Source organism: Chlorocebus sabaeus, chromosome 16, assembly GCF_047675955.1.
Source record: "Chlorocebus sabaeus isolate Y175 chromosome 16, mChlSab1.0.hap1, whole genome shotgun sequence".
In the NCBI taxonomy this organism is placed as follows: domain Eukaryota; kingdom Metazoa; phylum Chordata; class Mammalia; order Primates; family Cercopithecidae; genus Chlorocebus; species Chlorocebus sabaeus.
The window spans coordinates 65,868,782-65,925,299 of record NC_132919.1 but is presented as its reverse complement, the minus strand read 5'-3'; the positions used below and the strand labels follow the sequence as shown (position 1 = coordinate 65,925,299).

The 56,518-nt window shown below is 51.1% G+C and overlaps 1 protein-coding gene across 1 annotated transcript; it reads right to left on the bottom strand.

Annotated features, from left to right (window-relative positions):
* Nucleotides 1-2,005: 2,005 nt before the first annotated feature.
* Nucleotides 2,006-38,423, bottom strand: WNT9B (Wnt family member 9B). Its single transcript, XM_008012232.3, has 5 exons — nt 38,292-38,423; nt 16,679-16,935; nt 14,115-14,380; nt 12,339-12,642; nt 2,006-3,849 (listed from the first exon to the last, which is right to left on the bottom strand). Exons 1-5 carry the CDS (start codon nt 38,366-38,368, stop codon nt 3,764-3,766), a joined length of 990 nt encoding a protein of 329 aa, XP_008010423.2. The 5' UTR covers nt 38,369-38,423; the 3' UTR covers nt 2,006-3,763.
* Between the last annotated feature and the right edge of the window lie 18,095 nt (nt 38,424-56,518).

Sequence of the window (56,518 nt, the reverse complement as noted above, 5' to 3'; positions counted from 1 at the left end):
AGGTCAAGGATTTAATCAAATCCAAGTAAAGCATTTTGCACAGCACCAGGTGCATCGGTGGTGCTTGGAAACACTGGTTTTCATTGCTATGAACAGTATGCTGCTGCCTTGGGCCTGGCATGGGGAAATTTCTTGGTCTTCCTAGAAATGGGGAAATTTCTTGGTCTGTGACATAAGATGAGAAACCAGACAGTGTGGGGTTGTTTTGGGCTTGTGCTTGACAGGGAGCTGATTCTAGAAGAGCCAAGAACCCCCCTCACTGGACCACCCTGAGCTTCAAACTTCTCTCTGCCCTCCTGTACCCAGGATTGGATTAGTGTAAACTGTAAAATGCAGCAGCAGTGTTAGGAGTTCCTGTCACCAAGGGCCTTTCAGAGGCCCAGGAATATATCAGTAGAGTCAGTGGCAGCCTTAGGGTCCCCTCTCCCTAGCCTCTGTCAATGACAGCAACCATAATTGAGGAATAATAATAGCTACCATACAGTAAGCACATCCCGTGTGCCAGGCACTTTCTGGGGACACCTTTAATCCTCCCAGTGACCTGCAAGGTTAGCGTTTGTCACCCAGCACCACAAACTCCCACTGACATCTGCATCCCTCTCCCTCCAGCTCCCCACCTGACCCACACCTCCCTAAGATTCAGGCTGTAGCTGGGCTCTCACTTCTCTGGGAAGCTTTCTCTGACATCCCCTAGGCCAGTTAAGTATCCCTTCTCCCTGCTGATGTTCCCATAAGCACACTCTACGTCCCACTTGTGAAAACTCATCACATTTTATTTTTCTTTATTTTGGATCAAGAATACATTCACATGGTTCAGAATTCAAAAACAACAAGACATGGAGTAAAAAGTCTCCGTGCTCTGCCTATCTCCAGTTCCCAGCCACTGAGTTTGGCTGCCCAGGGTGAGTAGGGTTGTCAGTTTCATCACGTTGAATAATGATGACTTGTTTATCTGTCTTCTATGCTTTAAGAGCAAGGACTCTGCCTGTCTCACTAATTGCTTCATCCCTGGGGTCCAGTGCAGTGGCTGGCACGTAGTAGGAGTGCTACATGTGTTATCTATCTCTCTGAGAGATTTCTTTTCTTTTTTTTTTGGAGAGGGAGTCTCGCTCTGTCGCCCAGGCTGGAGTGCAGTGGGGTGATCTTGGCTCACTGCAACCTTCACCTCCTGGGTTCAAGTGATTCTCCTGCCTCAGCCTCCCAAGTGTCTGGTATTACAGGCATATGTTACCATGCCCGGCTAATTTTTTGTATTTAGTAGAGACGGGGGTTTCACCATGTTGGCCAAGCTGGTCTCGAACTCCTGACAGATGACCCACCTGCCTCAGCCTCCCAAAGTGTTGGGATTACAGGCTTGAACCACCACACCTGGCATTCTCTAAGAGATTTCTATAGAAAAATATCTATATGGAGTTTTTTTTTTAATGAATGAGGCTCAGAGAAGAAAGGTGACTTTGCCTGCTTAGTTCTAACTCCCAAGACAGTGCTCACTGGGGACTCTGTTTATCTGAATTTTAATGACCACCTGTCCCTTCTTCTTGGACATTTGACCATCCTCTGTGAAATGGATCCTGATTTCAATTTTTCAGGCTTATTTTTAAATGGGAACATAAACAGTATTCCTCATTAATTATCAGGAAATAGAGCAATGCTATACTCCCAAAGCCCCGTTGGTGCTTGCCCAATCCTGACCTCATTTTACCATGACTCCAACTTTGTGTTAAGGATGTTATTGCTGGCCGGGTGCCGTGGCTCATGCCTGTAATCACAGCACTTTGGGAGGCCAAAGCAGGTGGATTGCTTGAGCCCAGGAGTTCGAGACCAGCCTGGGCAACATGATGAAACCCCATCTCTACTAAAAACACAAAAATTGGCCAGGTATAGTGGTGCATGCCTGTAACCCCAGCTACTCAGGAGTCTGAGGCAGGATAATTGCTTGAACCCAGGAGATGGAGTTTGCAGTGAGCTGAGATCGCACCACTGCACTCCAACCTGGGCGACAGAGTGAGACTCGGTCTCAAAAACAAAAAACAAACAACAACAACAAAAAAACAGATGCTATTGCTCACCTGGCCTCACTTTGCCCACCTGTAAAATGGTGTCAAAAGACAAAATTAAAACAAATTTTGTTTAAAGATCTGAACTGGCTTTTATTCATGATGCTAGAATTGGGCAGCCCTCTGAATCACAGCATATTCAAAGAACTCCAACCAGCAACATGATCAGGCAGTATTTATGGACAGAAAACAGAAGTGAGATGTAGATACAGCTTAACTGGTTATAGCTCAGCATCCCTTGATTGAATCACCTGCCCACCTACATTGACAAATGCTCAGCTGCTGTAACTGCCCCAAAACTCAGAGATTTGTTACAACTTTTTGCAACTTAGGAGTATACTCCTAAGTTAATTGCATTTAGCATGAGTGACTCCATATTTGTTTGGTCTGTTGGGTCCATTACAGGAGCACAGTACAAACTAATGGCCTCCTACAAATCTTACTTAATAATTGGAAGGGGCCCAATAGTTCTATGCATCTTTGATGTCTTCTCTAATTTAACCTCCACCCCCACCAATTGATATAGGTTGATGCCTGCAGTAAATGGGATAGTTATAAAGTTAATGCTTGTTACCAACGCAACTAGTGCATGAAGTGGGTGAGGATGGCTTTCTGTCCTGGGCTCCATATCAGCCAGACTGGCTATGTCCCCAGAACTAGCCCAGGCCCAGGGTCAAGTACACACAGCTGTGCGTCCTCTGAAGTGCTGGAGGGAGAGAAAGAAGTTCATCTGGGGAAGCGGGTGGAGCTGAGACGGGGGGACCACCTTGGGGAGGGTGGGTTGGCCCAAGCGCTGTCTCTCCCAGGGACCAGCAGGCTGCTTTCTAGCTGGGTTAGCTCATTCCCCACCTCATCTTACAGAAGCTCCAGGTTCAGCCTTCTGCACAGCTTTGTTCTTGTGGTTGAGGCAGCCAGAGATTCTGAGAGTTGGGAAGGGGAAGCCAGGGAGAATGAAGGGAAGGAAAGGGAGAAGAGAAAAGGGTAGGTAGCATGGGCAATAAGGAGCCCGTGTGTCATGGAGGGATGCGGTGCCAGCTATACCAGGAAGCCTGCTATGGCAGGACACTGCCAGTGAGGGAAATAAGGATGGGTAAACAATATGGAGAACAAGATTTATAAACTCATTTGTTCATTCATTCATCCAATAAAACAAAGGATGCCAATATTGACAAATGATTGTCACTCAAGACATACACAACATGCTAAGGTGGCCAGGCACGGGGGCTCACACCTGTAATCCCAGCACCCCTGGGAGGCTGAGGCCGGCGGATCACTTGAGACCAGGAATTTGAGACCAGCCTGGCCAACATGGTGAAAACCCATCTCTACTGAAAATACAAAAATTAGCTGGGCGTGGTAGTGCACACCTGTTGTCCCAGTTACTTGAGAGGCTGAGCCAAGAGAGTCGCTTGAACCTGGGAGGTGGAGGTGGCAGTGAGCAGAGATCACGCCAGTGCACTCCAGCCTGGGTGACAGAGCAAGACTCTGTCTCAGAAAAAAAAAAAAAAAAAAATGCTGGCCAGGTGCAGTGGCTCACACCGGTAATCACACCAGCACTTTGGGAGGCCGAAGCAGGAGGATCACCTGAGGTCAGGAGTTCGAGACCAGCCTGACCAACATGGAGAAACCCCATCTCTACTAAAAATAGAAAATTAGCCGAAAATACAAAATTAGCCAGGTGTGGTGGCGCATGCCTGTAATCCCAGCTACTCAGGCAGCTGAGACAGGAGAATCGCTCGAATCTGGGAGGTGGAGGTTGCGGTGAGCTGAGATCTTGCCACTGCACTCCAGCCTGCGCAACAAGAACAAGACTTCATCTAAAATAAAAAGCTAAGGAAATATAAAAGAGGGAGCAAATAACTATTTGATGGGTTGCAGGAGTTGGGAAGTTGGGGGAGTTCACAAATTTCACTGAAGATATTTGAATCAAGTCAGGAAGCAAATATAGGAGAAGCCAGGCCATAGTCCTCCCAGCTCCACGGCCTCTCCCTTCCCTTCCCAGACCTCCCAATCCCAGTCCAGCTGTTGCCCTCCCTGAGTCTGAACGCTGGCCCTGCCACATACTTGCTGTGTGACCTCAGGTAAGTGATCGAACCTCTCTGAGACCCAGTTTTCTCAGCTGCAAAGGAGGGATGACACCAAATTGGAGGGTTGTCATAAGATTCGAATACAACAATGCATGTGAGAGGCGCTCTGCAGAGCACTGGTACCTGTGTGAAGCCTGCGCAAAACAACTACTGTGGCTATTGTCAGTACTGGCAGAGCAGCAACTCCATTTACCAAACCCTGGGCCTCTGTCATCAGCCTGGAAAGGAAAGCAGAGGCCATTCCAGGCATCCCCCATCCCTGGCCCCCAGCCCTTGGGGAAACATGAGAAGCAGAGCTTGAGGATCTCCTGTGTGCCCCCTCATGCCCCTTAATCCTTCCTGAACTTGGGGAGGGGGCTGGGTGTGGGGCGGGGGCAGCACCACTGCAACACCTGCACAGCTCTGACATCTCCCGCCTCTGGGCAGAGAAAGCAATTTCAGAAATGACATGTTGCCAACAAGCAGAAATCAGCTTCTGAATTAAAATGTGTCGGCGTCAGGTGACCCCGGGCTCGGAGGGCTGGCTGCATGAAGACAGCTGAGATTAGAGCCTGTCAGGCTCTGGAGGGGCTGTGTGGGAAGAGGTGGGGGTCCCGGGGGGCTATCATTGCTCCCAAGGCTTCTGGCCACCCTGGACTTGTTGAGACGTGGGGGCAGGAATTCGGACGCTGAGTCAGGTTCTCCGGCGCCTCTGCCCGGCCTCCACCACTCCACTGCTCACTCTCCATGGCGGGAGGACGGTGGGGCAGGGGTAGGGGCTCAGCTCCCCTGAGACAGCTCCAGCGTAAACACACTAATGGGCCCAAGAGAGCCAGCGAGGAATGTGGGCCCCACAGCCCCTGGGGACTTGAGGAGGGATGGGAGTGGGGGGATAAGACGCGCAAGAGGCATCAGCCTCCTCTCCACAGGTATGCAGGGTGGGGAGAAAGAGAGAGAGGAGAAGACAAGGAGGACCAAGCAGCAGGATCAGAAGATGCCACCAGTCACCCTGAATCCTTGCAACTCCCTCATACCCCTTCTGTCTGTCCCCAGGCCATGCCCTGCACTCCCCTGAAGAGACAGTGACGAAGCTGTTTCATTTCCAGCCCTGCTACTTATTGCGTGGCAAGGGAGCCTCTCTGAGCTTTAGTTTCCTCATCTATAAAATGGGGATCATAGGCCAGGCGCAGTGGCTCATACCTGTAATCCCAGCACTTTGGAAGGCTAAGGTGGGTTGATCACCTGAGGTCGGGAGTTCAAAACCAGCCTGGCCAACATGGTGAAACCCTGTCTCTACTAAAAATACAAAAATAAGGCCAGGTGTGGTGGCAGGCGCCTGTAATCACAGCTACTCTAGAGGCTGAGGCAGGAGAATCACTTGAACCCAGGAGGCGGAGGTTGTAGTGAGCCAAGATCGTGCCACTGCACTCCAGCCTGAGTGACAAAAGCAAGACTCCATCTCAAAAAAACAAAAACAACAACAACAAAAAAACAATGCTGGGCATAGTGGCTCATGCCTGTAATCCCAGCACTTTGGGAGGCCGAGGTGGGCGGATCACGGGGTCAGGAGATCAAGACCACCCCAGCTAACACGGTGAAACCCTGTCTCTACTAAAAATACAAAAACAAAATTAGCCGGGTGTGGTGGCGGGCACCTGTGGTCCCAGCTACTTGGGAGGCTGAGGCAGGAGAATGGCGTGAACGCAGGAGGCAGAGCTTGCAGTGGGCTGAGATCATGCCACTGCACTCCAGCCTGGAAGACAGAGGTAGACTCCGTCTCAAAAAAAAAAAAAAAAAAAATGGGGCTTATGGTTGTATGGACCCCTGGGGACCTCTGGGGTTGCCCAGAGGGGAATGTGAGGAAATGGCCTGCACAGGAGTGCCTGTGTGGAGTGGATCCTGCACAGAGCCAGCTACTGGAGTTCTGGACACCGTGCATGCCAGACATCTATTTGCTTGTCTCTCCCCTTGTCTGGGACCTCCCTGAAGGCTGGACCTAGTCTCATTACCATGGCGTCTAGGACCCCGTCATGTGCCTCATGCACCGTAGGCCACCAATCGGTGTCTGCTGCATGATCGGTTGCAAGAAGGAACTGGTGAGAGATGGGGTGAAGTCAAGAATGGGAAAGAAATGGGGAGGGTGGGGGCAGGCATATAGGATGCTTCCCCCCAGTGCCTCTCCTCCAGAATGTCCCCATCCCCATCATGGGTGAGCCTGTAATCCCAGCTACTCTAGAGGCTGAGGCAGGAGAATCGTTTGAACCCAGGAGGTGGAGGTTGCAGTGAGCGGAGATTGCGCCACTGCACTCCAGCCTGGGCGACAAGAGTGGAACATCCTGTGGCTCCTAACAGCATGCACAGAATAGGATACACATCACCCAAGCAGCTTCTTACCAAAATGTTTAACCTGAATCCAAGTATAAGGAAATGATCAGGCAAATCTCAGTTGAGAGGTGTTCTATGAGATGTGCAGCCTGAACTCTTCAAACTATCACTATTATGAAAGCAAAGAAAGCAGGGGACTATTCTAGATTACAGGGAGGTGGAGAGACATAACAACAATGTGCATTGCCTAATTCTTGAGTAGATCCTGGGCCAGGAAAACAGGTTTTAAAATGTTTTTAATTTTAATTTTTTAGAGACAGGGTCTCGCTCTGTCGCTCAGGCTGGAAGGCAGTAGTGCAATCACAGCTCACTATAGCCTCAAACTCCTGGGCTCAAGTGATCTTCCTGCCTCAGCCTCTCCAATCGCTGGGATTATGGATATGAACTGCACCTGGCCAGAAAATAATGTTATAAAGGACATTTTGAGAGACAATTGGGGAAGTCTGAATGTGGACTATGTAGTAGATAATTTGTGTCAATGTTACAGCTCTTAGATGTGGTGATGGCCTTGTGGTTCTGTTGGAGAATGTTCTTGTCCTTAGGAGATACATGATAAAGTATGTAAGTGTCTTGGTGTCTGCAAAGGTCTCACAAATGATTCAACAAGATAGATATTGCATATGCAAAGAGAGATAGCACATGTGGCTGTTTTTAAAGGAGGGGGATATTGTGGGTAGGGTACCCACCTAGTGATTGTCTCCACAAGCCCTGGTTCTCCTGGAAGATGGTGGCACTGAGCAGCTGGAGGTGGAGAGGTCTGCGGGCCTGTTTGGGAACCAGTTTATGAGTAGGAACAAGGTAAGGCTCAGGTGGGGATAAGAGGAGGTGAGGATGGTGTATGGTAGAAAGAATATGGGGTTTGGAGGCAAAAGGCCTGGATCCACTTGCTAGCAATGTAGCCTTTGGTAAGTCACTTAACCATTTTGTGTCTCAATTCCCCTATCTGTAAAAAAAAAAAAGAAGGGTGTCCACCTTGTGAGATTCAAGAGAGGAAACAGATGAGAAATCCCTTGATAAACTGGAGCCTGCTGCTGCATGCGGACGTGTCTGTCATTACTCAGAACCAGCTGGTCTCCGGGCCCAGGAACACTGGGTAGAAGGAGCATGTTAGGACAGGGATGCTAGTGGAAATGGAGGCCCCTGTAAGCTGGACTGCCTTCCGCCCTGGGGAGCCAGGTAAGGCAATGTGGACCCCAGCAGGGCTGCAGAACTGGGGCAGGGCAGGCCTGAGCCAGGAGACAGGCACACTCTGCTGTGCTTGGCTCAGAAAGAGGCCTCCTCTCCCATCAGACCCCCAGGAGGATCCTGATGGGTGAGGCCTCCCAAAGCATGTTGGGAAGGCACTGTGGCCAGAAATGGGACACAGGGTTCATGTGTAAATGACCCAAACCACTGCGTGGCTGTGCTTCTCATTTCTCCTGTTAGACTGTAGGTCCCTGAAGGCCCCTGCTTGGCTTCATCCCACCCCACCCTGACCCATGCTGCTTGCCATAGCATGAGGGCTCCGGAAACACTTACCACCTCCAGGAAGGACCCAGGCTCTGGTCTGAGTTGGTGTGTAATCCAGGATGGATTACTTCTTCCTCTAGGCCTCAGTTTACCCAGAATCCATAAAATGGGGCGATCCATCCCTGCCCGACCTATACCAGTGTACAGAGGAAAAATCCCATACTTTGGAGGCTGGGAGATCTGTGTTCCAATCCTGGCCCCGCTGCCTGCCAGTTGCAACGAGGAGGCTTCTCATCTCACAACCTTCATTTCCTTCTCCATTACAGGGAACATGTCCAGTGTGCAAAGTTATTGCAATAAATTGAGACAAAGTCAATGCAAATAACTGGCATGTCATTTATTGGTTTATTGTCTTTCTCACCCACTAGGATGTCAGCCCCATGAGGCAGAGACTTGGTCCTGTTCCTTGCTGTACCAAGCACCTGGGATGCTGCCTGGCACTCAATAAGAGATCCTTAAATAATCGTTGGTTGAATAAATGGACATAAGGGGTGCTCAATAAGTGATGGTTTCCATTGTTATTCTAAAGTGTCCTGAGACAAAAAGCATTGGAAGTTCATGGTTTTTGAGAAAGGAAAGTTTCAAAAGCAAGTAATCTCCAGGGTTGGCACGGGGCCGTCTGTCTGCCAGGGGATGAAGGGTACCAGGAAAGCTGGGCTTATCTAGACCAGGGGATAGGACTATGTGCTCTTGAGAGGCAGGCAGGAGCATCCATGAGCGATGGGGCACTTGGGGCATCCTGTCTAACAGGCTCCCTCGCCCTAGCTGCCTGTGGCCAGGAGGAAATGCAGGCCCAGTCTGCCAGTGCAGCTGACTTTTGCTAAAGCAGCCAGAAATCCAGTGGAAAACAACGAATGTTTACAAGCAAAACGCAAAAGAGAGCACACAAAATTCATCTGTAGGTTGGGAGGGGCCCGGTGGTGTAGCCCAACCTTCTTGGGCGATGAGGGCAGAAGGACCCCTTGGAGTGGCCTCCGTGGGGTTCTGGTCTCTCCAGCCTTCTCAGGCAGCCTCAGCCCCTGAGACATGGGACTCCACTCGGAGGAAGTGCCAACATGCCATCCAGATCCGAAAGGCCGGGATCACAGCCCGGGAAGGAACTGCTTCCCTGAGTTCTTGGACTCACAGTGGTATCCAGGCTTTGGGACTCCTGGGCTCAGAGAAGTCAGCCCATAGCGCCTGGTCTATGGAGATGTTCCGTAAATATTCACTGAACAAGTCTCTTCATTGTGACTTTGAGCACAGCTCTTCGTCTCTGGGCCTCATCTACAAAGTGGCGACGGTAATGTGGCCCCACCTACCTCACAGAGATAATGGAGACATCAAGTGAGATGAAAGGGGTAAAAGTTTTTGTTTCTGAACAGCAAAGTGCTTTACAAATGCCAGGTGTGGGCATTCTAGTTGTCATTATTATTATGAGCAAGATACTTTTGCCAGAGCAGAAGAAGGGGGCCTGGACCCAGAAGAGCAGAAAATCTACAAAAACATCACAAGGAGGGTCTGGATGGAGCCCGCCAGGGCTCATCACAGAGGGGACATGTGCTCACCAGCTCTGAGACAGACCCAGTCATGGGATACAGGCTCGACCTCCTTCCCGGCCACCTGGCCTCCTGCTCAGTGGGGTACCCGGTCAGGTCAGGCTGTATCTCCCCAGAGGGTTTCTGGGAAAACACACAAACCCCACCTGTGCTGTCCATGAAATATAGCAACTATATAAATAATATAAATACTTTCTCATATATCTTAGCTATATAAATTATTCTCCTTTGCTCTAAAAACTATATATTTGAGGTAGACAAAAATACCCTGTGAGCATTTCCCTTAAAGCTGTAGAATGAGGGGTCAGTGGTCACTCTAGTCCCCAGGGGCCCCAAGAGGGCCGAGGTGGGTCTTTAGGGGTAACTGGAAAAGAAAGGGATGAGAGCAAGGAAGGAGAAGAGAGGGAGAGAGACAGACAGAGAAGACTCCACAAGCCAAGGAACCCTCAGAACCTGCACTGTGCCATTGACTTGGGGTGTCCATGTCAGCAGCCAGCCACTGCCTAGATGCCTTAGAGCCTGCCCTTTGCCCTCCCGTGACCCTGGCACTGCCAGTCATGAAGTCAGAGTGTGGGTGGCGTGTTGGTGGATCAGGGTGCTCTGGCCCCCAACTTGCTCCCAGGCCCCCTGTTCTGCCAGTGAGGTCCCTGCTGCCTTATGCCCAGCACTGAGCCTGGGTGGAGGCAGAGTTGGGGTCTCAGAGGAGCAAGATGGATTGGGAAGGCAGAGAAAGTCTCTCCACACTGTGGGAAAGCGGAAGAAACAAGAGAACCAGCCCTCTCCCCATTTTTCTTCTGCCAAGGTGTGGGCCAGGTGCTTGGGTCAGCAATGTCATTTTAACGAGAGGGGCGCAGGTCAGTTTGGCTTCTCAGCTGAGCCTCTGCAGTCGAAAATCCTTCCAGCATCCACCAGACTGCCCTGATCCACTGGAGCCTGGGCAGCTCCTCCTCGCCCTTGGAGGTCTCAGGGAGTCGGCCGGGGCCCAGGGAGTGGGCCTTTGTCCTGGAGCTGGCACAGGAGAGGTTTCTGAGCATTCAGCTGATTCTGAAGTTTCCTGTGTCAGTGAAGGGTCAGCAATTCTAGGTTTAGGGAGAAAGGAAGCTGACAGAGGGGGTGGCAGGGCCAGCAAAGTGGCCAAGGGCTTCCCGAAAGAAGTCACTTCCTCCTGGCTGGCATCGGGCCCCACTCTGGGGAAGTGCAATGCCTCCAGCAAGGTGACCCCTGCAAGGTCTTCATCCTGAACCAGAGAGGCGTGTGCAACAGGAACCCCCAGTTTGGTTCAGGGGCTGTGCATCCATGTGTGCCTGTGCGGAGGTGCCAGCCTCTCCTCCTCTCACAGAGGGCCTTGGCAGGTGTTGCTGAAAATGTCCACAGGATCTGAGGAAATGATCAAAGTCACGTCTCCTCAAGTAAGAGCCAAAGTGAGGGCCAAGTGAGAGCCATTGGGCACTGAAGGAGGCTACCCAGGAGCCAGGCTTAGCAAGGACTCAAGCACCTATAACCCCAGCCAGGGCAAAAGCCTCAATTAGATGAGCAGCCGCAAGAATAGAAATGTAACTTCAAGTCATAGCTCCTGAGCCTGCTGGTCTTCAGTACTGTGAACTCAGCTGGTGTGGGGGCATCACAGACCAGGCAGGCCCCAGCCACAGGAAGTCACCAAAGCTGTCTCAAGAGTCAGCTGAGAAACTGAGCTCACCACGTCACTGCCAGGCACCAGGAAGCTGTCGCCCTCCTCCTCTGGGTTGGGAGTAAAGATTCCTTTGACCAGGAAGGAACACAGGGAGGGGCCACTGTCTCCCTGTTCAACCTCAGGTCACTGAGTCCCGCCTTGGTGACTGATTCTCCCACCTGCCTTACCTGCACTGGTGGTCATTTTGAGCACATCTGGGTGAGTGTGCCTAACCCAGCTCTCAAGACAAGAATAAGGCCTCAGGCGAGGCATATTTGAAAAGCCAAAACAAGGACACAGGGCTCCAGGGCACAGATCTCACTTGGGTTCACTCAAGCGCAGAAAACTCTCCTTTCTCTGAATGGATGGCTTCTACTGCTTGGGCTTTCTCCCCATCTCTGGCACAGCAAAACCAGGGGAGTGGCGGAGGTGTGTGACACCAGGAGCTCACTGCACCTGAGCGGGGCCACAGGACCCACAGGCCCATCCCAGCCAGGATCCCACCTTCACTTCCAGCTGGCACTGCCTGCCTTGGCATTCCCAGCCCAGCAGTTCACCTTCCAAGAACATGCTGGCTCCAAGCCATTCATCCCAGGAAGCAAGATGGAATAGCCCCTCTCTCCCCTCCAAAACTTCAGTCCTGGTGTGCTCTTGGTCTCCCTTATTTCCCTCCACATCTTTCTCACTCTCCCCTCCTCTCCAAGTCCTCAACAAGGTTGGAGATGCTTGGGTTCAGGGATGAGGCTTTGCTTCTCTTTGTTGAGTATCAAGGGAGGCAAAAGGCTGGCCAAGGAATGGTGGTGAGTGGCACACTTGTGTGCATTGGCACACATGCTGGTTTATGCACGTATGTGATGACTGCCTGCCCAGCAGGCCGGCTGGGCAGCTGGGAGGGTGCCACTGGAGGTCCTGGCAGTGCCAGACTGGCTTGCTGGGCAGTAGGCCTAGTGCTTGCAGGTGTACACAAGCTCCTCCTGCACACATTGCTGGCACTCCACATAGCAGCACCACTGCACCTGGCAGTGGCAGGAGAAGGCCACCAGGCGGCTCTGGGTGTCATAGCCCCGCCCGCAGCACAGGCTGCTGCAGCTGGCCTCCCGGGAGCACACCCTACCTGCCGTGCCAGGCGAGTACTTGCTGGGCCGGCAGAAGCTGGGCGAGTCCTCCATGTAGACCAGGTCCCCAGACCTTGGGGCCAGGCCTTTGGTGGGGCTGCCCTGCCTGGAAGGGGCCCACAGCTCTAGGCGGCCCAAGGCCTCATTGGTGGCACTGGACACCTTGACAGCCGAGTCATAGCGCAGTTTCAGCACCTGGCCCGTCTCACGGAACGGGGAGAGCTGCTTCCAGCAGGTGCGCACGGCACAGGAGCCTGACACGCCGTGGCACTTACACGTCGTCCTGAGGCCACTCTTCACAGCCTGTCGGGGGAGGCAGAAAAAAGGCGTGGTCAGAGGCCTGGGCCCAGCGCCAGAGCCTGCCCCCAGAGCACCAATCCCAGCAGGGCAGCAGCAGGAGAATGGGAAAGAGACAGAGGAAGGTTCCCATGAGGGGGAAAGAGAGAACCCAAGCTAGCCATGAGACACCTTCGTGCAAACTATTAATAGTAAAAGACTCCCTTCCCCTTGGCAGAGACAGCCCTGTACTGTGCCAATGTGCATGCCTTGATGACAACAGAGTGGGCCAGGTCTCAGTCCCAGCTCCTCCCCTTGGCCTGGAGTTCTTGTGGAATAGACCATTTATGCAACTGAACACAGCAGCCCTGGTTCACACCAACTCAGTGATTGAACACAGCGGCCTAGGTTCATACCAACTCAGTGATTGAACACAGCAGCCTAGGTTCACACCAACTGAGTGACTGAACACAGCGGCCCCAGTTCGCACCAACTCAGTGATTGAACATAGCAGTCCCAGTTCACACCAACTCAGTGATTGAACACAGTGGCCTAGGTTCACATCAACTCAGTGACTGAACACAGCAGCGCCGGTTCACACCAACTCAGTGCTTGAACACAGTGGCCCCAGTTCACACCAACTCAGTGATTAAACATAGTGGTCCTGGTTCACACCAACTCAGTGACTGAACACAGCGGCCCCGGTTCACACCAACTCAGTGATTGAACACAGTGGCCCCGGTTCACACCAACTCAGTGACTGAACACAGCGGCCCCGGTTCACACCAACTCAGTGATTGAACACAGCAGCCCTGGTTCACACCAACTCGGTGATTAAACACAGCAGTCCTGGTTCACACCAACTCAGCGATTGAACACAGCAGCCCTGGTTCACACCAACTCAGTGATTGAACACAGCAGTCTTGGTTCACAACTCAGTGATGACAACTCAGAACTTAATCTCGTAAACAGCTAAAGCACTGGCGTCTCCCAGCCTCCTCGCCTCAATAGACCAAGATACTTTTCACCCTCCAGGCCTCCCACTACTGTGTACCTCAGCCCCTTCCCTTCTCTGGGCCACTTCCATCTTCCCACCCATAAAATGGAGGAGGAGCGAGGTTGCTCTAGATGGAGGTTATCAAACAATGTTGGCTTCTAGGACCTCCAGGAAGGCCTGGTCCTTAGAATGGAGAACCCTCTCCAAACATCTCCCTGCTTCACCAGGACCTAGTCCTAAGCCTGATTCCCACTGCTGACCACTGCTCCCACCGATGACACTCATGACCCTTCCCTATTTCCACTGTGTTCCTGGCACCCAGTCATGGCCCAGAGTAGATGCCAAGGGAATGTTGGTTGAAGATATGAAGTTCATCCTGCCTTCATTAAGTTCATGGCTCTTCATCTGTTTTAGGGGGTGGGGTGCTGGCCTTCTTCAAGCCTTGCTCCCTGGCTCTGCACCCTGGTGGGAAGGCACTGTGGGCAGCCGGGGATATGCTCACCTTGATGCCCACATGGGTGTTGTGGGCGTCTGCCCGTGCCCGCAGGTCCTTGTTTCCTCTCTTGGACCCCAGGAAGTTGCTCAGAAACTTGGTGCTGTACTTGAGGTTGTCACCACACACGCCCCACTGCCAGGCCTGCCGGCTCTCCAGCCCCGGAGAGTCATCACAGGTGCAGCGCTCCATGCGCCCAGCGCTGCAGGCCCGGGCCAGGGTGTGGGTTAGGGCGGCAGAGGACACCGCATACAGGAAAGCTGTCTCTTTGAAGCCTGGATCGGGCACCCAGGGGTATAGGGAGGGAGGAAAGGGGGAAGAAAGGGAAGGAGAAAGCTTAGAGGCTGCCTGCCGCCCTCTGAGGGCAGGAGGCGGTGGTGGCAGTGCCATGATGGGCAGGACAAGGGAATGTGGCTTGAGGACACAGCTCCGGGTGGGTCTCCCTGTCAACTGCCCCTTAAATTCTGACTGCAAGTTGCCATTTAAATGGAACTTCCAGGCTGGGTGCAGTGGCTCGTGCCTCTAATCCCAGCACTTTAGGAGGCCAAGGCGGGCGGATCATCTGAGGTCAGGAGTTCAAGACCAGTCTGACCAATATGGTGAAACCCCGTCTCCACTAAAAATACAAAAATCAGCTGGGCATGGTGGCACATGCCTATACTCCCAGCTACTCAGGAGGCTGACGCAGGAGAATCACTTGAACCTGGAAGGTGGAGGCTACAGTGAGCTGAGATTGTGCCATTGCACTCCAGCCTGGGTGACAGAGGGAGACCTTATGTCAAAAAAAATTTAAAAATTTATAAATAAATAAATAAATGGAACTTACAAATTCACTATGGAGTATGTGCCCAGATTTCCAGAGGGCAGCAGGCCAGGGGCTACGGCCTCCACCTCTCAGAACACTAAGATGCAAAGAGAAGCTACTCAGAAAACTGGTGCAGGCACAGTTGGGGCTAAACTTGCCATTTTGACTCCGAGTCAGTGTGTGACCATTTGGACCAGTCTATGTCTGAGGCCCCTGAGATAAGCCCTGGGGGCTTCCTGTGAGGCATGATGGTTCTCAAATGTCATTCTCTGCTACCCACTGTGGAATAGACCCAATGACAGAGTGACCTTGAGTCTCCTGGCTGACTTGCCCCAGACTGACCATCCCACCCACTCCGGGACCACTGCTCTCCTCTCTGCCGGGTGTGGCCCAAAGCTGGCCTCCCACCGGCTCACTACTTCCTACCTGCCCTCCAGTGCATCTGGGTGCTGGTGACATCCCACAAGAGACAGAGAGAGAGGCTATTAGCTCGGCTGCAGACCGTGGAGAGCAGCTGGCCTAGGAGGGGCGTGGCTGCCCTGTACAGCATCACTGCTTTTTTTTTTTTTTTTTTTTTTTTTTTTGAGACAGAGTCTCGTTCTGTCTCCATGGCTGGAGTACAGTGGTGCGATCTTGGCTCACTGCAACCTCCACCTCCCAGGTCAAGCAATTCTCCTGCCTCAGCCTCCCGAGTAGCTGGGATTACAGGCACCTGCCACCATGCCAGCTAATTTTTGTATTTTGGTACAGATGGGGTTTCACCATTTTGACCAGGCTGGTTACAAGCTCCTGACCTTGGCCTCCCAAAGTGCTGGGATTACAGGTGTGAGTCACGGCAACCAGCCAACTGCAGTTTTTAAATGTTTGTATTTTTAGTAGAGACGGGGTTTCACCATATTGGCCAGACTGGTCTTGAACTCCTGACCTCAAGTGATCCACCCGCCTCAGCCTCCCAAAGTGCTGGGATTAGAGGCACAAGCCACTGCACCCAGCCTGGAAGTTCCATTTAAAATGGCAACTTGCAGTCAGAGTTTAAGGGGCAATTGACAGGGAGACCCACCCAGCGCTGTGTCCTCAAGCCACATTCCCTCGTCCTTCCCCTTCAAAAGTCCTTTCCCCTTGGCGAGGGAGTCACATGGTGATCTGTGTTCTCCCTTCCAGACTGCATGGTTCCCGAGGGCAGCTGGGGTCTTGTTCAGGATCTGGCACAGTGCCTGGCTCACTATGAGCCTCCACGGATGCTTAGTGGGTGGGTGGAGGTGGGAGGGAGGTAGAATGGGAATGGAAGGGAAGGAGGGACTGATGGATTGATGGATGTGATGAACAAAGGGACAGATAAAGGAGTGAACAAATGCATGGCCTGGCTCGTATTATCGGGCCTGGAACCAGCTGCCGCCCATCCTCACGTCTTCATGTGCCTTGTTGTGTGTGTGTGTGTGTGTGTGTGTGTGTGTGTGTGGCAGAGGGAGACAACTGGGGGACCCCCATCTCATCTGTGGGATCCTCCAGGAATAGGCTTCTGTCTCCTTCTCTCTTGGATCTTCCTTGCTCCTCTGCTCCCCCAAACCAGAGGCTAGGCCACACCTGGCCTTCAACTGTCCCTCATTAACTCCTGGGACTCTTCTCATTTGGGACTGTGCTAGGGCAGGAAGGGCAGTGTGGCCTGGGCACAGGAGCCAGGAAAAAGGAAAGGGCAGCCTCTCCCAGCCTCCTCCTCCCTGAAGCCTTCTTCCCCCAGCCCTCCTCCTCCCCTGGCCCTCCTCCCCACCTCTCTTGAGCAGGCCCGTCCTGCCCTCCAGGCTACAGTTCCAGCGCTCATGCCGGAACTGGAATTGGCACTCAAGCAGGCCAAGGTGCGCAGCATCCCGCAGGGTCTCAGCCAGGCCAGGCTCCCTCCGGCAGAGCTGCTTCTGCCGCCGGGACAGCTTCAGCAGGTCGCACTGCTTCAGGTGGGCCCCGCCCTGTGCCGGGGCTGCTGCAGTGCCCAGTCCTGGGAAGGGCGTCAGGACCTCCCGCCCGGTCAGGCTAGAGAGAGCGAGAGGAGGGAGACGGGTGAGCCTTGGGGATGGTGGTGATGGGCAAGTGAAGTGAAGGGGCCTCCTCAGGGGCTTCATTTACTGCCCTTCTGGGTGGCAGGCTGACCCCCTGGAGGTCCTGTCCCCATTTTACAGGAAACTAAGGTTCACGTAACAAGGGTTGCTGCTGGACTTTAATCCTGTTTTCCAGATCTCCGTCTCTGCTCTTCTTATCCACCCTATTTCCCAAACTGGCCCAGTTAGAAAAATCATCTGGGGTGCTTATTAAAAATATGCTTCCCAGGATCCATGCTGGGCAATTCTGGGTCTGTTGGTTTGGGACTGGACCTGGGAATCTGTATATTTACCACAGTCCCTGGGCAGCTTTTGTGATCTGGGAAGTCTGGGAAATGATGCACAGAGTACTGGTGACTGTCTGGCCAGGAGAGCCACATTCCTAAGAGGTGACAGGCAGAGGGGATGTGGCCATCGAGCGGACACCCAGCCAAGGCCCCCTGACATCCCTCTCTCCCTTACATTATGCTGCTGCCCAAGTAATTCCATACCAATCTAACATGTTTCCGTAATTCCCAGATAGATCTTCAACCATCCGACCACTCGGTGCCTGGAACAAATAGATGCCTGGGGAGACAAGGGGATGGAAGGAAAGAGAAGGGAAGGAAAGAAGGAAGGACTGATGGATTGCTAGATGAAGGTGAAGGAGCTGAATTCCCGTCAGGCCATCAATCCCAGATTTCTTGTTCTCCTGGATTGAAAGTTCATCAATTCTGGAGCCAAGCTGCCCAATTCTAAGGCTGACATTCTGGCTATGCAATCTTGACACCTTGGTTTTTTCCCTTCTGGAAACTGGGCAGCATAATCTTCTCTACCTCCTAGGGTTGCTGGGAGGATTATATGACATGGACTAACCACAGTGCCTGGGACATGCAGGCCTACCTTCCTACTAGCTGGAGCTTCCCAAACTTCTCTCATTTTGCAAGATGCTTCCCTCTCCAGCTAAGCAGAGTCTCCCCTTTGTCCAGATGAGGAAACGAAGGATTTATGAGGAGGCAGTAACTGGCCTGGTCATACAACAGATCAGGAGCAGGGTGGGAATTCGAATTAGAGTTCGCCTTCCCTCTTCCCAGAAGCTCTCTGTGAGATGGCTCTGCTGGTTCAAAATGTTTGCTGTCCTACACACTGGCGCCCCCAGTGTGGGTGGAATATACATCATTCCAGGGCCCAGCCCCAAAGAAGTAACCCCGTTCTGGGACATCCTGGCCTCATAGCCAGGGTAAAAGATCAAAGGTGGGCTGGGTACAGTGGCTCGTGCCTGTAATCCCACACTTTGGGAGGCTGAGCGGGTGGATCGCTTGAGTCCAGGAGTTTGAGAGCAGCCTGGGCGACAGCAAAACCCTGTCTCTACTAAAAATAGAAAAATAAGGTGGGCATGGTGGCACAAGCCTGTAGTCTCAGCTACTTGGGAGGCTGAGGTGGAAGGATAGCTTGATCCTGGGAGGTGGAGGCTGCAGTGAGCTGAGATCGCATCACTGCACTCCAGCCTGGGCAACAGAGCAAGACCCTATCTCAAAAAAAAAAAAAAAAAAAAAAAGCAAAGGTGGAAGCAGGCAATGGCTCTTAGAGCTCCTGCTTGGATGTGGCACTTGCCATGGTTGCTGATGTACCACTGGCCAAGGTAAGTCCTGTGGTCAAGCCAGGAGTGGTCAGAGAAGCCCACTTTCCTCTGAGCCAAGGGCACAGCTCTCCTGTTTGGAGCCACCTGCCTTAATCAGGACATCTGACTGGATGCCACGCCCTCTCTGTATGCCCCAGAAGTTAGAAGCCTCACTGGAGGGTATGTGGCCTGGCCAGGCCCCAGGTGCCCTCAGAAATCACCCATAGATTCCACACTCATCAGGTGCAGTCAGCCCACCATGGAGCATATCTCCGAAACCTCCGAGCAGAGACAGATGCTATCGGGCTCCCCCGGCCAGCCTGGCCCTGGGCTTCTCTCCCAGACAGGGTGAGGGCAGGGCCCCGTTAATCATTAATCTGGGGGCAAATGGGTAATTTTCCAGTCCACCAGGTCTACACCCAAACCCCTCCCTGCAGCCTGGCAGGAAGCCCTCAGAGTTTGACCCTTGGCAGGTCCAGAGCAGAACTGGATGTCAACTCCAGCTGAGGAGGCCACGCCTTGACTGGCTTCCAGTGTGGAGGGCAGCTTGGGGGCTGCAGCTACCTTGCCCTCAAATGTCCTCCTCCCCACACTGAGGGCTGGTGTGAGCGGCGACTTTTGCTCACACAATTCCTGTGTTTCAGAAACTGGACCTCTCTGGTAGCAGCTGATTGACAGAGGGGAGAGCGAGCAGGGAGTAATGGAAATTTTGGCCAATGAAGCTGCATATCCTTGAAGACCTGCCTCATATGCCATTTTAAGAATAATAGCCAGTCGGGCGCGGTGGCTCAAGCCTGTAATCCCAGCACTTTGGGAGGCCGAGACAGGCAGATCATGAGGTCAGGAGATCGAGACCGTCCTGGCTAACACGGTGAAACCCCGTCTCCACTAAAAAATACAAAAAACTAGCCGGGCGAGGTGGCGGGCACCTGTAGTCCCAGCTACTCGGGAGGCTGAGGCAGGAGAATGGCGTAAACCCGGGAGGCGGAGCTTGCAGTGAGCTGAGATCCGGCCACTGCACTCCAGCCTGGGCGACAGAGCGAGACTCTGTCTAAAAAAAAAAAAAAAAAAAGAATAATAGCTATGATTATTACATCATTATAGCTACATTATATGTCATATGATATGACATGATATATAACATATGATTATTTTTTGAGACAGTCTTGCTGTGTGGTCCAGACTGGAGTGCAGTGGCGTGATCTCAGGTCACTGTAACCTCTATTTCCTGGGTTCAAGCAATTCTCCTTCCTCAGCCTCCCAAGTAGCTGGGACTACAGGTGTGCGCCACCATGCCAGGCTAATTTTCATATTTTTAGTAGAGATGGGGTTTCACCGTGTTAGCCAGGCTGGTTTTGAACTCCTGACTTCAAGTGACCCACCCGCCTCAGCCTCCCAGAGTGCTGGAATTACAGGCATGAGCCACTGCACCCCGCCCAAGCTATGTTCTTGTCTGGGACTCCCCTAAAGTGTGGGGTGAAGGCTCAGAGTTGGTTTGTCTAACTAAAGGCATCATCCTTGATTCTGACCTCTGACATCTGAAGAGTGCCAGAATTCCCTAGGCTGCACTTGGGACCCAGACCCAGCAAACCCCTCCACTCATTCAACAGCCATCTGATTTTTGTTGGTTGGTTTGTTTGTTTTTGTTTTTGGTGTTTATGGCATGGAGTGGGTGGAGGCCAGGGATGCTGCCCAGCACCCTGCAGTGCCCAGAATGGCCTCACCCCACCATGATGTCCACAATGCCCAGGGGAAGAGACCCTGGAGGGGGCAGTGGGTCTCAAACAGTGCCCAGCTCTGCATGGCCAGCGTTGTTGGGAGCTCGGTGGAATGCAAATCCCCAGGCCCCACCCCAGAGGCATCTGTTTTTTAAATTTCATCTAATGGACCCTGAGATTGATGGCTCAGAGAGTCCAGTATCAAGTCGGTTAATTTTATTAGTGGTAATGACACTTAGTAGCGATTAATGACCAGGAAAGGCAGCCAACCGCACAGAGGCCTCAGGCCACATTGGGCCCTGGTCTGCCCAGGGCTGCTCTCAAAGAAGGCTCCCTGGCACGGCCTTGGGAACCCCATGGGGCCCATGAAGACAGCCCGGGAGGCCCAAAGACCCAGTTCCCCTCTGTTTGTTTTCTATGTTGCTGTTTGAGATCATATTTCCTTTGAAGAAATAGTACCATGGCATCACATGTAGAAAATGACCATCTATTTTCCTAAACAGTGAATTATCCTACACCTGCTCAGCCCATGGCTTCTGCTGGGAAGGTATCTTCCTAGACCCCATAATAATTCTGGCTGTGGCAGGCTCCAACCTGCTCAGAGGTCAGCAGGCACAATGTCATCCCCTGGAAGAAGTCATACTCTTTGGCATCCCAGGCCTGCAGACACCGCTCACTGGGTCCTTCTGTGAAATCTCAATTACCCACAGGTAGCTGAGTGCTGAGGGGGTAAGATGTACAACTGGAGAAATTTGAGTGGGCTTCCTTAGTCTTATGAACCCAGAAAAAAAAAGTGTTTATTTTGGTGTTTTGTTTTGTTTTGTTTATGGAGTCTCAGTCTGTCACCCAGGCTGGAGTGCAGTGGCGAGATCTTGGCTCACTGCAACCTCTGCCTCCCGGGTTCAAGCGATTCTCCTGCCTCAGCCTCTCAAGTAGCTGGGATTACAGGCATGCACCACCAGGCCCAGCTAGTTTTTTTGTGTGTTTTTAGTAGAGATGGGAGTTCGCCATGTTGGCTAGGTTGGTCTCAAACTCCTGACCTCATGTGATCTGCCCACCTCGGCCTCCCAAAGTGCTGGGATTACAGGCATGAGCCACCACACCCAGCCAAACACGGGGGTCTTAATGAAGACGCTGCCTTGTGGCCAGTCAGATGCTATCAGATCAGTCAAACAAGTAACCAGGGTTCTGAACTAAAGGGCAGAGGAACGGTTATTTGCCAAACTGCTAATTGCTCTTCTGGGCTGGGGGCTACTGCCTGGCTCAGCTGCTCCTGAGCCTCCTGGGGCTACCACTCTTATCAGGCTGCACCTGCTCTGGCCCAGCTACCTCCACTATTCCTGTCTGTCTCAGGCTCCCCCAGGCTAACTTCCAGCCTCTCTTTTCCTATTAAGAAAGCTATGACCCCAAATGAACAGCGGCCGCCCCCTCCCCTTGCTGCCCCCAGTCTATGTCCCTCTGCTCTCTGCACCCTCACCCCATGGTCCTTGGTGGTCAGGTTGACCATAAGACCAGAGCCCCCACCTCCACACATACAATGACCTCTGGCTTGGACCCCAGGGTACCCCCAACCACTTGACAGACCAGCCTGTCTTTCTCTAGAGTGGGAGAAGTCAAGGGTGCCCCTCAGGGCTTCATCTCACACACACTCCCACCCTCAGATCTCTTCCAACCCTCCTGAAACCTCCTGCTGCACCTCCTTTCACACTGTCCAGCACACACCCCACCCACAATTGTGGCTAAAGCTGCCCTACTGGGGTGACCTTGAAGGAAGCAGAAGATGGCTCTCGCAGGTTTTGGGGAAAGCCTCCCAGAAGACTGCTCTGTCCACCATCAGCAGGACCCCAGGGACCTCACCCTTCAATAATCACCCACCCCCAGCCTGGAGAGTGGGGCCCAAGGATCTCGTGCCTCAAGGCAGTTCTGGCCTGGGTAGTCTGGTCCCAGGTCCAACTCACTCAGAGGTGACCTCAGGGTTGCCCCCTCACCAACTGAGCTCATTCCATCAAACAAATACATCTTAACTCATGGGAGGGCATGGCTGGAGCCAGACTGCCTGGGTTCAAATCCCACCTCTACCTCTTCCTAGTTGTGCTACCTTGGGCAAGGTGCTTTACCTCTCTGTGCTCTAAGAGCAGTGCCTGGCATACAGTAAGCTCCAGATAAGTATTTGTCATTATTGAGCACCTGCCATGTGCCAGGTACAACTGGGACACAGTCCTGCCCTCAAGAAGATCACCGTCTGGAGGGAAGTTTGTTGGATTCAGGAGTCCTCCAAAGCCTCTCAAGGCCCCAAGAAGGAAGGGGAAGGAAGAGAGAGCTTTGAACTGGCCTGGCTCCTTGAGGAAACACCAGTAGCTGCTCAGCGACCCAGATCAGAACTCCTGGCACCATGCGGGTGAGAACTTGATCCTGACCTGTCCCATCCTGCCTGTAGGAGGCCTGGGGGTGAGGACGAGGCACGGGGAAGCTCTCAGGGAGCACTCCAGGCTGTCTGGGGAAGACCTGGTGGGTGGAGAGCTTGGCTTATCACCTGAGAGTGCTCCAGGCCCTATTCTTCCACCTACTCCCATCCTAGTTTCTGCTTGAGAGGGTCTGATGCCTTCGGCAGAGGCTATCCCCAGGATGTGGTGGGTGGGTGGCACAGGACAAGGCAGGTGGTTTCCAGGGCACCGGGTAATGCCAGTGTGTTTGGACTCTTAGCTGGAGGGTCCAGGAGTGGTGCATTACACCAGGGCCATGCCAATTGCAGGCAGCTGCCTGGGAACCAGGAAAACCTGTGCTGCCCGGGGTGCTGGCCTCCACCCTGAAAAACCCCATCAGATGCTCCTGATAACAGGCTTCCGCTGCAGGGCCATTTGCATGGTGAGTGCGCCCTTTGTGCTTTCATCTCAGACGTCTCAGTCTACGTCTCCTGGCCCTCACTGATCCCCCTACACACACACTCACACTTGCTCTCACACACATTCACACTCATACACACACACACCTACACTCACACATACACTCTCTCACACACACTCACACATACACACATTCTCACACACATACACAGTCACACACACACACACACACTCCTAGCCCCTCCCCTGTTCTCCACTCCTGATCTCTTCCCAGCAGCGGGGAGTTCAGTGAGGGCAGTGCCTGGCCCAGTAAGAGAGGGCACCATGGCCCTGGGCAGCCCTTCTGTGAGGATGGCTGCTCGACACCAACTCCAGGCTTCTTTCCCCTCCTGCTTTTACACTGGGAGGCCCCAGATTTCCCCTACTATGAGCACACCCTCTCCTCCACCTGCCGGACGCCTTTCTCTTCTACAGCAGCCAATGCCACCTTGCACCTCCTCCATGACGTCCTGCAGCCAGGCACATTCGGAAGCTACTGTTTCCTACCTTCCTACCTTTATGCCCAACTCTCTCCACCCCCTCTTTTCACTTACTCGCTCATTCATTTGTATCTCTATTAACTGCATATCAATAAACAAAAGTACAACTATAAAGGATTTTTTGGTTGGGCGTGGTGGCACGCACCTGTAGTACCAGCACTTTGGGAAGCCAAGGCAGGTGAATCACTTGAGCCTAGGAGTTTGAAACCAGCCTGGGCAATGTAAGTGAGACCCTGTCTCTACAAAAGAAAAAATTTAAAAATTAGCTGGGCATGGTGACACGTGCCTGTGGTTCCAGCTACAGGCTAGGAGGATTGCTTGAGCCCAGGAGGTCAAGGCTGCAGTGTGCCATGATTGCACCACTACACTCCAGCCTGGGCGACAGTGAGACCCTGTCACACACACCAAAAAGGACTTTTCTGAGCATCAGCTTTGTGCCCGGCCCACCCGCAGACCTTGACACCACTTGTTCCTCCTGTCTGGCTTCCCTACCCCCACCCCTGAATCCAGCCTTCCTTCCCTCCCCAGCTCTCACCCTCCATCCCCATGAACCCACCCTGAGGACTGAATCTGGCCACACCTCCCCGCTGGAGCCCACCCCACAGCTTCATCCCCCACCCATCCCTGACTCAGAAAGGAAAGAGCCGGGTCCAGCTGTGGGCTTTGTCTCTCCAAGCACAGCCCCACTTCCTGTCTCACAGCCACAGACTGGGCTGCCTGCAAGGGATGGTATCAGGGAGATGTGTTCAGGGGCTAAGCGGGTAGTGAGCAGCTGGCACAGCGAGCATGCTTTGCATCTCAACAGTCCCCGGCATTTAGAGTGTGGCGAGTTCAACATCTGTGAAGGAAATGCTTCCTTTTCTTCCTCCTGTCTCTCTACCCCTCTACTCAGGCTCGGGCTGAAGCCAAGGAGAGGAAGCCTTTGTCCCTGGCACGCATGCGTCGAGTGTCACAGTGGCTGCGGAGGGTCCCCAAAGTCATTCCTGCAAAGAAGGATCCATCACCTCTTCAAGTCTGTGACTATAAACATCTCCCCCAGTTCCTATGCTGAGTCCAAATGTGCACCATTCAAATCATTATACATGAGAACTGCAGAAACCCTTTAAGGTTACCAGGCCCAGAAGTTTTGCTCTGCTGGCTCCTGGAAGGTATCCTGGAGGCTGTGCGGGGAAGCAGGAGGGCAAGGGTGTGCCAAGTGTGCAGGTCTCCGGTGCCCCACAAGTTCATGCAAGATTAGTCGTCCAAGGCGACCCACTGGCTTGGTAGCAGGGCTGGGTCTGTGGCCCAGGTCTCTTGATTGCTTCCACCAGGACTGGCAGTTTCTGCTTGCTGACCCGGCACGTCAGGGAAGCCAAATCAGCCATCACCACAGCAAACATCTAAGGTGGTGGAAACGCAACACAGCTAGGTTTTGAGGGGAGGAAGCCTGGTCAGGACTCCTCTGACCCCCTGGCCAGGCCCAAGGGTGGGCCCCCAGGAAGGGAGAGAAAGACTCTCTGTCTAAAGGCTACTTTCCCCGGTCTGAGACTCAGTCTCTTTTCAACAAAAAGTCAGGAATCAGGCTTACAGAAGTGGCCTACCTATTCATACTAAAGTGTGAGGGTCTGATACAATGCCAGTGCTTGAGAACACACTTGGCTAGATAGAGGGAAGATCAAAGGAGAGGGCCTGATATGTGAAGAGAAGGAGTTGGGGGAGCTTGGTGTGGGGATGAGGAGGCAGTGGGTGGGAACTTCAGGGAAAGGCAAATCATGGCTGAAACCGCACTCCTGGTGGTAAGTTCCTACTCAACCAGGGTACTGGGTGACTCTGGCTGGGTGACTCCAACCAAGTTATTTAACCATGACGCATTGACCAACTAACTAGTTTGGCAGGCTCTTGAATGCACCCTGGGCTCTGATCACCCTCTTCCCATGCACAGGCAGGCTCAGGCTGGGCTTGGGCCTTGAAAGGGCCAGGCATCTGGGGAATACCTTGTGCGTGACCCCTCAATGATGAGGACAGTGCCATTGTTTGCACAGGCTCTAGGCAGAGATGTCCCATGCTGCCGATTCCACTTGTTCTCCTACAGGTCCCACGGATGGCCCACACCCTCTGCCCAGTTCTAGGGACAGCAGGAACCTCCCTGCCCGATCAAGGATCCACGCCCAGAGTAGTCCAGGACACTTGCTGGAATGAATGTAGTTGTGAGCAGCTCCCTTGGGAATAGAACCATTAGGACTGTCCTAAACCCAGAGCCAGCCAGGGCTGGAGCAGGGGGCTCCTCCCCTCAGCCAGACTAGTCTCTCCCTGTCCTCTGCCATGTCTAACTTGGTCCAACCTCCATGCCGTAACCTCTGCCTGGGATACCTTCTCCTAATCCAAAAGCCGTCATGGATCCCCTGGAACCTTTTATAGCCACGTCTTTTTTAACACTTGACTCAAAAATGCAGAGAATGGGAAAGGTGATCCTGAGGTCCCCCACAGCTCTAGCATGATGTGATGTTTGTTTGCCTCCTCCAGGAAGCCCTGCTTACTTGCCAGCCCCATCCCCGTCTAACCATCCTCTTTCTTTATCTTCTCCCACTTTCGTTTGTATAGTGCCATCAGTTCTGCGTGGCTGACACTTCTTTCTTCCGCTTCAAAGCTGTATCCTGTAAGGTCCTTGGTAAAGGCCATGGTTTTCCATACCCTGAGATCCCTTCTTTCCTAGTCCAGATGCCTGCTCCTCCCAAGCAGATGCTCCACAGACACCTGCTGGCTACATATTATGCCCCTTAGGTGTCTAACCCCACGCAAGGAGTGCAGCTTGGGGCTCTCCCTCAGCCTCCCTGCAGTCCCACCCTGCTGGCCTCACTGTGGTCTTGCTCTCTGGCTGCAGAGGCTACCACCTAACGTTACCCCGCCACCGAACCTTCCCAAGCTCAGGCTGGGCAGGCTTTGGGAGGGCATGGCTCTGGAGGAGGCTGACTGTGGCCACGCCCTCCCTCCCCTGTGACTGATTGCTGGCATATGCTCTCCCCATTGCCAGATCTCGGGGCCATCTGGCCCTGGTCCTCAGCCCCTGTGGGGCCCTCTGCCTTGGGGTCTGAGACCCAGGCCGGTTCCCTTTGAACCTCACTTCCTGGGGAAGAACTGTGCTTGGGTAGCCTGGTGACACCCAGCGAGGACCAGCCAAGCACCTGGCCTGAGTCTTTGTTTAAAACTCAGCTTAGGCCGGGTACACAGCGGCTTACGCTTGTAATCCCAGCACTTTGGGAGGCTGAGGGGGGCAGATCACTTGAGGTCAGGAGTTTGAGACCAGCCTGGCCAACATGGTGAAACCCCATCTCTACTAAAAATACAAAAAAGTAGCCAGGTATGGTGGCAGACGCCTGTTGTCCCAGCTACTCAGGAGGCTGAGGCAGGAGAATCGCTTGAACCCGGGAAGCAGAGGTTGTAGTGAGCCAAGATCCTGCCACTGCACTCCAGCCTGGGCGACAGAGCAAGACTCTGTCTCAAGAAAACAAAACAAACAAACAAACAAAAAACTCAGCTTGCACAACCTCTCGTGATGACATGGGCTCAAAGTTTGCCACAGGTTCACAAACCTTTATCCACAATTCCAAATTCCAGGAAACTCAGAAAACTACAAGGTTTTTTTTTAACAATTGTGGTGAACTCATACGGCAGCAAGTGCTGACACAAACCGGGGAGAATATTATGGTCTTTGTTTATCCCAACCTGTAGATGTCTTCCTGCAAAAACAATGGAGGTTGATGACATGTGCTGCCCTCGACCTTGCTAGAGGTGCTGTTAGCCACGGAATATACAATACATCACCTTTCTATACTTTTACTTTCTTAATTTTTATTTTTTAATTTTATTTTTTTCTGCCTTCCCTACCTCCTATATTACTTTTCTTTCTTTTTCTTTTCTTTCCTTTTCTTTTCTTTTTCTTTTTTTTTTTTGAGACGGAGATTCACTCTTGTTGCCCAGGCTTCACTGCAGTGGCACAATCTTGGCTCCCTGCAAACTCTGCCTCCCAGGTTCAAGTGATTCTCCTGCCTCAGCCTCCCAAGTAGTTGGGATTATAAGCGGCTGCCACCACGCCCAGCTATTTTTGTATTTTTAGTAGAGATGGGGTTTCACCATGTTGGCCAGGCTGGTCTCAGACTACTGACCTCAGGTGATCCAGCTGTCTCAGCCTTCCAAAGTGCTGGGATTACAGGCGTGAGCCACCGCACCCAGTCTGCTTTTCTAAAATTCAAAAAGCAATGTTGAATTCTGACAGCATCTGGCCTCAAAGGGATTGTAACATCAGGAAAAACAAACCCTTTGGTCTTGCCCTAAAACCAGCCTCTTGGAAGTTTCCAGGACTGACCAGAGCTTGGGAGTTGAAGTCTTTCTGGATCTAAGACTCTTCACCCTCCTCTTCAGCCTTCATCTCTCTGCTGAGGGGCTTGGGTGTGGAAAAGGCCACTCTGTCCCCCCAGCTCATGTCTGCTGCTACCAGCATGCCATGAGGCGGTGGGCGTGGCTGATTTCTAGAGTCCGATGGGGATAAGTCTCTGCTCTCTGCTTTGTGTCCAGTTCCCATCGTGACAGAAGCCAGGCCATGGCTCCCAGTTGGCCAGGCCTAGGTGAGGTAGTATGTACCCCAGAGAGCCCCATGGAGGCAGAAGATGAAGGAGTGAATGGGACAGGGCACAGAGGGAGATTCCAGGGGAAAGGAAGGGCCAGTGAAAAGGAGAGGGCACTGCCCATCAAGACATTCACTGCAGACCAGGGAGCAACACTAGGGACTGTGGGACTCAGCCAACAGCAGGGCCCTGAGGTCTCTATTGAAGGAAGCTACAAGTGAACTGAAGACCTGAGCACCTGAAAAATTGGCTAATGAGCCAAGAGTTTGAGACACACAGGGCAAGAGATACCCAGGACATGTGCCAAGTGCAGGGCCTGGGCCACAGGGTAGGGCTTAGAGGGACAGAGCTGCCCTAAGGGGGCAGGCCTCCAATTGGGGTTCCACTGTCAGCGTAAGGCAGAGATGAAGAGGTTGGCTTGGATTCTGACAGTTTCTCCCCAACACGCACACCTATAAATGAGGATAACTGACCAGGTATGATGCCTTGTGCCTGTAATCTCAGCTACTCAGAAGGCAGAGGCGGGAGGACTACTTGAGGCCAGGAGTTCAAGACCAGCCTGGGCAACATAGTGAGATCTCATCTCTTAAAAAATAATAATAATAATAATTAGCCAGGCATGGTGGTGTGCAACAGTATTCCCAGCTACTCAGGAGGCTGAGGTGGGAAGATAGCTTGAGCCCAGGAGTTCAGGGCTGCAATGAGCTATGATCATGCCATTGTACTCCAGTCTGAGTGACAGAGCAAGAACCCATCTCTCTAAAAATTTTTTTTTTAAAAGTGAAAGTTTAAAATAAATGAGAATTATATCAGCACCTAGCTCCTGGGTTGCTACAATGTGAGGCTGAAGTAATACACACAAAGTGCTGAGCACAGAAAAGGCTGGGTTTGTTCTGAATTGTACAGTGGCTGGGATACAGGCACAGAGAAGGAACAGATGTTACCACCAAAGACTCCTCTTAACTTGGGACGCTGTACAGCAGACCACTGGATTTCTTAGAATCCTTATACAGAGATAGCATTTTAATACTTACATATACATTTATTTAACCCTTACAACAAGCCTAGGAGATCAAGATTAGCCCATTTTACAGATGAGAAAACTGGGGTCAGAATGGTTATCTGACTTGCCCTGGGTCAGTCAGTAAGCGGTAGATGGAGATTTGAACTCTGATCTGTGTGACCCCAAGCCCAGTGCCCCTTACACTATAAGAGGGCCTTGGGCCATGTCCCATCCTGCTCATGCTGATGCCAGCGTGGGAGTCACCCTCACAGCACTTGGCCCACCTCCTCTTGAGCCCAACTTCCTCCTGAGCACATAATCCCAAAGGCACCAGGCCTTTTCTTCCTTAGGAGATTCCAGCCTAGGAGTCTGCCAGCCCCGCTTCCCTCCTCTCCTCCTTCCCATTCTCAGTCACAGAAAGTCCACCATCATCCACTGAAGAAGCTAGGCTGACTCTCAGCCCAACTCTGGAGCCCAGCTCCTCAGGGGTTACAGCTCAGCCAGGGACAAGCTGGCCTAAATTCCTTCCCAAAACACAATGATTCTTATCAGCGATGTTTGGCTTTCAATCTACCACCCCCAAAGCAGTAAAATTTCTTTTACCCTTTCTTCCCTCCAACTGTGTTTTTCTCAGGCCCCAATTCAATTTCTAAAAATGTGGGGGTTTAAAAAATAAAAATAATACCATCCAAATACACAGAGTGCATAGGAAGAATTTCTTTTTTAAAATGTTCAATGCCTGCACACTGAAAACTAGAAAACACTGCTGAGATAAATTACAAAAGCTCTAAATAGAAAGATATGGCCTGTGTGCGAATCAGCAGACTCAATATTGTCAGAGCGTCAATCTTCCATAAATGGTTGTATAGATTCAGTGCAATCCCAGTCAAAATCCCAGGAGGCTTTCATGTGGATATTGACAAGATACTACTAAAATTTATGCCGAAACACAATGATCCTGAATAGCCAATGCAATTTTGAAAAAAAAGTGCACGGTTAGAGAACTTATAGTAAGTAGTTTCAAGACTTACATAAAGCTATAGTAATCTAGGAATACAAAAGACTTATTGGGGAAAAACATTTTTTTAAGTTACAGTGATCAAGGCTGTATAGTATTGGCATAAGGATAGGCATATAGATTAATGAAACAGAATAGAGTGTCCAGAAATAGGCCCACAGATATTGAATCAATTGATGAGCAACAAAGATGACAGTGGAGAAAACATCATCATTTCAACAAATGGCACTGAAACACATGGACACTCATATGCAAAATAATAAGCTTGCCCCTTACTCCATGCTGTACATACTAGTTAACCCAAAATGAACCATAGACTCAAGCGTAAAAGCTAAAATTGACTGGATGCGGTGGCTCACGCCTGTAATCCTAGCAATTTGGGAGGCCGAGGCAGGTGGATCACCTGAGGTCAGGAGTTCAAGACCAGCCTGGGCAACATGGTGAAACCCCATCTCTACTAAAAATACAAAATTAGCCAGGCACGGTAGCGGGCGTCTGTACTGCCAGTTACTCAGGAGGCTGAGGCAGGAGAATCACTTGAACCCAGGAGGTGGAGGTTGCAGTGAGCCAAGATCATGCCACTGCACTCCAGCCTGAGTAACAAGAGTGAAATTCTGTCTCAAAAAAAAAAAAAGAAAAGAAAGAAAGAAAGCTAACATTATGAAGCTTCTAGAAAACAGGGCCGGGCACTGTGGCTCATGCCTATAATCCCAGCAGTTTGAGAAGCCGAGGCAGAAGAACTGCTTGAGCCCAGGAGTTTGAGACCCCCTGAGCAACATAGCAAAACCCCATCTCTACAAAATATAAAAAATTAGCTGGGCATGATGGCGCATGCCTATAGCCCCAGCTACTCAGGAGGCTGAGTCAGGAGGATCACTTGAGTCCAGAAGGTCGAGGTTGTAGTGAGCTGTGATTGTGTAACATATTTAGTTTCCTTATGGGAACTATTTACACCCATCCTCCATGGCTCTGGAGGAACAGCTCTGAGGATCAGGTGAGAGAAGGGGCTGTATGAGAAAGTGATTTGTAAACTGCAATACTCGTTATGATGTTTTTATCACCATCAACAGAATTAGGCTCCAGGCTCACTCAAAAGCAGCAGAAGCAACTCTAGCCTGGAGGACGGAAATTCTCAAAAAAAAAAAAAAAAAAAAAAGGAGAAAAGGAGAAAAGAGTCTTGCTCTGTTGCCCAGGCTGGAGTGCAGTGGCACAATCTTTGCAACTTTTGGGCAGGCAGAGATTTCTTGGGTAGGACACCAACAAAGCACAGACCATACAAGAAAAGGTTGATACACTGGACTTCATCAAAATTAAAAACATCTGCTCTTCATAAGACACCAATAAGAAAATGAAACAGCAAGTCACAGGCAGGAATAAAATATTACCAATACTTGTGACAAAGACTTATATCCAAAATATATAAAGAACTCTTAGGCCAAGTGGCCCACGCCTGTAATCCCAGCACTTTGGGAGGCCAAGGCGGGCGGATCACCTGAGGTCAGGAGTTCAAGACCAGTCAGGCCAACATGATGAAACCTTATCTCTACTAAAAATACAAAAATTAGCCGAGCATGGTGGCGCATGCCTGTAGTCCCAGCTACTTGGGAGGCTGAGCCATGAGAATTGCTTGAACCCAGGAGGTGGAGGTTGCAGTTAGCCGAGATGGTGCCATTGCACTCCAGCCTGGGATACAAAGTGAGACTGTCTCAAACAACAGCAACAACAACAGCAACAAAATGTATAAAGAACTCTTACGATTCAATAAGAAGACAACCCAATGAAATGATATTCAAATGACCAATATACACATGGAAAACTTCAACATACCATTCATCAATGGGGAAACACAAATTAAAACCACAATGACATACTACTACATACTTAGGAAAATAGCCACAAGTTAAAACTGACGATAGCTGACCATAGAATATGGAGCAACTGGAACTCTCATACATTACTGTGTAAAATGGTAAAACCACTCTGAAAAATGCCAATTCTATAAGTTATGCATATATCACCCATATGACCCAACAATCCACTCCTAGACAGTTACCCAAGAGAAATGAAAACATGCACCCACAAAAAGAGGTATACATGGATGTTTATACCAGGTTTATTTGAAATAGTCCAAAACTGCAAATAACACAAATATCTTTTTTTTTTTTTTTTTTTTTGAGACAGAATCTTGCTCTGTTGCCCGGGCTGGAGTGCAGTGGCACAATCTTGGCTCACTGCAACCTCTGCCTCCTGGGTTCAAGTGATTCTCCTGCCTCAGCCTCCTGAGTAGCTGGGATTAGAGGCATGCACCACCACCACCACCACACTCAACTGATTCTTGTATTTTTAGTAGAGACAGGTTTTCATCATGTTGGCCAGACTGGTCTCGAACTCCTGACCTCAAGTGATCTGCCCGCCTCGGCCTCCCAAAGTGCTGAGATTACAGGCGTCAGCCACCATGCCCGGACAAAATAATCCAAATATCTATCAAGTGGGGGAATGGATAAACAATTTGTGGTATAGATGTACGAAGGAATACTCAGCCATCAAAAGGAATCAGCTATTGCTATATTCAATGACATGGATGAATCTCAAAAGCTTTATGCTGAGCAGAATAATCCAAGCATAAGAGGCTACATACTGCATGATTTCTTGATATAAACTTCTAGAACAGGCAAAACTAACATATAGTGACTGAAAGCGGAGAAGTGGAGTAGCCGTGGGCTGGTGGGACAGGGTTGATTGCAAAGAGGAACAAGGGATCCTTTCGGATGGTGGAAATGTTCCATGTAGTCATTGGAATCACCACAAATGTGTTATACAGGTGTATAATTTGTTAAAACCCAAACTGTGCACTTTAAAATGCATGCATTGGCCGGCCGTGGTGGTGCACGCCCATAATTCTAGCACTTTGGGGGGCTGAGGTGGGTGGATCACCTGAGGTCAGGAGTTTGAGAACTGCTTGGCTAATATGGTGAAACTGTGTCTTCAATAAAAATACAAAAATTAGCTGGGCGTGGTGGTGCACACTTGTCATCCCAGCTACTTGAGAGGCTGAGGTAGGAGAATCACTTGAACTGGGAGGCGGAGGCTGCAGTGAGCCGAGATAGCACCACTGCATTCCAGCCTGGGCAACATAGTGAGACTCCATCTCAAAAAAAGAAAAGAAAAGAAAAGAAAAAACATGCATTTCATTGTGTATAACAACGATTTAGGGGAAAAATAAAGATTATGTTTTGTTTCTCTAATGGAATTATAGTAATGACAATTCCACCACCTGGGATGGTGTTTAGAACCCCAGCAACCACTGAGAGTGAGCCTGGACTGAGCACTTAGCACGTATGTGCCAGGCACCCCATCCAGCCCTTTCATTCATTGTTTCAATTAAGCCTCAAGCTCGCCTCTCAGACGGGTATTCTCCTAACTCAAAGCTCAGCAAGGTTAAGACATTTGTCCAAAGTCACACAGTTAGCAACAGGCAAAGCTGGGGTTCACTGTCTTGTGCTTTCATAAACTTCTCTGTACTGTCCCTAGAGAGGAAAGAAACTCAACCAGTGCAGAGGTCACACACTGAAGAAACATCACCAAAGTTAACTATGATTTAAAAAGTTGCATCCACAGAAACTATTTCTAGTTACGAAGCCATTGGGATGACTTAAAGACTGGATTGGGGGCCGGGCACAGTGGCTCACACCTATAAGCCTGGCACTTTGGGAGGCCGAGGTGTGTGGATCACTTGAGCGACCAACATGGCAATCAACATGGTCTCTATTAAAAATACAAAAATTAACCAGGCATGGTGGCACACGCCTGTAATCTCAGCTACTCGGGAAGCTGAGGCGGGAGAATCCCTTGAACTTGGGAGGTGGAGGTTGCAATGAGCCAAGATCGCGCCATTGCACTCCAGCCTGGGTGACAGAGCAAGACTCCGTCTCTAAATAAATAAATAAATAAATAGACTGGATTGGGTAACTGGGCCTGTCTTGTGCCCAGCTCATCACATAATGCAGTGCATTTTCATTTATACAACATCACAGAAGTTAACATTTGTGGAATTCCTAGGCATTCAAAGCCAAAATAAAAACTCTTCGGCAATCCTGGACTTCCAGAGCCAGGACCAGCCCTGTTAGCATTAGGGAACCTTAGCACCTCCAGGTGCTACTGACCTTGGAGATGAGTGATTTGATGAGGGACAACACAGAGAGTGTCCTAGAGCCAGGACTAGCTCAGCCCCTGACCTCTGGTCCGCCTCCTGTCCCGCTGCCACCATGCTGTTCTGTGAGCCAAACTGACAGCCTAGCAGGGGTCAGTGCATCCCGTCTCACTACTGAGGACAGAAAAGAATGTGTGGCCTTACCCATCTCACTACAGCCAAGAGGGTCTAAAAGAGTCAATTAAGCAGGGAAGGGAGGCTTCCCTCCACCCTCACCCTCTGTAGCCTCTCTGTAGCCACTGCTGCCCTGGAGGAATCATACTGTCTCAGCACTGGAGGCTGTTCCTTGTAGGTTGAAGGGCCCAGACTGGAAGCAGGACAAGGTTTCTATTCATCCTCCCCCACCAATTCGCTGTGTGACATTCGGTTACTCACTGAACCCTTCTGACCTTCAGATTCCTTGTGGGAACTATTTACACCCATCCTACATGGCTCTGGAGGAAGGGCTCTGAGGATCAGATGAGATAGGTGGCTGTATGAGAAAGTGATTTGGGCTGGGCATGGTAGCTCATGCCTGTAATCCCAGCACTTTGGGAGGCCCAGGCAAGTGGATCACCTGAGGCCAGGAGTTCAAGACCAGCTTGCCCAACATGGTGAAACCCCGTCTCTGCTAAAAATACAAAAATTAGCGGGGTGTGGTTGGGGGCACCAGTAATCCCAGCTCTCAGAAGGCTGAGGCAGGAGAACTGCTTGAGCCCAGGAGGTGGCAGTTGCAGTGATCATGACACTGCACTCCAGCCTGGGTGACATACCGAGACTCCGTCTCAAATAAAGAAAAAAAGTGATTTGGAAACTGCAATGCTAGTTATGTTTTTTTGGTTTTGTTTTGTTTTGTTTTTAATCACCATTAACAGAATTAGGCTCTAGGCTCACTCAAAAAGAGCAGAACCAACAGCTGGCTCACTGTTTTGGGGTTGGGAGGTTGCCTCACCTGAAAAATTGGGATAATAATACATGCTGCTTGAAGCAGTGAGTTTTGGACCAGAGATCTTTCCGGGGTCACTTCCAACTCTGAAGTCTATGATTCTATGATTTCAAAGAGCCCAAGAAGATTGGCCTCACCTGCCTTCCTGATGTTTGCATATTCTCTTATCAGGATGCCAAAGCACTTCGTGTTATAATCAAATGTAAATGACTGCAGAGGAACAAGCACTTTGCCTCACTTTCCCACTACAGTGTAGATGACTGATACCAGATTCCTCCCAGAGAGGAAATGCAGATGGGAAGCTGGGAAACCTGGTCTGAGTCACCAGAGGGTTTCTTCACGGAGCACTCAGGCTGAATCCTGTCTGTTCCCTGAGACCAAACACTTAACATCACGAGGCCCCAGTTTTAGCTGATTCTCTGAGCATCTGTCCTGCTCCCAAGATTGGTGGTGGCGGCTTTTGTGTCCTTTGTCAGCTCTTTCCAGCTTGGCTCCTGAACTGGAAGAGGTGGCTCCGATACTCACTCCTCCCAGCTCTAACCCAGGCCTATTTGACCATCTCACCTGTCATTTTCAAGGCTGCTCCATGTTCAGTTACCTCAGATTCTAACCCCATGCAGTGCTGAGAACACTTTTCCCTTCCAAGACAGCAGCTAGGGTGGTCCTCCTGGAACCCCTCTCCTCTCATCCCACCTGACTCTTGCCCCATTTCCAACCATAAAAACCAAGTAAACAAATGAATTGTGGAAATGAGCCAATGTATAAGACACTATAGGTACCATTTTTCCCATCCCTTTCCATTCCAGCTCAGAAAACTGTTAGGGCCAGGATATCAAGATTCTATACCTGGTGTCCTTAATGAAAACAAACTATCCAGGTCTGGTGGCTCATACCTGTAATCCCAGCACATTGGGAGGCTGAGTTGGGTAGATTGAGGTCAGGAGTTCGAGACCAGCCTGGCCAACATGGTGAAACCCTGTCTCTACTAAAAATACAAAAAATTAGCTGGCATGGTGGCACGCACCTATAGTCCCAGCTACTCAGGAGGCTGAGGAAGGAGAATCGCTTGAACCCAGAAGACGAGGTTGCAGTGAACCGAGATCGCATCACTGCACTCCAGCCTGGGTGACAGAGGGAGACTCTGTCTAAAAAAATAAATAAATAAAATAAAAAATAAAATAAAATAAAAGTCACTAGCATTAGTTGAGCACTTACTGCATGCTAGACACTGTCCTAAGTGCTTTACACATACTAGCTCAATCCTCTTATAAAATAGGCAGTATAATCTTCATTTTACAGATTGAGAGACTGAGAGACAGAGAAGTTAAGTGACTTGGCCAAGAGCACACACCTAGCAAGTGGCAAGACTGACCCCAGAGTCTGTGCCCTAGTGATGACATCCTGCCTGCCGAGGCAACAACCATTCCTTCAAGCCTGAAATCTTTGGGCAACAAACATGTTGTGTACTGCTCTTGGGATGGATCGCAATAGGATCAGTCATGTCAAGTTCAGCCTCTTCTTTGTACAAAAGGAGAAAGTGAGGCCCAAAGACTGAGTGGTCTTTCCATGTCATTAGCAAGCTGAGCCCAGAGCTAGGGTCTGGGATGATACCCTCCTCCACAGCCCAGACATGTTTTCACCAGGGGTCATGACCTGGAAATTAGCCCACAGCCCTTACTCCAACCTATGCAGAACTTCTCAGACCTTTACACACCTCTCTCTGGCTACTTTTTCAAAGCAGCCTCTAGCAGGTCACTTGCTTGGTGTTTTCTTGCCTTTGCTGTATATACCCAGACTGCAAGCCTCCTATTGATTCGGGGTGAAGATTTTAAAAGGAGGCAAGGCTTAAAGTAACAGGCTGTACATATTGGAGTTGGCTTTGGGTGGAGGGTGGGAAGGTGACTTCTTACCCATGATACCCGCCCCCATCCTTCACCAAATCCCTGCAATTCAGGGTCAGAGAAGAAGGGACTTGGAAACAATTACCCTATAACTTTTGATCCAAACATTCCCCTCATAGTTCCTGTCCCTCTCTCTCCCCAGTGTCACCTACCCCACTGTCTCCCCAGGTGTCACCCCCCACTGTGATCCTCCTTTTCCAACCATGTACACACACACATACACACACACACACACACACACACACACACACACACACACACAGGGCCCTCTCACTCTTTCCGGTGTTCTCCTGAGAAATCACCCCATGCCAGGTCTGAGATGTGGTCGGGTTTCCCCAGCGCACGGTTCCTTCCTGCGTCTCCAGCTGGCGCTCTCACGGTCGGAGGCTTCCTCCATTCCCCCTGCACGCGCACGATCCTCTGCCCCGAGACCGGGAACAGCCTGCCCCACCCATCCACCCAGCCCTCTCGGTCTCCGCTCCGCAGGGCGAAGGCGGAGGGTGGGGAAGGAGTCCGAGGCAAGGACGGCTCGACGGAGGCCAGGATGGCGGCAGACGGGGCACCCGCGTGAGGATCCCGAGAGGGCATCAGAGAGCTGGACTGACGCCTGAACGGGCGGGGCCAAGACAGACGGGGCCAGGGTCCGAGGCGTGCGCAGAGTCCAAGACCCGGCGGGATGAGAAGAGCGGCGGCGGAGGGGACCAGAGACTCGGACACTGAACAGGGCGATGGATTCGGAGTCGGGAAAGCAGCAGACCGAGCTCAGGGCGCGAACTCCGACTGCGAAGTGGGCTGGGTCGCGCCAGGCTAGGGTCTGAGTTCGAGACCTCGGCGGGGCCAAGGACAGCGGGAGGGAAAATTTGGCCCAGCTGTAGTGGAGGAGGGAGAGGCGGGCGGGCCAGGGAGCGGGCGGGGGGCGCGGCGGGCACTGACCCGAAGTAGGAGGCGGCGGCGGCGGGCAGCGCCAGCAGGCAGAGCCCGGCCAGGGCCAGCGCGGGCGGGGGGCGCATGGTGCCGGCGGCGCGGCGCCCTCTAGCATCTCCTCGCGCCGCTCAAGCTCGCAGCGCCGCCACCAGCCGCCCGTGGGACTTTAAACCAGGTGGGGCGGGGAAGGCGGCGCTGGGGGAGGGAGGAGATTGGGAGGTGCCCCAACCCCGGGCGGCGAGCCCCCCGCCCCATTGGCCCCGCCGCCCTCGCTCCGCCCCCTCGCGGGTGGGGCCACCGCCCAGAGCCCGCCCCCTCCCCGCCCCCCATTGCCCCGCCCTCCGGCCCCAGGTGAGCGCTCACCTGGCGCCGCGCCCGCCGGAGGTCGCGGCGGCTGAACGTGAAGCCCCCCGGGCCTGGAGAGGCGGGGAGGAGGGTACGAGGCGGGGACTGAGGAGATTCTGCCTCTCCGGGGTGGGGCGGAGGCAAGCGCAATGGCTTCTCCGAGGTAGAGAAGGTGGAGGGGGGGGGAGGAGGAGGGACGCATCTGGAGTCGGTGGAAAACCCGGGTCATGTCCGCCCTCCTGCCCAGCGAGTGTGGGTCTCTTCGCCGCAGCCCCCAGACTCAGGGCAGGGCCGGGTCCTGACGCAGAACCGCTCTCTGGAAGGGGGGGAAATGCATGTCCAATGGTTCGGAGGACCCTGTTGCCAGGCAGAGTCTTGGTTAGAGGGGAGAGAGGAAAGGGCGCCCTGTTTTTAAACGGGAGAGTGACTGTCACTGGCGAGGTGCACAGCGTGGGCCTCCGTGGGCTTTTGACAAAATGCTGCTGATGTTCCCCAGCGCAGAAATCCAGAGTGGACAGTGGGGCAGACAGAGCCCTGCGGGAGGAGGGACCCACTTTCCAAGGTGTGTAGATGCCAGAATCTCTGGTAGATAGGGTGGGACCTTCAAGTGTTGGGCCCCAAAGTTCTGTTTTGCTTATTATTTTTTAAAGTTTAACCCCAATTTCTGCAGCGAAGGTGCAGAGATCAAAGCAGTGGGTGGTACCTGTCTAGAAAGCAGACATACAATCAATGACCCAAGTGAGAGTTAAAATGTTTTTGAGAGTCTCGAACACTGGGTTAAATCAAGCAAAACAAAATATAACTTGCAATGAATGTCAAGATCTGCATGTAAAGTTTCCAAAAAATTAGCCATGCATATGGAACATCAAGTGACAGCGACCTTGGCTTTTCAGTGGACACCAGCATGGTAGGGGGCTGGGAGAGGTGTTGGGAAGATGGTGGCTACTGTGTTAGGTGGCATTAACAGAAGAAGCCCCCCACCCACCGCCCCTTTGAGCTTCTTTGAGCTCAGTTTCTCTGTCAAATGAGCACAGTGATTTGATGATCTGATGATTCCTAACAGCTCTGCCAACCCTATCAAATTCCATGGTTCTATTTATTGAGGCCACATGGCCCAGTGTAATGTGCAGAGACCTGGAGTCAAATCATGTGAGTTATGAACCCCATATGAAATATGGATGATGAGAAATATCTAACAGGATTTTTGTGCAGGTAAGATGTTAAATGCCAGCCAGGCACCGTGACTCATGCCTGTAATCCCAGCACTTTGGGAGGCCAAGGTGAGAGGATCACCTGAGGTCAGGAATTCGAGACCAGCCTGGCCAACATGATGAAACCCTGTCTCTACTGAAAATACAAAGACATTAGCCAGGCGTGGTGGTGCATACCTGTAATCCCAGCTACTCGGTAGGCTGAGGCAAGAGAATCGCTTGAACCCGGGGGAGGAGGTTGCAGTGAGCCAAAATCATGCCATTGCACTCAGGCCTGGGCAATAGAGCGGGACTCCATCTTAAATAAATAAATAAATAAATAAATAAATAAATAAATAAATAAAAAGATGTTAAACGCCTTGCAGGTGCCGGCACCTAATATCAGTGATTGTTATAGCTGCAGGCAGGACCGGGGAGTGATGGTGTTTATAACTGGTTCTCGAGAAAGGTTGACGGTGGTCTGATTTGTATCATTTGTTGATCTCTGTGACTTAAATATTCTCATCATGGCTGACTTCATGCCACCAATGTGGCATCGTTTCTGATCACTGGAGTTAGGAAGAGATGTGCACAGCTAGCCCTGCAGGCCAGCTGGGCCCAACTTCAGCATATCACTGATAAGACTTTGAACCGTGGGCCGGGTACAGTGGCTCAAGCCTGTAATCTCAGCACTCTGGGAGGCCGAGGCGGGGGATCACAAGGTCAGGAGATCGAGACCATCCTGGCTAACATGGTGAAACGCCGTCTCTACTAAAAATACAAAAAAATTAGCCAGGCGTGGTGGTGGGCACCTGTAGTCCCAGCTGCTTCGGAGGCTGAGGCAGGAGAATGGCGTGAACCTGGGAGGAAGAGCTTGCAGTGAGCCAAGATTGCGCCACTGCATTCCAGGCTGGGCCACAGAGCAAGACTCAGTCTCAAACAAACAAACAAACAAACAAAAGACTTTGAACTATGATCACAGAAGCTAGAGCATGAGGGGCCTGAGCTGGACCAGTATGAGTCAGAGAGAAGGAACAGCCAAGGACTGGGATGGCAGATAGACCCCACCAGGCCCCAGCCACACCTCCTAGGCAGGTGAGGATGGAGTGGGTTCGACTCAGGCTGCCCAGCTGCTCTTCCTGTTCTCATGCCCCTAAGCACACACAAGCACGATTGTGCATGGAGAAGGCAGGGCACATTCTCCCAAAGTGACACCTTTTCACAATTTCATGAAAGTTACATGTTGATGTCTGATGGGTAAGCCTATGAATCAAAGAGACTGGAAGAAGCACCCAAGACTCAATGGAGACATCAGTGGTTGGAGAGTGAGGAACACGAGGAAAATATTTAGATGGATGCTCTTGAGTCCTTGCCAGCCAATGGCATAGCCCCATCCTTGGGCTCCCTCCTCCTGATGTTAGAACTGTACCAGGTTTCTGTCTGCTGGGGTGTCCACCCAGCTTGCCCACAGAGGCTTCAGAGTTCCGCTTCTGCCTTTTTGGCCAACAAGGCTGCACAGAACTGCCCAGATAATAGCTCCTTCTTGCTAATAATAATTCCACAGCAGCTCCTGTGTACCAAGCGGGGTGTGTGTGTGTGTGTGTGTACGTGTGTACACACATGCACATGTGCCCAGCCTGGCTTACGATCTCACTAAAGCCTCAAGCCCTCCGGGAGGCTGGGACAGTCATAACCCCATTGCACAGATAAAAAAAAAAAAAAAAAACCGAGGCTGGGAGAGCTTACGTAGCAGGTGTAGGTGGGCCAGCTGTAGTGGAGGCAGGAATTGAGCCCAGCCCTAGCCCAGAGGTACTGTCAGTACTGACTGTGGCTCATGATTGGCCGTGGCTGGCTCAGAACTGCCCAGACACAGCCTGACTCACAGACACCTTTGCATTACACATCCTTACAAAGCATCGAGTACATCCTAAGTGTCCATCCCCAAGGGACTCATAGCCTGGAGGGGGAGATGGCAGTGAAAACAGATCATCCCTGCAATTGTGATATTACAGGATCCCTGAGGAAAGACATGAAGAGCAGCCCTTGGGACCTACAGCCTGTGCCATAAATGATTTGTTGCTCTGCCACCTTCCCTCTGCCTTGTGGGTTCCTGAAGGGCCGGCCTGAGTTTTACTTCTCTCTGTGTCTCCAGAGCCTGGCACAAGTCCCAGCACATAGTAGGTACTCAGTAAACAAGTGTTGTTTTCAGCTTATAACCCTGGTTTGTGGCCTTTTCATGGCTGTAAAGATGTATCATACAAACACATGTGTGCTCATGGAGACACTCCTTCCTGGGCTCGGACACAGGCTCCATGGGGCACACACACTACAGGCCAAGTCCAGGCATTTGGTGACACACAGACCCCCATTGCTCCCCTATGGATAGCTACATTCCTGGGCAGCTCCACAGCTGGTCCTGGGTCCACACATTCACACAGGTATGCAAGAGAAGCATTCTTAGATATCCACATGCAGCTACCTGTCTCCATTAACCAGCCCAAGGCAGCCAGCACTCAGGACTGGAGCCCTCTCCTCCTCTTGTGCACACACGCACGTGCACACACACACCACACTTTGGAAATCACAAACATGATGAGGCTGAAAGTTTTGCTACGGCCATACCAAATCTAGCTCCGGGATGTCTGCAGACCTCTCCTTCCTCTTTCTGGCACCTGCTCTCGGGCCAGCCCACCCTGCCTGAAGCAAACCCTCAGGAACCATCTGTCTTTGGTTGGCTCCAGATCTCCTGTGCCTCCTAAGTGGAAATGCAGTTTTCCAGGCTGGCTCTCTCCTCTAATCCCCTCAAACTGCACTGGAAATGAACTCTGGAACCAACAGGAAGTGGAACAGATGATGCCCCAGCAGCTCCGAGGGAAGGTGCCCATGATGACCGGAGACACAGCTGCCCAGGAGGGCTGGTCCTGGGGAGCCCAGACAGGACTGGTGTGGCTGTGGGCTCACCTGTCCCTCTCCCTGTCCTTCACCATCCTCCCTGTGACCTGGCCTTCTTGCCATAGCCTTATGATAACTGGCTCTGTCCCAACCACTCCCATCAGTCCTAGCCCCACATATTTGAACTGTATTGGCAATGCCCTTGCAACATTCCACTAGCATTGACTCTGGAGCAGTGCGAGGTAATGCGTGGGTCATGATTCCCCCCATCATACAGATGAGGACACCGAAGTCCAGAAAGATGAATGACTTCCTCAAGGTCATAGAACTCACTGGCTCTCGGGGATGGGAGACTTGATTTTTCTGGAACACCAGACTGAAATAGGACTGAAGCTGAATGGGGAAAGTGGGCTTCAGAATCCCTTCCAGGGAACTCACAGCCATGCCTGAACATGATAGAAAAGGGGGCAGAGAAGGACACCAAAATGTGAACAGTGGCTGCCTTGGAGGTTGGGAGTGTGGGTAAGAAGCAGTTTTATCCTCCTTGCATTTTCCTAGTTTTCTATGACAAGCATGTTTGACATAATGAAAAAAATTACTGAAAGTCGGGAGGAGACAAATACATAACAATGAATCTCCAATGGTGGAACTTCAAGCATTTGCAGGAAAGGTATTTGGGAGGCGCAGGGCAGTATTTCCGGACTGGAGTCCTCTGTGACCTTCACTCATCTGTCCTTCTGCAGGAAGCGCCCCTGTCCTATCTTGGGGCGCTCACTCCAGAGCTGGCAGAGCTCACCACTCCTCATGGCACTTCCAGTTTGAGGCCTTCTCACTTCCGTTCCTCCCTCCCTCCTTCTTCTTCCTCACAGAACACTTTGAATTGTCTTGTGGGGAGAGTGTGGGACTGACCTTCTCTTGCCCCTTGCCTGTCCAAGGCCATTCTCCAGCCCTTGATCCAGCAGCATCTTTGAGTTCAGTCAAGGCAGGCTGAATGCAGAGAAGCAGCCCTTTGGTGTCCCCCCACCCAGCCATGCTTCTGGGGCCAAGGGCAGCTGGCTTCCTGCTGGAACCCCACCTTGACTGACGACTCCTGCCTCTGCCCACTCACCATGTTGGTTCTACAACCTTTATTGGCACAACTGTACTTTGTTCCAGTGCCTATGTTGATATACACTGTACTTGAGTTTGGGAGATTAGGATCCCTGCTATGTGTAGACTGTAGACACCTCAAGATCTGAGACCCGGTCCCCTGTTTCTTTTCTATCCCACACATCCTTCCATAGTGGTACTGAGTTTCAGCCCATAGTAAAAAGATTGTTAAATAACTGAATTAATGAATGAATAACTGAATGAATAAACATTGGACCCTGGAAGGTCTGACCTGACTTATCGATGGCTACAAACACTGCCCCAGATTTTATAATGTTCATGAGAGACAGGATGAGCCACCTGTACTGACATGGTTGAAACTAGCAGGAGTGCTTTGAGCAGTCCAGTTCTGTCTAGCAGTTATAGGTAAGTAAGTAGTGACCTGAAGGGGAAATCTCAATTTCAGATAACATGGTCGGGCGTGGTGGCTCATGCCTGTAATCCCAGCACTTTGGGAGGCTAAAGTGGGTGGATCACCTGCGATCGGGATCACCTGAGATCACCCTGGCCAACATGGTGAAACCCCATCTCTACTAAAAATACAAAAATTAGCTGGGCGTGGTGGCAGGCGCCTGTAATCCCAGCTACTCAGAAGACTGAAGCAGGAGAATCACTTGAACTCAGGAGGCGGAGTTTGCAGTGAGCGGACATTGCACCACTGCACTCCAGCCTGGGGGACAGAGCGAGACTTGACCTCAAAAAAAAAAAAAGGCTGGCACTGTGGCTCACATCTGTAATCCCTGCACTTTGGGAGGCCGAGGTGGTTGGATCATGAGGTCAGGAGTTTGAGACCAGCCTGGCCAAGATGGTGAAACCCATCTCTACTAAAAATACAAAAATTAGCCAGGTGTGGTGGCGGGCACCTTGTAGTCCCAGCTACTCAGGAGGCTAAGGCAGGAAAATCGTTTGAACCCGGGAGGCAGAGGTTGCAGTGAGCCAAGATCGCACCACTGCACTCTAGCCAGGGTGACAGAGCAAGACTCTGTCTCAAAAAAAAAAAAAAAAAAAAAAAAAAAAAAAAAAAAAAATTCAGATAACTCACTACATTGTCCCCATAAGTGGACTCACCTGTCCCCACAGGTGACATATATGTCCAAGCTCTGCTTGGGCACTGGGCTCAGCATAAATATAATCTCCACCCCAGCCCTAGTTACCACTTTTAGGAGCATAGAACACAGTGAGCTGACCTGGAGACCAGGAGATGGCTGGGCAGGTGGCACGGAGCATCAGGCCATTCTGTCTTCAACCACTGTGAAGTCCCCTAAGGGCAAAGCACTAGCGAAAGACTCTACACTGGGGTGTTTTACAACAGAAAAGGGTTCCACGCAGGGCACAGCTATGGATACTGCTCAAAAGAAGGAGGAAGGAGGCCAGGCACTGTGGCTTACACCTATAATCCAAGCACTTTGGGAGGCCAAGGCAAGTGGATCATCTGAGGTCAGGAGTTCCAGACCAGACTGGTCAACATGGTGAAACCCCGTCTCCACTAAAAATACAAAAAATTAGCCAGGGGTGGTAGTGCATGCCTGTAGTCCCGGCTACTCGGGAGGCTGAGGCAGGAGAATCGCTTGCACCTGGGAGGCAGAGGTTGCAGTAAGCAGAGATCCCACCGTTGCATTCTAGCCCTGGGGCAACAAGAGCAAAACTCCATCTCCAAAAAAAAAAAAAAAAAGAAAAGAAAACAAGAAAGGAAGGAAGGAAGGGAAGGAGGGAGGCAAGAAAACAACTTTCTTAGGGAAAAGAAGTTAAAAAAATAATGCCATAATTTACTATAAATAAAATCCTATAGATTTGGGTCTGCACAGAGGCATTCTCAACATTTTTTAGTTTGTTTTCATCTGGGTAAGTTCTTGCTCTCTAAAAGGAAGGATGAGAGGAAAGGGGTCCCATCTTGAAGTTCGTAGGTGCCTGGAGGAATGCAATTCCTTTGCAGTTAGTTTTAGGAGTCAGCCACCACCAGACCATTTCCTCCAGGTCATATTATCAGAACTGCAGGTACAAATAAGTTTGCAGGAAGTGCTCATTAACCATGTCCTGACTAGTAGACAGTTGGACCACAGCATGTTTTCCTGAACTCAGGGTAGGACAGCAGTGGCCCAGCCACATGGTTTTCTTTAAACAAAAGACAGACTCGAACCTTGGTTTATCTCTGGGATGCAGTGAGCTGAGTGTTAACTTATTTAAAAAAAAAAAAAAAGTGGCTAACTCCACCTCACTGCATATTTTCCATTTTATATAAAGTATAAGGCTGGATACGGTGGCTCATGCTTATAATCCTAGCATTCTGGAAGACTGAGGCAGGAGGATTGCTTGAGGCCAGGAGTTCAAGACCAGCCTCGGCAACACAGTGAGACCCTGTTAATACAAAAAAGAAAAAAACATTTGTGAGACATTGTGGCACATGCCTGTGGTCCCAGCTACCCTGGAGGCTGAGATGGGAGGATTGCTTGAGCATGGGAAGTTGAGACTGCAATCAGCCATGACGCCACCACTGCACTCTAGCCTGTGCAACAGAGCAAGAACCCTGTCTTAGAAAACATAATGATAAAGTATGAATATATAATATTCAATTTAACATACTTTGAATAAGCATCTGGTGCTAAACCCTAGAGTAAGAGATAATGAAGTCAGTTCTTGTCCTTGAGGAGCACACAGGGAAAGACACATAAATAAATGCAGAGAGCATTCTGACATTTCTATGTAAGTGTGAACTAGTTATTGAGCACTTACATTGCACCAGGCATTGTTCTAAGTCCTATAAAACTGCTAACCCATTTAATCTTCATAACATTTTACAAATGAGGAAATGGGCACAGAGAAGTCAAGTAACTGGCCAGCTAGTAAGCTTAGAACCGGGATTAGAACCCAGGGAGCTGGTATCAAAGACACATATTTAACCGCTGTGCGGCAGGAAAGAGAAGAAAGTACCAAATAAGGCAGGAACCCAGGAAAGAGGACAATCAATTCATTGTTCCAGGTAAGAGGTAGCTAAGACAATAGCGACTGAGATGCAACAATGTTTGAGCTAGATTTTGCAGAGTGATTTTTTTTTTTTTCAGTCCTTCTTTCTTCACTTTAACGGATGGAATAGTCCCTCCTAATTAGCCACACAAATGTTTGAAAAGAACCCAAGTTCTCCCACTGGCTGTCATTATAATTGTATGGGTTCACCCAAGAAAGCATGCCTTTGCTATATTAAGGTCTACTTTGGAGTGAGAGGAGGTTGAAAAAGTGTTGGGAACTTAAGGATAGAGAATGTTTTACCAGGTGCAGTGGCTCACGCCTGTAATCCCAGCACTTTGGGAGGCCGAGGCAGGCGCATCAAGAAGTCAGGAGATCGAGACCATCCTGGCTAACATGGGGAAACCCTGTCTCTGCTAAAAATACAAAAAAATCAGCCGGGCATGGTGGCGGGCGCCTGTAGTCCCAGCAACTCGGGAGGCTGAGGCGGGACAATGGTGTGAACCAGGGAGGGGGAGCTTGCAGTGAGCCGAGATCACGCCACTGCACTCCAGCCTGGGTGACAGAGTGAGACTCCCTCTCCAAAAAAAAAAAAAAAAAAGAATAGGGAACGTTTTTTAAGCTAGCTAAGCCTTTCCAATCTGCTATTGATTCTGAAATATCATTTTCATCCCCCCCCAGCTCCAATATTAACATCTACCCTAGTTTCTTCCTCTCTGATCTTGTCACCCAGGATGTGCCCATCTTCTTCCTCATGAGGGGCCTTCAGTGTCTAATGTGGCCTGGTTGCAATACCACATGTCTCCAATAGGAGTCACTGGCAACAACAGGATCATTTACCTGAGGTTGCATGGAGAGAACTCTGGGTCCTAACTTAAAATCTTGTCTCTGGCTTCCTCTGCGACCTCGGTTTCCTCATCCATAAAATGGATACAAACTGTCTGTCTTCCTCACAGAACAGTGGTGAGAAATGTGAAGATGAATGTGGACATCTTCTGGTGTGATTCAGAAGAGGCACACTGTCTGATTTTCTATTAGCTTCTGTCCAGATGATTTCAAAAAACTAATCATTCCACAGCTACGTTTTGAGCATCACTCACCATGCCAGGCCATCTGTAGGATCCAGGAATTATTTCTATCTTTGCATGAAAGGAGTTTGAATAAAAGTTTAAAGCAGGGTACGGTGGCTCACGCCTGTAATCCCAGCACTTTGGGAGACTGAGACAGGAGGATTGCTTGAGCCCAGGAGTTCGAGACCAGCCTGGGGCACCATAGCAAGATCCCATCTCTACAAAAAAAATTAATAGCTGGGCATGGTGGTATGCACCTCTGGTCCCAGCTACTCAGAAGGCTGAGGCAGGAGGATGGTTTGAGCCCAGGAGTTTGAGGCTGCAGTGAGCCATGATCGCGCCACTGCACTCCAGCCTGGGCGACAGAGGGAGACCCTATCTGAAAAAACAAACAAAACAAATAAATAAATATTTAAAGCAAACTGTAACCCTGAGGTGGTAGAGCCGCAGCCCCTGCCCTGGGAATGATGTTGGGGCGTGCAACAGTGGTGTATCTACCTCACCTGTGGCTGGAAGGCTCTCCTGACCAATAACTCTCTTCCTCACACAACCCAGTTTGTGCCTGAAGAAACTGAGGCACAGAGAGGCGAAGTGACCTGACCAAGGACCTAGATACCAGCAACTTCCCAAGCCTATAATCCCAGAACATGGAGTGGGAAGGGGCGGTGTGAGAAGGCAAGTCGTGGGAGCCGACCGGGAGGGTTGGAGGGGGAGGCCTCCCGGGTCCCCAGGCCAGCCCAGGCCGTGCGGATGGCGCCACCGCAGCCAGCCTTCTGCAGGAGCGCCCCCTGCCGGTCAGCGCTGCTCGCAGTGGCCGCGGACGTTGGAGGACGCTCGGCGCAGCAGGGGCTGTCCTGCCGCGGACCATAGACCCCCCCACACCGCAGAGGAGAGCAAGAAGGGCCCTGCGGGGTCGGCCTATGCCTTCACTTTGCACACGGCAAACGCGGAGCTCAGAGGAGGACGTGGTTGCTCAAGGTCTCTCAGCTGGATGCGGGTTTCTCCGTCCACCTGCCTCACACTGCAGAGCCTCCATCTCCCCTGCCTCCATCTACCCCGCACTCCCGAGTCCAGAGGGTCCTTTCCTCCTGGTCCTGCTCCCAGCCAGCCCCTAAACACCCCACCAGCCCCGTCTCCTCAAGGAACCCTCTGGCATTGCAGCCCCCAGCACTCCCTTCTCCGAAGCCCTGTTGCTTAACCCACTCTCAGTTTGGGACATGGCTTAGTTGGCCTGTTGGCACGACCTTGAGGACCAGGGAGGGGCCTCTTTCTTTCGGATTCTCCACCCTCCCGCCCAGAGGTGCCTGGGACAGGGCTGAACTCTTAACTCTCACTCGGGGATGAATATTGATGCCTGACTTTTCTTCTTCCCACTGGGAAGCCTTGCAGCAGTGTCTCTGGTCCTGGACTGCCAGGATACCTAGGCTGGCCTTTTGGCTTTCCTTCCTAGCTGAATGACCTTGGGCAAGTCCCTTACAATCTCTCAGAGCCTCCGTTTCTCCGACTGTACATAGGGAGAAAGCTGCTCTTTGGGCTGCTTGTAGAAGATTAAATGAAATCATGTGTGTAGTGTTCCTGGCACATAGTAGGTGCTCAATAAATGGTAAATTTGATTTGTCAGGCCTCCAAGGAGACTTGTCTGTCGGCACCCTCTTTCCTAGGGATGAGCCTTCTGACCTGAATGCTCCCACCCTCTGCCTCCTGTTGGAAGTAGCCTCGGGAAAGGGGTTCCATGGTGATGACACAGGGTCACAGGAAAGGAGAATGCAGTTGGAAAACAGAACCGGCTGCTTTCTTCCTCCACTTCTACTCACACCTACTTCCTGAGGCTTAGAATTTAAAGCCTGCAAAGGGCTAATATCCAGAATCTACAAAGAACTTAAACAAATTTACAAGAAATAAACAACCCCATCAAAATGTGGGCAAAGGATATGAACAGATACTTCTCAAAAGAAGACGTTTATGCAGCCAACAGACATGAAGAAGTGCTCATCATCACTGGTCATCAGAGAAATGCAAATCAAAACCACAATGAGATAGCATCTCACACCAGTTAGAATGGCGATCATTAAAAAGTCAGGAAACAACAGATGCTGGAGAGGATGAGGAGAAATAGAAATGCTTTTACACTGTTGGTGGGAGTGTAAATTAGTTCAACCATTGTGGAAGACAGTGTGGCGATTCCTCAAGGATCTAGAACTAGAAATACCATTTGACCCAGCAATCTCATTACTGAGTATATACCCAAAGGATTATAAATCATGCTACTGTAAAGACACATGCACACGTATGTTTATTGTGGTACTATTCACAATAGCAAAGACTTGGAACCAACCCAAATGTCCATCAATGATAGACTGGATTAAGAAAATGGGCCGGGCACGGTGGCTCATGCCTGTAATCCCAGCACTTTGGGAGGCCAAGGCGGGTGGATCACGAGGTCAGGAGATCAAGACCATCCTGGCTAACACGGTGAAACCCTGTCTCTACTAAAAAATACAAAAAACCAGCCGGGCGAGGTGGCGGGCGCCTGTAGTCCCAGCTACTCGGGAGGCTGAGGCAGGAGAATGGCGTGAACCCGGGAGGCGGAGCTTGCAGTGAGCTGAGATCCGGCCACTGCACTCCAGCCTGGGCGACAAAGCGAGACTCCGCCTCAAAAAAAAAAAAAAAAAAATTCTTTAGAGGCCAGGTGCGGTGGCTCACACCTGTAATCCCAGCATTTTGGGAGGCCGAGGTGAGTGGATCACCTGAGGTCAGGAGTTCGAGACCAGCCTGGCCAACATGGTGAAAGCCTGTCTCTACTAAAAATACAAAAATTAGCTGGGTGTGGTGGCAGGCACCTGTAATCCCAGCTATTCAGGAGGCTGAGGCAGGAGAATGGCTTGAACTCGGGAGGTGGAGTTTGCAGTGAGTCAAGATCACTCCACTGCACTCCAGCCTGGGTGACAAAGTGAGACTCATCTCAAAAAACAAAACAAAATTATTTAGAAAAGAAAACGACTCCCTGGAAACCATTTTATATGGTGACTAATCCCCTCTCTCTGCACAGGCCTCTATGCCAAACTATCTGTTTTTGTAAACCTAGATTTTTATGGACTGCATCTGCTTGAAGGCTGATATACTTGATATACTTATATGCTTGTTACAACAACCCAAATGATCTATGACATTTTACATATATGTGGATGTGTGTGTATATGTACTTTTTACATTTTATTTTTAATTTTTAAAATTAATTTATTTACTTTGAGACAGGGTCTCGCTCTGTTGCCCAGGCTGGAGTGCAGTGGCACCATCATGGCTCACTACGGCCTTGACCTCCTAGGCTCAAGCGATCCTCCTGCCTTAGCCTCCTGAGAAGCTGGGACTACAGGCAAGTACCACCATGCCTGGCTAATGTTTTCACTTTTTGTAAAATGGGGTCTCAGTATTTTGCCCAGGCTGGTCTTGAACTCCTGGGTTCAGGTGATCCTCCTGCCTTGGCCTTCCAAAGACTTGGGATTACAAGCATGAGCCACCACACTTGGTCTATGATTTTTTTTTTTTTTAAGGCAGTCCCTGTTCTATCTCTTCTGACCCGCTGACCCACTGGACTCTTCCTCTCTTCTCCTTCCTTCCCTCCCCACTTATGCAATCCTGTTCCTGCAGGGATGGCAAGAGCCTGAATCTTCATCCAGATGCCTCAGAGAGAAAAAAAACCAGCAGGGCCAGTGACACAGAGAAGGCTTTTGCTGTCCGTTGCTCCTCCCATGACCTCTGGGAGAAGTGAGGAGGGAGCAGGAAATGCAAAAGATTCCTCCGCCCCCTCAACACAGGGGTCGGAGCAATGGCCTGAAGTTGCCCCAGTACCTGCTCACTCCCTTGGGTGGAGGAAGATGGTGATATACACGTGGAAAAGGCCGCCCACCCATGAAGCCCCTCTAAGTGATTTAGAAAGAGGTCCCTCCTCCTCCAGGCGCTTTATTTCCAACTGTCAGAAAACAGTCACTGCAAATATGGCTGTGATGTGCACGGTGTCCTCATATGTGGGGTAACCTTTTGCAGTGCACAACATGCACAACTGTGCATGTCAGCCCTGAAAGCACATACCAGGTCAGTCCTCTGCCTGATGAGTGGGAAACTAAATCCCACTGACCATGAGCCATCCCTCCAAACCTTCCCCCAGGCACATTCCCAGCAGGGGCATCACCACCTTCCTATGTTCCCAGCCTCAGCCCTTTGGAGTCACCCCAGACTCTCTGGGTTCACATCCCAGTTCTAGTGTTTATCAGGACTATGACCTCAGACAGGTCACACAGCCTGCCTGGGCCACAAGTCCCTTATTTGTAAAACGAGGGTGGAAGCGGCAGCTCTTGTGTAGGGTTCTAGTGAGGATTCGATGGGGAAACAAATGTCATACACCAAGATGGTGGCCTGGTGCTTGCTGATTCCCCAACATCAGTCCCACCCTCCAGCCGCCCAAATATTCTCCCATTTATTCTCCAAATTCTGCCTAAGAAGCATCTGCATTTGGCTACATGAGTAGGTTATCAGGCCAGCCCTGTCATTGCAGGTGGAGTTTGGTTATATAAGTAAAGGGATGAAGGGGGCAAAACAAATGTCATGTGAAATACTTGCAAGGTGCAGCCAGGCACGGTGGCTCATGCCTGTAATCCCAGCACTTTGGGAGGCCAAGGCGGGCAGATCATGAGGTCAAGAGATCAAGACCAGTCTGGCCAACATGGTGAAACCCCATCTCTACTAAAAATACAAAAATTAGCCAGGGGTGGTGGCAGGCACCTGTAGTCCCAGCTACTTCAGAGGCTGAGGCAGGAGAATTGCTTAGAACCGGGAGGTGGAGGTTGCAGTGAGCCAAGATCGCGCCACTGCACTCCAGCCTGGGTGACAGAGTGAGACTCTGTCTCAAAAAAAAAAAAAAAAGAAAAAGAAAAAAGAAATACTTGCAAGGGTCCTATGCTGAGTTCTTCCTAAAGCAAAGGTTTCATTTACAAACCAAAAATGTAATCCCCCAAATTCTTTATTCACACATCTAGCTTTTTTAAAATAATCCCAGGGAGTTACTGAGCAGCATACTTGTGTCTCAGCAGGACACAGGTCACCTGGTGGCTTCCAACCAAGACATCACCCCATGACCCTGGCCAACCCTGCTCACCTCCAGCCTGGCTTGCCAAGAAGGCCAATCACTTTCTCTACAGTGGGTTTCATTTTATCAATGAATTTCCCAACATGCAGAGTATTTAGCAAGTGAGAGGCACCGTGCTTATTCATTTCATTATCCTACTTATTTCTCCCATCTGCTTCAGAAATTGACATTACAATGATCACCTTGGACTGTTTCTAATCATCGACATTTACAATGTAACATGCTTTTCTTCCTCTTATCAATGTAATAAAACACAAAGATATCCAAAGTGCTTATTTGTTTTTTGCCCTTGAAACCCCATTTCACATAGAAGCACAAAGAACAATCTCCACTTTCCTTCTAGGTCCATGAAAAGATAAATCATTCCTAGAAACCAGGCTTCGTGAATGAAGTTCAAAAACCACTAGTTCCAAGGCATGCAATCTTGTCCCTGTGGCCCTGGCTTTCCCTGGGAGCCCCAGTTGAATTCCAGTATCATTTCCTCTGCGCTCTTTTGGCTGCTTTCTTGGAAAGGGGGTGAGGGTTCAATATCAGGCAAATTTTAAGATCTGTGGTGAGGTGTTATTAATTACCCCACCACCACCACAACCGAGACACACACACACACACACACACACACACGTACGTCAGCGTCTCTCCAGCTGTTGTTCCTGGGAGCCCCAGCAGGTGGCACTATGACCCTGACCATCTTCGCAGGCCCCATCCAGAATGTGTGGGCACAATACCTTTAAGGTCCAGGGACTCCCAGGGGCCCCACCTCTGAAGAGCCCCATGGGGAGAGTCCTATCCCAGAGAGAAGGGCCCTGTCTCCTGTCTCCACTCTCCTTTAGCTCAACTTCCTGGTCAAGAGTCTAGGCAGGGGTGCAGAGGTGAGGAGTGAAGGGGGCTAAGGGGGCCCAGGCCCTCCTCCCTTCCCTCCAACCCAGCTGGATCTGTTCCTCATTGCATTAGGAGAGGTACTGTCCCAACCCCTGACAACTCATCCCTAACCCACCTGACCACCAGCCCTGAGCTTTGGGGACAAATCTTGGCAACTGCTGAAGGCCACTCTAGGTCAGGAATGACAACACTGATGAGAAGTTAGAAGGCACAAAGAGGGAGGGGTGTAAATTAGGGAGGCCTCCTGGAGGAGGTGAGAGTGGACCTAAGAGATTAACTCATGGTCCCCTCATTAAGAATAAGGGAGACTGAGCTGGGTGAGGTGGCTCATGCCCGTAATCCCAACACTTTGGTAGGCCAAGGTGGGAGCATTACTCGAGCTCAGGAGTTTGAGACCAGCCTGGAAAACATGGCAAGACCTCATCTGTCTACTAAAAATCAAAAAAATTAGCCAGGTGTGGTGGTGTGTACCTGTAGTGCCAGCTACTCAGGAGGCTGAGGTGGTAGGATCACTTGAGCCCAGGAGATGGAGGCTACGGTGAACGCTGATGGCACTACTGCACTGCAGCCTAGACAACAGAGCAAGATCCTGTCTCCAAAAAGAAGAAGAAGAAGAAGAAGGGAGACTGAGGGTCAATCTGGGGAGTTTGGTGCTGCCTGGGGGAGGCCATTTTTTGGAGTGCTTCTGGGAGTAAGGTGGGCCTCCAGGGACTCTTCCCTGAACAAGCTAGAGAAACAGAAGCCACAGACTCTAAGAGTATATGAGGGTGGGGGGGAAGAAGCCCTTGGGGAGCTGGCCAGGGGTTCTGAAGGAATAACAGGGGTGTTGAGTTGTGAGAGGGCACAGGGAGCCTTCCGGGTTAAAACTGGTTCCCCTGCATGGGGGAGGGGTATGACAGAGGACAGGGAAGGGGAGGACAGGCGAGAAGGACCAAGCCTGTGCCCAGCCTCAGGGACCGGACTGAGCCTCTACCTACAGCCCAGCAGGTATATGTGCTTGCTAGAGTTGACCGTTCTTGGGATGAAACCAGGGGCAAGCCAGCGAGAGGAGCTTTCCACTCAAGGAGCTCCGTACCCCCTGTTGTAAAGCCCAGCCATGCCTCGGCGGGCCTAGCAGAACTTGCCAGGTGCCCTAGTGGGCTCCTTGGTGGCCTATCTCTCCATCTCCTAATGCGCACCCTCCCCAGCAGCCTGCCCTCTCCCAGAGGCAGAACCCAGAAGGCCTCCCTCCTGCAGTCAGACCCAGGCACCACCTGCTTCTCCAGTCACTGCCCGGGACACCACTTCCCCCTAAGGGTCGGCAAATCTACCCTTTTGGTTACCACCTCATGGAGATTCGGCCCCTCTGGAAGTAAGTCATTTTCTCTTTTTATTTTTTGAAACAGAGTCTCACTCCATCAACCAGGCTTGAGTGTAGTGGTGCCATCCTAGCTCACTGCCGCCTCAAATCCCTGGGCTCAAGCGATCCTCTCCCCTCAGCCTCCCAAGTAGCGGAGATTTCGGACACATGCCACTACACCTGGCTTAGTTTTAAATTTTTTGCAGAGACAGGGTCTCACTATGCTGCCCAGGTTGGTCTCAAACGCTTGGCCTCAAGTGATCCTCCTGCCTCAGCCTCCCAAGATGCTGAGATTACAGGTATGAGCCATTCTTGATACCTGGGGTGGGACATGGTCCAGAATGGGGACAGGAAAGACTCCAGAACTAGCGGAACCACACACTCCAGACAGAAAAAAGAGGTGAAGGAAGTTGGAGGAAAAGTAAGCCTCCGGATCAGGAGCCCCTAGCGGTTTCCAGCAGGCAGGCTGGCTCACTTCTTCCCCAGGGAGGCCTGTTTTCCAGGACGCTCACTCACGCGGGAGACAGCTCAGTGCACACATAGGCACAGAGTCAAAGATTTCTTGGAAGACACAGTGATTTCCTGATTTTGTTCAGAACTGGCTCACACACACTCTCATTCACTCCATGAGCCGGGGAAGCAGGGCTGCCCAGCACACCGAGCAGGAGACTGGGGTTTGAGTTTGAGCTCAGGTCGGCCTCCAGCAGTGCCTCCGAAAGCTCAAAGAGAAGTCAGGCGGCCAGGTGACCAGGTGGGGAATCGGGGTGGGTTGGCTGTCCCTTCCTCCCTAACACTCGCCTTCTGATTCCTCCTAGAGGGCTGGTAAGGCTCCCAGGACTGGCACTCAGGCCTTGGCATGCCAGAGCATCCAAAGAAACTGCCCTTCCTTTCATGCAATTGATACAAGAAGCAACAGAAATTGCAGCTTGCTTCCAGTGGGATGTAAGAACACATGGAAGGAGCCATCACCCAGGGAGCTCACTTGAACCGTCAGGGCTTAGGCCCAGCTTCCACGCACACGCTGCTTCCCCGTTTGCTCACGTCCTCTGCATTGAGAGTACCATGTCACTCTTCAACTGACATCTCTCTGGATAGGCAGCCAGGGCCTAGGATCCTTGAGTCCTTGTTTTGTCAACAACCCTCCCCCTCTTTCTGCTCTTTCCTGGCTGTGTGGTGGACTCTTCAGGGATACAGCGGTCACTGCGCTGCAGGGACAGTCCCCAAGTGCCAAGGTGCAGCCTAAAGGGGGCTGTTCCCACTATGGCATC

Excerpts from the sequence above, each read along its gene's own strand:
- WNT9B (XM_008012232.3), bottom strand. The coding sequence starts at position 38,368 with ATGCGCCCCCCGCCCGCGCTGGCCCTGGCCGGGCTCTGCCTGCTGGCG. Across the intron at positions 16,936-38,291 it reads GCCGCCGCCTCCTACTTCGG|CCTGACCGGGCGGGAGGTCC; the intron begins GTCAGTGCCCGC and ends CGCTCTCTCTAG. Across the intron at positions 12,643-14,114 it reads ACACCCATGTGGGCATCAAG|GCTGTGAAGAGTGGCCTCAG; the intron begins GTGAGCATATCC and ends CTCCCCCGACAG.